Source organism: Schistocerca piceifrons, unplaced genomic scaffold (genome assembly GCF_021461385.2).
Source record: "Schistocerca piceifrons isolate TAMUIC-IGC-003096 unplaced genomic scaffold, iqSchPice1.1 HiC_scaffold_2281, whole genome shotgun sequence".
NCBI lineage: Eukaryota > Metazoa > Arthropoda > Insecta > Orthoptera > Acrididae > Schistocerca > Schistocerca piceifrons.
The window spans coordinates 790,801-862,889 of record NW_025728208.1 but is presented as its reverse complement, the minus strand read 5'-3'; the positions used below and the strand labels follow the sequence as shown (position 1 = coordinate 862,889).

Here is a 72,089-nt window from a genome sequence, read left to right as displayed (position 1 = left end):
AAATGGAAAAAAGAACACATTGACACCGGTGTGTCAGACCCATCATACTTGCTCCGGACACTGCGAGAGGGCTGTACAAACAATGATCACACACACGGCACAGCGGACTCACCAGGAACCGCGGTGTTGGCCGTCGAATGGCGCTAGCTGCGCAGCATTTGTGCACCGCCGCCGTCAGTGTCAGCCAGTTTGCCGTGGCATACGGAGCTCCATCGCAGTCTTTAATACTGGTAGCATGCCGCGACAGCGTGGACGTGAACCGTATATGCAGTTGACGGACTTTGAGCGAGGGCGTATAGTGGGCATGCGAGAGGCCGGGTGGACGTACCGCCGAATTGCTCAACACGTGGGGCGTGAGGTCTCCACAGTACATCGATGTTGTCGCCAGTGGTCGGCGGAAGGTGCACGTGCCCGTCGACCTGGGACCGGACCGCAGCGACGCACGGATGCACGCCAAGACCGTAGGATCCTACGCAGTGCCGTAGGGGACCGCACCACCACTTCCCAGGAAATTAGGGGACACTATTGCTCCTGGGGTATCGGCGAGGACCATTCGCAACCGTCTCCATGAAGCTGGGCTACGGTCCCGCACACCGTTAGGCCGTCTTCCGCTCACGCCCCAACATCGTGCAGCCCGCCTCCAGTGGTGTCGCGACAGGCGTGAATGGAGGGACGAATGGAGACGTGTCGTCTTCAGCGATGAGAGTCGCTTCTGCCTTGGTGCCAATGATGGTCGTAAGCGTGTTTGGCGCCGTGCAGGTGAGCGCCACAATCAGGACTGCATACGACCGAGGCACACAGGGCCAACACCCGGCATCATGGTGTGGGGAGCGATCTCCTACACTGGCCGTACACCACTGGTGATCGTCGAGAGGACACTGAATAGTGCACGGTACATCCAAACCGTCATCGAACCCATCGTTCTACCATTCCTAGACCGGCAAGGGAACTTGCTGTTCCAACAGGACAATGCACGTCCGCATGTATCCCGTGCCACCCAACGTGCTCTACAAGGTGTAAGTCAACTACCCTGGCCAGCAAGATCTCCGGATCTGTCCCCCATCGAGCATGTTTGGGACTGGATGAAGCGTCGTCCCACGCGGTCTGCACGTCCAGCACGAACGCTGGTCCAACTGAGGCGCCAGGTGGAAATGGCGTGGCAAGCCATTCCACAGGACTACATCCAGCATCTCTACGATCGTCTCCATGGAAGAATAGCAGCCTGCATTGCTGCGAAAGGTGGATATACACTGTACTAGTGCCGACATTGTGCATGCTCTGTTGCCTGTGTCTATGTGCCTGTGGTTCTGTCAGTGTGATCATGTGATGTATATGACCCCAGGAATGTGTCAATAAAGTTTCCCCTTCCTGGGACAATGAATTCACGGTGTTCTTATTTCAATTTCCAGGAGTGTATTTAAGTCGGCATTGTGCACTTTGTATTCTATTCCGTTACGATTTCTGTGTTTCATGGTCAATCTGAAAATCCAAGGGATACAGTAACCCTGCACTGGTGCATCGGAATCTGATACAGGTCTCCCATTAGCCGCTCAAACCACAAACTCTTGGGAGATTCACGCTTCTTCTACTTAAGTCGGCATTGTCCCTTTCGTATTCAATCCCAATGCTATTTCTGTGTTTCATGGTCAATGTGAAGGTCCAAGGGATACAGTAAACCTGCACTGGTGCATCGGAATCTGATACAGGTCTCCCATTAGCCGCTCAAACCACAAACTCTTGGGAGATTCACGCTTCTTCTACTTAAGTCGGCATTGTCCCTTTTGTATTCAATCCCAATGCAATTTCTGTGTTTCATGGTCAATGTGAAGGTCCAAGGGATACAGTAAACCTGCACTGGTGCATCGGAATCTAGTACTGGTCTCCCAGGAGCCGCTGAAAGCACAAATTCTTAGAAGATTCACTCGTCTTGTACTTAATTCAGCATTGTCCCTTTTGTATTCAATCCCAATGCAATTTCTGTGTATCATGGTCAATGTGAAGGTCCAAGGGATACAGTGATCCTGCACTGGTGCATCGGAATCTAGTACTGGTCTCGCAGGAGCCGCTCAAACCACAAACTCTTAGAGGATTCACTCTTCTTGTACTTAAGTCGGCATTGTCCTTTTTGTATTCAGTCCCGATGCAATTTCTGTGTCTCATGGTGAATGTGAAGGTCCAAGGGATACAGTAAACCTGCACTGGTGTATCCGAATCTAAAACTGGTCTCCCAGGAGTCGCTCAAAGCACAAATTCCTAGAAGATTCACTCTTCTTATATGTAAGTCGGGATTGTCCCTTTTGTATTCAATCCTGATGCAAATTCTGTGTTTCATGGTCAATGGTCATGGTCATGGTCCAAGGGATACAGTAAACCAGCACTGGTGCATCGGAATCTAATACTGGTCTCCCTGGAGACGCTCAAAGTACAATCTCTTAGAAGATTCACTCTTCTTGTACTTAAGTCGGCATTGTCATGTTGTATTCAATCCCAATGCAATTGCCTTTTTGACTTAACAAACAGTGTCAAATCATTGTCCCTCAAACAATCCTGCAGGGGTTTGACAACGTGAGACCATGGCTTTATGGAGCATCACCTAGAATTAGCTGCCGTCTTTTCTGACACGATTTTAAATCAATGCTATCATCACTGTTTCTTTTGCTTAGGGTTTTGAGTCTAGGAATGATGCAAACAATCAGCAGTTTATTTCTTTCTTACGTGATCTTTTTTCTCCTCCCTAGCCCCCTTTCTTCTTTCATTTGGTAGCCTCGAGCAAATTGAATATTCCTGCTTTTGTTTGTATTTATTAATCTGTTTGTGCCCCTAATTCTTAAAAGACTTCATTATGACACTAATACTCTGAAGCAGCAAATTTGGGGAAAAAGAGCTGCATTCTTTTATGCTGTTGTAAAATGGAGGAATTGATTGTAGTTGGAAAAAAAATCTGCCTTTTACAGCTGCTGATTTTTGTCATTTATTTTACGTAGCCCACCCATAATCTACAATCAGGTCTTCCTTTTTATGTTGTATTTTTTATAAGAATGTTGAAATATATATGATTGTTATGCATCTTTGCAGCAGCTAAACTTGAATATTGTACTTAAAAATGTTATTTGTTGTCGTTTTTAAATTAAATTGTTATGTTTAAGAAGTGAATTAAATAATTGTTACCTGTGACATAATTTTGTAGCAGCTAAAATTAAATGCTGGTCTTTAATACTTTAATTGTTATAGTTTGGGGTATGATTGTTGTAATTACAAAATGAATGTGTGCCTTGTGCACTATGTTGTTACAGTAATTTGGAGTTTATTTTGTACATCATCTGGTGTAAATTATAAGAATTTAAGCAAAAACTTCTGTCTCTCAACAGCTTTCTTAATAACACTATTCCAGTAACTGGATATGCATATTGAAATATCTGTGTTGTATATTAGATTCTATGACCTGTACCGAGGCAATATTTTGCGGTTGCAAATTTTCTTGACTATTATTAAGTGTGTGTGTTTGTGTGTGTTGCTTATGCCCTACATACGAGTCCTCCAAGCTACTGATGATCGGACCAATGTACAACATGCCAAAATGCTACGGCTGCATGGGGAGATACAATTAAATCCCATCCCCCCCCCCCCCCCCCCCCTCTCTCTCTCTCTCTCTCTCTCTCTCTCTCTCTCTCTCTCTCTCTCTCTCTCAAAGATTGGCAGGTTCAGGAATCTAACACAGAAAGAATTTAATCACAGTTTCTTTTTCATCTCTATCATACAATGTAGTCCAATTTTTTGCTAATACAGATATAACATTTTGTGATTTATGTTGTGTACTCTTCAAAAGATCTAATGATGTCCTCATTCCTTTCTTATAAACAAAACAAGAAAAAATGACAATAATTGTCATTAAAATAAAACACAGAACAGTGTCTCCATAGCATCAATGAGCACATCCTTTCAGCACCTTTGACCCAGGCAGTGAACACAGCAGCGGTCAGTCTATGACTTGCAGTAGGTGAATCCCAGTCAGCTGCATTGCTCATGCACCCCACATAAATAATAATAAACAAAATCTAACAATACACATAACCAAGGCTTGATTTGTGACAGTATACCGCTGATGACGAAAAAAATTGGACCCAAAGATTTTGAGATGTGGTACAATAGAACTTTTGCTCTAGTTGAAGCGGTAAGATGCAAATGTTGTATTCACACTTTTAAAAAGCTCAGAAAAGTGTTATAACTTTTTCAGAAGTCTAAATCAAACTATGGAAACTCTTAGTAGGAACTTAGAAATGTAGGAAATGATAGAGTGTTACTTACCATAAATACATGTTAAGAAGTCTATTTTTTTTTTCTTTTAACAAATCTAGCACTGCATATTACTGCCAAATTAGTCATTACCTATGATTGCCCCAGTGGCAGAAGTATGTACAATAATGTCAAAACGTTTGTGACACTACACACTAGGAGAAGCTCAAGTTTCAGATACACGTTGATTGCGTTCTTGATGATGCTATCTACATGTTCATCCACACTCTGCAAACCACTATGAAGAGTATGACAGAGGGTACATCTCACTGTACCAGATATTAAAGCTTGTTCATGTTTCAAGACCATTTAACTCTTGATCTGCACGCTGTAATTAATCTAATATTGTCCTCATGGTTCCTATGGGAGCAATAGTTACAAGGTTGTAGCATATTCCTAGAGTCGTCTTTTGGTAAGCATACTTTCTTAGGATAGTGTACATCTTATCTTGAAGCGTCTGCCAATTCAGTTATTTCAGCATCTCTGTGACACTCTCCCTTGGGTCAAACAAACCTGTGACCATTTGATCTGCCCTTCTCTGCATGCGTTCAAATCCCCCATTAATCCATTTTGATACAGGTCCCACACATTTGAGCAATATTCTAGGATGGATCATACAAACGATTTGTAGAATGACTGCATTTCTATGGTATTCTACCAAAAAAAAAATCTAACTCTTTCGCCTGCCTTACCCCTGAGTGGGCCCATATGACTGTTCCATTTCATATCCCTACAAAGTGCTTCACCCAGGTAATTGTATGAATAGACTTAATCCAAGCAAGACACCCTGATACTGTAGTCATACCACACTGCGTTTTCTTCATTTTGCAAAATGCACGATTTCACATGACTGAACATTTAAAAGAAAGTTTGAAATTATCAAGATCTGATGAATGTTTGTACAATTTCTTTCAGACTGTACTTTATTCTAGATAAATGCACTATCTGTGAAAAGAGTGCTTTACTATTAATATTGTCTGCAAAGTCATTAAATTACATGAACACGAACAGCAATGGTCACAACATACCTCTCTATGACACATCTGAGGTTACTTCTACATCAGATGATGACTCCCCAGCCAAGCTAATATGTAAGTCATTCCTACCAAAGTATCCTCAATTCCAGTGACAAATTTCACTTGATACCCCTCACGGTAGCAATTTTGATAATAAGCATCGATCTGGCACTAAGTCAAAAGCTGTTCAGAAATCGAGAAATACTGCCTGCACCTGTCGAGTCAGGAAGACGAAAGTTTTAAGGTCAGGTTGACAAAACAGATTTTTAATACTCTTGGAAACAACCCTAAAGTTTCTGACGTAGTTCAGGGGAATGACAAAGGGATCTTTGACAGGCTGGATTAAATCTAGGCGGCGTCTCAGACCGACCAGAGTTACAACTTTAAAGGCTTCTACGCTGAGCAAATACAACGGGTTGTTGGAGGAAGAATGCAAAGGCAGCTTCTAGTAATGTGCAATTGCTATTCTGCATGGTCTTTAATGGCCATTATCAAATTTTAAAAAATTAAGAATAACAATAACACAGTACACAACAGGAAGGGTACAGCAGACTTTCCCTGATAGTTCCTTACATTACCTTTCCTTGATTTTTTTTTTTTTAATGATAATGTTTCTAAGTCTTTCCTGGTTTCCATTGAAAGGTTTGGATTGTTTCAAAGATTAATTTACACATTTTTTAATATTTTAATGTATTCTAGGACAGGAACTCAAAGAGCACAAGTATAAAAAAACTGCATGTAGGACATTCATGTAAAGCTTCCCATTTTTAACTGCAAGGTAATGCCAGTCTATTTTGTTACAAGAAAATGAATCGGGACTTAGTTCTCCAGAGCTGATACTATTATAAGGAGTTGTGATGGAAGAACATGAGTTCCAAACAATGGATGCCTTGGATCTGTTTGCTGCTGCTTCTTTTTAATCTCTGCTGCTAATCCCATGAGTGAAAGATCTCTACCAATGAAAAAGTAGATTTGAATGACATCAAGTTTCTTCTCTTGTCGATAGTTGTTTCTACTGAAGAGAAATGAGTCTGGTCATCTTTGTCCATTTGCAGTAATTCAAAGGTGTCTTGGCACCTGACATGTATGCTTGAAAATAACAAACGATCAATATTTTAATTAACAAAAGTATTGACAGCAGTAAGCTGTATTTATCACATTCAAAAAGGTTGTAAAAGCTGTGGACTCTTGTTTTATCATGTCAATCCATTTGTGCCAATGGCTAACAGAGTACCATTCACAATCATGTCAAGTGGCAATAACAGTTTGCTTGCATCATAAATATTGAGTGTCAAAAGTTAATTCTAACAATATGAAATAGGACAGATTGCTACTCACCAGTTAGAGCAGGCAATGGGCAGCAGACAAGCATACTGAAAAAAAAAGAAACTGTCAGATACTCTATACTCAAAAAAACACTTAGGTACTGAAGGAATTATCCAAATACCAAATAGGGCTGAAATCAGTAAATGTGACATACATGTGAAGACAGAAAAATAATTACAGTTTCAGAAAAAACTGGACGATTTATTCAAGAGAAAGAGCATCACAAATTGGATGAGATGGTCCACCTCTGGCCCTTATACAAGCTTGGCTCTGGCTGATTGAGTTGTTGGATGTCCAACAGAGGGACATCATGCCAAATTCTATTCAAATGTCACGGTAGATAGTCAAAATCTCGAGGTGGTCTAACGGCCCTGCCCATAATGCTCCTTACATTCTCAATTGGGGAGAGATCCAGCAACTTTGCTGGCCAAGGTAGGGTTTGGCAAGCACAAGGACAAGCTGTGTGCGGACAGGCATTATCTTGCTGAAATGTAAGCAATGTATGGCTTGCCAAGAAGGGAAACAAAATAGGATGTACAGTATTGTCAACAGACGACTATGCTGTAGGGGTGACATCCATGTCACCCCTACAGCATAGTCGTCTGTTGACCAAAAGGGATCTGTTACGAAAAGAAATCGCACCCCAGATCATCAGTCCTGGTAGTTGGACCGTATGGGATGTGACATTCACGGTGGTATCCCACCGTCTGGGGCGTCTTCAGACACATCTGTGCTGATCATTGGGCCTCAGTTCATAGTGGGATTCATCACTGAAGCCAATTATATTCCAGTCAATGCAATTCCAGACCAGGGACGTGCCTGGGGACACACCAGATAGCAGTGCGATACCAACCCGGGTGCTGGCTGCCATACAGCCAAACGAGGACTGATGGTCTACTGTGCCATTTCTTTTCATAACAGGACCCCTTTGGTTGTCATCTGTGTCACCATTACAACACAGATATCTGTTGACGATATTATAAACCCCATTTTGTTTCTCTTCATGACAAGCCATCATTTGCTTACATTTCAGCAAGATAATGCCTGCCCACACACAATTAGTCTTCATACTTGCCACACGTTATCTTTGCCAGCAAGGTCACGGGATCTCTCCCCAACTGAGTATGTCTGGGGCATTATGGGCAGGGCCACCCAACCAGCTCATGATTTAGACAATACAATGCGCCACTTGGATAGAATTTGGCTTGATGTCCCTCAGTAGGACATCCAACAAATCTATCAATGCCAAGCTTGTTCAAGAGTCAGAGGTGGACCAACTTGCTCAATTTGTGAAGCTCTTTCTCTTGAATAAATGATTCAATTTTTCTGACATTGTAATTTTTTTTTTTTTTTTTTTTTTTTTTGTCTGTGCACGTACATCACATCTACATATTTCCATCCCACACAGATAATTCTTTCATGCTGCATAATGTTTATTTTCATCTTACGAGTGTAATCTAATGGACAGAGCCCACCTCAGCATAGGGAGTCTCTGCTGGTTGGGAGTGTGGAGGTGGACAGACAGAGAGAGGTGTACTAGGGGGACAGTAACAGTGTGTGAGGTTGGAATGGGAGCAGGGGAGGGCATTGAGGTGTGGGGCCACAGGAACGAAGCCTAGAAACTCTAGCTGCGACATATTCTTCACTCCTGTAAACCCCCATTACCTAAACCTTTGCTAGTCTCTCTGTCTCACATATCTAGGCCTTTACCTGCTCCCACCCCAGCCTCACACCACCACACCTGCTTGATGAGGACTGTCCCATACTTTCTAATATCTAAAAATCTTCCTTCAATGCGCCAGTCTGCCACTCAGTGTCTCCTCTAGGTGGGGAGCAGAAAGCTATCCTATTTCATATTATTGTTATTCCATCCCAGATTTCCCAATGCTTAAAAATTAATTTTAGGCTTGCCGTAAAGTATTACACAAACACTAAGTGGTTATTTTTTCTGATATTCAAATTATATTTTACTCTCATTTTTGTCCCTTTATCTAATCAACTTTGCAGTGTGACATTTCTGACGAAAGTACGAGTTATTCAGAAAGTAGGTAAAAAGTAGTGAATTCTTCCTTTGAATCACTCTCACTTTGTCTCAGGCGCGAGCAAATGTGTGTACCCGTATATGCGTTTAGCTGTATCAAATTATCTTCCCCAACACACAAAATGGGGGTCATTATTCAATTTATCTTGAAAGTATGTGTGAAACGTACTTTCCACAAAAATGCTCAGATGCATAACTCTCAAAATATGTGTTTGAACAATAGGTCTGGAATTTTTAAAGACGAGGTGAAGAAACCATTGGATTGTATAATTTTTTTATTAATCACAAAGAAACAACATGATTCAAAGACATCAACAACAGCATTGGAAGTTCAAGTGAATTGTCTGCCTCCAATACTGATCACAGAGAAACACTCCAATAGGAAAGAGCGCACAACATCCTGCTCCATTTTCAAAAGCTGCAATGTCAAATATTACAACCTGTAACAAAAAAAGGTCATGTGATAAATATTGTTTACATATCAATTACAGTAACAGAGGCATATATGGTCTAATAGGAAGGGGGAACAGAAGGGCAGGACATGGGGAACAATGAACAGATGAGATGTGAAACCACGGTAAGTTAATAGTGGCGATAATGCCAGTTAATGACATGTGTGGGAAAAGCAACCACTCTTGCAACTCAGAGCTACTCTTGTTTCTGCAACTGATCTTCCGTTCTTTCATTGTTCCTATATTTCTCATATTAATAATTCTAGTTATAGAAGGTTTTCTAACTAAAAGCTTATTAGCATTTTGTAATGAAACCGATAAACAATACAGTCTCATTCTCTAATGGAAGAACACAGTACATCGCGTTCGTAAATAACTTGATCCAACAAAACTTTTCATATGAGTATCTGGACATTCATTACATGACATTTAATTTTAAGTATCAATACAAACACTTACATAAAACATTATTTACACTCAAAACCCATTATTCAAAACTGATGTCCATATGTGTAACTGTTTACAGTAGCAATTATTAATATAGTTACTATTGCTAGCTTTAATATGGATTGTTAAAAAGTTTAGAATGTTAACTTAAAAATGAACTGTAAGCAAAATCTTTTCTGTTAAAAAGTTAATGTTGAAACCACTGGAGAAACATTATAATGTATTATTGTAGTCATCATGTACACTAAAAAAAAAAAAAAATTATATATATATATATATATATATATATATATTTATTTGCAACACCAAAAAGTAATTAACGTAGAGTAATGAAATTTCAGGAACATATATGTCTAAGTAACTTATTTAAGTGATTAACGTTGCAAGATCACAGGATAATATAAGTGCGAGATACACCATTGCAAATGTGATACACTAATACATTGAAATCCAGTGTAACTGCCCGAATGTAAGGATGCAAACGTACATGCATTGTGCTGGATATGAGTTTGTGGGATGAAGTTCCATGCCTGTTCCACATTGTCATCAAAACAGGGATGGTTAATGCTGTTTTTGGGAGACACTGGAGTTCTTCGATGATGTCCCGTGTGCACTGAATTGGAGCCAGACCTGGTGATCAAACAGGTCAAGGCAACATGTTGACATACTGTAGAGTATACACCCATGCCTCCATCTTTGCTACCCTCCCTGTTTACCTCTACCCTGTTGCTTCATAACCTGGGTTGTGAGTAACTGAATCCACTTTCTCTTCTTCCCCTTCTTTCCCCTCTCTCCTCCCTGATGAAGGAACAAAGTTCCAAAAGCTAGGATACGTAAATTTTCTGTTATGTTTCGTGTATCTATTGGATGTACTGGCCAGCCCCTCTATCTCTTTGTTAGTATTTGTTTCACGTCTTTATATGAGATTTTCCATCATCACAATAATGTTAGTTTATAATTTATGGACAGCCTAATCCATTATTTCCTGTCAAGGTTTGAAACTTTAGTAAATCATAATTTTTGTCTTGGTAAAATAAAGGTGATTAGATGTTTCCCTCATGCACATGTAAGAGACTGTCAGTTCACATCTACGTTTATAATCTGCAATCCACCAGGAGGTGCATGGTACAGGGTAAGTCCCATTGTACCAGTTATCAGGGTTTCTTGCTGTTTCATTCATGTATGGAGCGTGGAACAATGATTGTCTGAATTTGTCTGAATGCCTCTGTGTGAGCAGTAATCATTCTAATCTTATCTTCACGGCCTCTGTGAGAGCAATATGTGGGGGGTTGTAGTATATCCCTAGAGTAATCATTTAAAGACAGTTCTTGAAACTTTGCTAATACACTTTCTTGGGATAGTTTACAACTGTCTTCAACAGTCTGCCATTTCAGTTCCTTCAGTATCTCTGTGACACTCTCCCATGGATTAAGCAAACCTGTGACCATGCTGCCTTTCTTTGTATACATTCAATGTCTCCTGCTAGTCTTATCTGGTACAAGTCCCACACACTTTAGCAATAGTCTAGGGGGGGTCACACGAATGACTTGTAAGCATCTCTTTAGTAGACTGATTGCACTTCCCCATTATTATACCAATAAACCAAAGTCTACAACCTGCTTTACCCACAACTGAACCTATGTCATCATGCCATTTCATATTCCTACAAAGTGTTACACACAGGTATTTGTGCGAGTTGGCAGATTCCAACAGTGACTCACCAATATTATAGTCACAGGATACTAAGTTTATACATTTCTAAACATTCAGAGCAAGTTGCCAATCACTGCACCATGTTGAAATCTCATCAAGATCTGACTGAATATATATATGCAGCTTCTATGAAATAGCACTTCATTACAGATACTGCATCATCTGCAAAAATCCTGATTTACAGCAAGGTCATTAATGGACAAGAACTGCAAGGGCCCCAACACACTTCCCTGGGGCACACCTGAAGTTACTTCTACATCTGATGATGACTCTCCATCCAAGGTAACATGCTGTGTCCTTCCTATCAAAAAGTCCTCAATCCAGTCAAGAATTTCACTTGATACACCATATGATCATACTTTTCACAGACAGTGTAGGTGTGGAACAGAATCAAATACTGTTAGGAAATCAAGAAACACTATCTACCTGTTGCCTTGATCCAACGCTTTCAGCAAGTTATGTGAGAAAAGTGAGAGTTGGATTTCATATCATCTATGTTTTTGAAAACCATGCTGGTTGATATTGAGAAGGTAGTTCCGTTCAAGATACCTCATTATGTTTGAGCTCAAAATATTTTCTAAGAATCTACAACAAATCGATGTCAAGGCTACTGGATGGTAGTTTTGTCACTCCTACAACCCTTCTTGCAGACAGGTGTGATCTGTAACTTTTTCCAAAAACTGGGTATGGTTTTTTGGATAGATTACAGTGAGAAGAGAGGATAACTCAGCCACAAATTCAATATTGAATCTGACTGCGATTCCATCGGGGTCTGGAGCTTTGTTTAATGATTTCAACTGTTTCTCAACACAACTGACATTAATACCTATTTCGTTCATTTTTTCAGTGTACGAGGATTGAACTGGGGCAGTTCTGGGTTTTTATTTGCAAAGGAACATTTGAAAATCGAGTTCAGAATTTCAGCTTTTACTTTGCTACCCTCAATTTCAGTTCCTGTCTCACTTGCTAGGGACTGGACACTAACTTTTGTGCCACTAACAGCCCTTACATACGACCAGAATTTATTTGGATTTTGTGAAATGTCATTTGACAATATTCTGCTACAGTAGTCATTGAAGGCTTCATGCATTGCTCTCTTGACAGCCAAACATGTTTCATCCAGCGTCTCTCAATCTATAATCCTACACTTTGTTTTACACTTATTATGCAGTAATCTCTGTTCCTTTAGAAGTTTTCTTTACAGTGACTGTATACCACGGAGGTTCCATCCCATTATGAACTGTTCTACTAGGAACCTATCTACTCAGTGCATGGTCAACTGTTCTTTTCAAGTAGAGGAAGAGCACCTCTACATGCTCCTGACCTGTGCTGAAAGTTTCAAGTTCCTCACTGAGATAAGATATTACTGATTTCTACTTAGTTAACTGAACGCATAATAAGAGGGAAACATTCCACGCAGGAAAATATATCTAAAAACAAAAATTATGTGACTTACCATACGAAAGTGCTGGCAGGTCGATAGACACACAAACAAACACAAACATACACACAAAATTCTAGCTTTCGCAACCAACGGTTGCTTCATCAGGAAAGAGGGAAAGACGAAAGGATGTGGGTTTTAAGGGAGAGGGTAAGGAGTCATTCCAATCCCGGGAGCGGAAAGACTTACCTTACGGGGAAAAAAGAACAGGTATACACTTGCACACACACCCATATCCAACCACACATACACAGACACAAGCAGACATTTGTAAAAGCAAAGAGATTCGGCAGAGATGTCAGTCGAGGCAGAAGTACAGCGGCAAAGATGTTGTTGAATGACAGGTGAGCTATGAGCAGCGGCAACTTGAAATTAGCAGAGGTTGAGGCCTGGCGGATAACGAGAAGAGAGGATATACTGAAGGGCAAGTTCCCATCTCCGGAGTTCTGTCAGGTTCGTGTTAGTGGGAAGTATCCAGATAACCCGGAGGGTGTAACACTGTGCCAAGATGTGCTGGCCGTGCACCAACGCATGTTTAGCCACAGGGTGATCCTCATTACCAACAAACACTGTCTGCCTGTGTCCATTCATGCGAATGGACAGTTTGTTGCTGGTCATTCCCACATAGAAAGCTTCACAGTGTAGGCAGGTCAGTTGGTAAGTCACGTGGGTGCCTTCACACGTGGCTCTGCCTTTGATCATGTACACCTTCGGGTTACAGGACTGGAGTAGGTGGTGGTAGGAGGGTGCATGGGACAGGTTTTACACCGGGGGCTGTTACAAGGGTAGGAGCCAGAGGGTAGGGAAGGTGGTTTGGGGATTTCATAGGGAACTAAGAGGTTACGAAGGTTAGGTGGACAGCGGAAAGACACTCTTGGTGGAGTGGGGAGGATTTCATGAAGGATGGATCTCATTTCAGGGCAGGATTTGAGGAAGTCGTATCCCTGCTGGAGAGCCACATTCAGAGTCTGATCCAGTCCTGGAAAGTATCCTGTTACAAGTGGGGCACTTTTGTGGTTCTTCTGTGGGACGTTCTGGGTTTGAGGGGATGAGGAAGTGGCTCTGGTTATTTGCTTCTGTACCAGGTCGGGAGGGTATTGCGGGATGCGAAAGCTGTTTTCAGGTTGTTGGTGTAATGGTTCAGGGATTCCGGACTGGAGCAGATTCGTTTGCCACGAAGACCTAGGTTGTAGGGAAGGGACCGTTTGATGTGGAATGGGTGGCAGCTGTCATAGTGGAGGTACTGTTGCTTGTTGGTGGGTTTGATGTGGACGGACGTGTGAAGCTGGTAATTGGACAGATGGAGGTCAACATCAAGGAAAGTGGCATGGGATTTGGAGTAGGACCAGGTGAATCTGATGGAACCAAAGGAGTTGAGGTTGGAGAGGAAATTCTGTAGTTCTTCACTGAGAGTCCAGATCATGAAGATGTCATCAATAAATCTGTACCAAACTTTGGGTTGGCAGGCCTGGGTAACCAAGAAGGCTTCCTCTAAGCGACCCATGAACAGGTTAGCGTACAAGGGGGCCATCCTGGTACCCATGGCTGTTCCCTTTAATTGTTAGTATGTCTGGCCTTCAAAACTGAAGAAGTTGTGAGTCAGGATGAAGCTGGCTAAGGTAATGAGGAAAGAGGTTTTAGGTAGGGTGGCAGGTGATCGGCGTGAAATGAAGTGCTCCATCGCAGTGCGGCCCTGGACGTGCGGGATATTTGTGTATAAGGAAGTGGCATCAATGGTTACAAGGATGGTTTCCAGGGGTAACAGATTGGGTAAGGATTCCAGGCGTTCGAGAAAGTGGTTGGTGTCTTTGATGAAGGATGGGAGACTGCACGCAACGGGTTGAAGGTGTTGATCTACGTAGGCAGAGATACGTTCTGTGGGGGCTTGGTAACCAGCTACAATGGGGCGGCCGGGATGATTGGGTTTGTGAATTTTAGGAAGAAGGTAGAAGGTAGGGGTGCGGGGTGTCGGTGGGGTCAGGAGGTGGATGGAGTCAGGTGAAAGGTATTGTATGGGGCCTAAGGTTCTGAGGATTCCTTGAAGCTCCGCCTGGACTTCAGGAATGGGATTACCTTGGCGAACTTTGTATGTGGTGTTGTCTGAAAGCTGACGCAGTCCCTCAGCCACATACTCCCAACGATAAAGTACCACGGTCGTGGAACCCTTGTCCGCCGGAAGAATGACGATGGACCGGTCAGCCTTCAGATCACGGATAGCCTGGGCTTCAGCAGTGGTGATGTTGGGAGTAGGATTAAGGTTTTTTAATAAGGATTGAGAGGCAAGGCTGGAAGTCAGAAATTCCTGGAAGGTTTGGAGAGGGTGATTTTGAGGAAGAGGAGGTGGGTCCCGCTGTGACGGAGGACGGAACTGTTCCAGGCAGGGTTCAATTTGGATAGTGTCTTGGGGAGTTGGATCATTAGGGGTAGGATTAGCTGAGATGAAGTTAATGCTACAGTTGTACATCCAGAAGCCAAAAGAAGGAAAGTGTTGGGAGGTGGAGGGGAAAGTGGTATGTTATCTACAAAAAAATATATATGTAAGTGGTATAAATGTCAACAACGTACACAAACAATAGTGAACCAGGGAAGAGCAACAAACATTATGATGCGGAATGTCTAGCAAATAACACAGTGCCCCAGGTGTTTGAGGATTTTTTTTTTCTGAGAAACTAATGGATACTATTATTGAACAAAGCGAAATTTATGCTTGCCAACATAACAGAATAAATTTTCTGCTAACCAAAGAAGAACTAAAATTATTTATTGGCGTACTACTTCTGAGTGGTTATCATAAGCTTCCCCACAAGAATAAGTACTGGGAACAGGTTCCTGATGTCGGTGTTCCTTTAGTCTTCAACTCCGGGTCAAGAAATAGGTTTTGGGAAATAAAGAGATTCATTCATCTCAATGACAACTCCAAAATAGACAAACGACAAGATGTACAAACTGAGGTTATAATTTGAAATGCTGAAATAGGAATTTGGTAAATTTGGCGTATTTCATTCAGAACTCTCAACTGATGAAATAATGGTACATTATTATGGCAAACATTCAGCTAAAATGTTTCTGAGGGGAAAGCCTATCAAATTTGGATATAAAATTTGGTGTCTTACAAGTTCCAATGGCTTTCTTTATAATTTTTCACCATACCGTGGCAAGACTGACAACAAACAGGAGCCCTTAGGATTGACAGTCTGTCACGCTGACCACTCAGCTACCAGGGCGGACAGCAAATTGATGGGAGGACGGGTGAGCACAGATGTACGACTAGATCCAGGAAATCATTTCTTTGTGCCAAGTAAAACACAGAAGAGATGTGCTTACTGCAAGAAAAAAACAACAAAAATTTGTGATAGGTGCAATGTTGGTGTACATGACAAGTGTTTTGCTTCATTTCATACTGAATATACATTCCATAATATTAAAATATTCTTTATTTAATGTTTGTGTTGCTTCTTACAATATTATGCATGGAGAATAAAATTGTGAATTTGGATAGCGCATTTGGCCAATGTCCCAAAAATGGGACGTCTGTAGTTTTTGTTCTAATAAACTGAAACTTTTCAAAACAACTTTTTATTCAATTTATCACTCAATGTAACATATTTATGTATAAAAGTTTGCAAAAAAAAGATCCAATAGAGTTCTGGCCGGTAGAGCGTTAAGGGAAAACCAGATGTAACACAAAATGTCTGGCAGAAAATCTGCTACAGGAACTACATCACAAACCCCGACTGCTCACAGATTATGCAAAGGACAATGGTAACTTCCGAAAATTCTCAAAAATACACATTTATTTGCATTGACATACAATGAAATTCAGGGGTGATGTATACTTTGGCTGAGCTGTGAACCACAAAGCATTGATTTGCTACGTAAATTACGTATACAAAACACTGGTAGCACTAACTTACAAAGTATAGTTTTGCAGGCATCTCAAAATTCTGAAACTAAACTATTTCTCACATAATTGGACAACAAAATAAGAGACAGACTATTGTGAATGAGGATGATAGGCATACTGTTCTAAAAATTTTTGAAAGAGCACAATTTAGTTTAAGCCTACAATTGACGCTAATAGTACTAGTTTATCACGGGATTCCCAAATGTTTGAAATTTCACAACATATCAGAATTCAAACAAGTATCGATACAATCAATGAAAAATTACGCAGAAGTGACATGAACAGCAAAATATACTAATATAGAACTTCAAATAGACACATTATCTAGTACAAACAGTCCCCACATAAGGGAAAATTCCTAAGTCAGCTTTATTTAAATGGGTAAATAAAATAAATAACAAAACTGGAAATTGTCCCTCCTCTTGCAATGGATTGCTACTGGACAACTGCTTTTGTACATTAAATGGAGAGTACAGTACACATCTAATTAACACCAATGGATTTATTTTCACAGAATAACAATCTTTGGATACTGTACTGCATAGTGTGGGAACAAACATGTGATAGACCTTCTCAGAACACACCCATATGGCAAAAGTGAAAAAGAGGACACAAAAATTATTAATGTCATTTGGATGAAAATTATACTTTTCAACTTAAGATAATATAGTTACTAAAAATATTTTTAGTTAAGCAACTAGTTTCAACTCGAAAAGCCATTTTTCGGTTTACACACATAGCGAGGTCTCACAGAAATAAAAAGACAGCAAACTCACACTATGTGCTACTGTTCATCATGGCTTACAAATTACAGTAGAAATGCTACTGTTTGTTGTACTTTAAAAACATTTAAAATGGCTTTTTGGGCCAGAACTAACTGTACAGGGTGATTCAAAAAGAATACCACAACTTTAAAAATGTGTATTTAATGAAAGAAACATAATATAACCTTCTGTTATACATCATTACAAAGAGTATTTAAAAAGTTTTTTTTTCACTCAAAAACGAGTTCAGAGATGTTCAATATGGCCCCCTCCAGACACTCGAGCAATATCAACCCGATACTCCAACTCGTTCCACACTCTCTGTAGCATATCAGGCGTAACAGTTTGGATAGCTGCTGTTATTTCTCGTTTCAAATCATCAATGGTGGCTGGGAGAGGTGGCCGAAACACCATATCCTTAACATACCCCCATAAAAAAAACGCAAGGGGTAAGATCAGCGCTTCTTGGAGGCCAGTGATGAAGTGCTCTGTCACGGGCTGCCTGGCAGCCGATCCATCGCCTCGGGTAGTTGACGTTCAGGTAGTTACGGACAGATAAGTGCCAATGTGGTGGCGCTCCATCCTGCTGAAATACGAATTATTGTGCTTCTTGTTCGAGCTGAGGGAACAGCCAATTCTCTAACATCTCCAGATACTGTAGTCCAGTTACAGTAGCACCTTCGAAGAAAAAGGGACCAAAATCTTTATTGGCTGAGTTGTTTCCCGCGGATTCTCAGTGCCCCATATACAGACATTGTGACGGTTGACTTTCCCGTTAGTGTGGAAAGTTGCTTCATCACTAAACACAATCTTTGAAACGAAAGATTCATCTGTTTCCATTTGAGCAAGGATAAAATCACAGAAATCGATTCTTTTAATCTTATCAGCTGCAGACAGTGCTTGAACCAATTTCAGACGATAAGGTTTCATAACTAACCTTTTTCGTAGGACTCTCCATACAGTTGAATGTGGAATTTGCAGCTCTCTGCTAGCTCTGCAAGTCGATTTTCCTGGGCTGCGAACAAATGCTTGCTGGATGCGTGCTACATTTTCATCACTCATTTTCGGCCGTCCAGAACTTTTCCCTTTGTACAAACACCCATTCTCTGTAAACTGTTTATACCAACGTTTAATACACCACCTATCAGGAGGTTTAACACCATACTTCATTCAAAATGCACGCTGAACAACTGTCGTCGATTCACTTCTGCCGTACTCAATAACACAAAAAGCTTTCTGTTGAGCGGTCGCCATCTTAGCATCAACTGACGCTGACGCCTAGTCAACAGCGCCTCAAGTGAACAAATGTACAATTAAATGAAACTTTATAGCTCCCTTAATTCGCCGACAGATAGTGCTTAGCTCTGCCTTTTGTCGTTGCAGAGTTTTAAATTCCTAAAGTTGTGGTATTCTTTTTGAATCACCCTGTATAATTAAGGAGAGGTCTTATTAAAATACAACAGCTTAAATGGAAAAAATATCACCTTCATTCATTATGAAGGTTGTTGTAATGTCAGAGACATTTTAAATGTATCACACATATGTAAATTTAATTACCTGAGCAGATCAGTATCCTTCATCACTCCAAGTAATGTTGTAAACAGAATATGCAGTCTTCAGAATTTCTACAGTCTTGCTGTGGTCTGCCTTCCCAAACCCCTGAAATGAAGCAGTCCTTGGGTATTTTAAAACTAAAGTACAATTAAACAGTGTGCTACATATCACAATAATAATTAAACACTAAAACGAGAACTCTTAACTACAACTACATCATAAGTAAACAATGTGCTTGTACGTACACTAAAACTGCATCTAATACAGAGCACATGAAACCGTAAAGCAATCTGAAATTTTCTACACCACACATCACAACACAAAAGCAGCAGAAAAAGGGAGTGTGTAAAGACCTTCAGAACTGATGTGCAAGATGCAGCATCAGAATTAATTTTTCTATTGATGGGTCTGGCATTGTACACAACACTGAAACACAAGCAGCAGTAACCGTGCAAAAAAATTAAACACGTACCCACAATCTGCAACTGTATTAACTGTGTTAAATGAAACAGGTAGGTCACAAAATGTGTGAAACACAGTCTGAAAAGTATAAAATAGGTGCAAGGGGTACAGAGGAATCATTTGGTCTGCTCCAAGTGCAAGGAATTGTTGATTTGAGTAATTATGACAACTGTCCTGACAACTGGAAAAAGTCTTGTAAAAACACCAGGCTCACCACAATTCATGTGCTGCCGTAACTATACTCAATCAAAAGATACAGAAGCTGGTAATAATAATAATAATAATAATAATAATAATAATAATAATAATAATAATGTCATAAAATTATGGGACAGTAGATCCTCTCTCTCTCTCTCTCTCTCTCTCTCTCTCTCGCTACATATACAACTCTCTCTCGCTAAATATACAAGTGGAAGCAAGGATTGTGGCCTCAAAAGTAATCTGAAAGGTGTAAGAAAAAATCCTGAATCAGATTGAACAGCACAGTTGGTATCAGCATTGTCCACGAAGGCAAGGTTTCAGGATGTAGTCCTGGCCCGGCACATAGTTTTAATTTGTCAGGACGTTTCATAATCATGGCTGCTACCCAGAACAACAGTAGCCATTTCAACCATAACACTTGTCCACAACACCACACCCAAATTATTGTACACGGTTGTAAGAAGCATGATGATGATTTACAGGTATTAACATCTGGTGACATTTACTTCTGACCATCTAACAAGGTATTCTATAATTTGTGCCATGTAACCAAAGCAGAAACTGCTTTCCCATGGAGGAGCTTGGCGTATAACATTCTTAAAAGCTTTAAAAATACTTGAATTATAGGGCACACAACGTATGAACAGAAACTTCACTGTTCTTAAAATACCTTTTGTTAACTGTGGTCTGCAGCTTATACGAATTGTAGAAATGACATCATGTAACACTTCAAGCTGTTGATAATTTTTTTTTACGATGCAACCAGTTTTGGTCAAAGACCATTTTTGAGCACCTGTTGTTCCCACAGCATAGAAACAGGAAAAATTCAGGCAAAAAGGATATTTCAAAATTGTAGTAACAATACATACAATGCTTGTGGATATTTAATTTATATTTCTGACATTGTATTCTTTTGATATATATAGTTTTTGCTGGTAATCAAATTCTGTAAGTGTTGCTTGTATTGTTACTATAATTTTCAAACATTCTTTTCATCCCAAATTTTCCCGTATCCGCGATGTATATACAACAGGTGCCTGAAAATGGTCTTCAACTGAAACCATTATGGTCTTCAACTGAAACCAGTCACACAGTAAAAAATTAAGTTGAATAACAGCTCAAGATGACACATACTGTCATTTCTACAACTCACTGCTTTTGGTACTACCTGTGAGTAGCTGTACACTTTGATGACCTTGGCACTGGGGTCGTGCTGTATTCTGCCACCACCAGTGCACTCGGTATCAACGCCGAGGCCTTTCACCCTGTCCATCGTCTCATCGTAGACGTCCGAATGGAAACCAACTCACTTGTATCCTCGCACCTAGTAACAGGAACCATAGTCAAACTTTGAACAAAATGTATCAAGAGTACTAAGCAAGAAGAAAACACAAAAGTAGCAACGTGAGTGGAAATTGTGGCATCAAAAATAATCTGAAAACATAACTTAAAGGAGCTGTTGTTATATCCACTATCTATAGGAAACACACACAGGAGCTTCTGTTTTTTTTTTTCTTTTTTTTTTTCCCCATACCTACTGCAAATGCAAATGAAAGCTTTTGTATATTCGGACATGTGTTCTCTCGGAAAACACTGAACATAACGTAAATCATCTAGCTGACAAGGTAGTTGGCAACATCAGCACATGGCTTTTGGAGAACGGATTAATACTTCACTGCCAACAACTGAACTCTTGTAAAATAGAAATAGTATTGTCCTGAGCTGGTCGAACAGACATTTTAAATTCTTAAGACTGAAGATAGATGAAAAGCTCTCTCAGAAGTATCATGTTCAACACCTTAAGCAGAAAATGAACACTTCTGTCTTCACTATACACTATGTCTTGGACACAAACACAAAAGCTTGTTTACTTTTGCTCTGTTATCTCATATGGTGTTATAGTTTGGGGCAATTCTGTGCACTTGGCAAGAATATTCTCATCCCTGAAAAATGCAGTCAGCAAGCTCTGCAGTGTCAGCTTGTGAACATTCAGGGTTGCCGCAAGTTTCCCCAAGTGACGTTCCCCGATTTCCAGCAAGTTTTAGCATTTTTCCCTGACAAATTTCAAGGTCTCAAGGGCAAGTAAAGACAAGTTCAAAAAAAAAAAAAAAAAAAAAATTGTAAGGACTTCTGTATTTCTTCCCCTCATGAGCAAAAATCTTAGTACTAATTTCAGCATCTTTTGTAATGAACAGTTTTTAGATGGAGAAAGAAAGACAATGGTATATAATATTCCATTAAGACCACTGATGTTATTTTATTTCAATAAAACTAAACATATTTGGTGACACAAATACGCATTTCCTTGGAGTCACAAGACAGATTTAAAATACCTACACTGATTTCAGAAATAACCTCAGAAAAAGTAGGCCTATTGAAAGAAGTATATAAGGCAGGCCAAAATATACAGGTACATAGCATACAAACCGCCTGTGACTGCCACAAGTTGTTCTTCCTATCGCTCATACTTTCTAATATACAGGGTGTACATTACATCTGGGAACACTTTCAATTATTTATTGCACAAGAACCAAACATAGCACAGATATCACACACATGTCATTTTGAAGAGAAACCCTGAAAGTTCTTTTTCATGTATACCACCACAGCATACTTTGGTGATTTGCCGATAGCACCAGTCATAAATATGGCAAGTTCAGGTGCGGAGCGAACTTTCTGTGTGTTGGAGTTCGACAAAAAAAAGTGTGTGCTACAGCTGTTCAATGGATGTTTAGAACAAAGTACGGTAAGAAACCACCAACAAGGAAGGCACAACAAATTTATTATGACGGGTTGCTTGTGCCCAGCACAGAGAACCAGACATCCCAGTGTGAGTGAAGTGAATTTGGATTGCATACGAGAGACATTCATAAGGAGTCCAAAGAAATTGGTGCGTCGTGCATCCCATGAACTCGAAATGGCTCCACTGACTGTGGCAAGTCATGCGACAGAAGTTGTCTATGAAACCATTCAAATTGGAGCTAGGGTAGAAGGTCAATAACGACAACAAAGACAAGTGTTTTGAGTTTTGTTCACAGTTGCAACAATTGAATAAGGACGGGGATGGAATTTTGATCGCTTAAGTTTTAGCAATGAAGCCACTTTTGACACTAATGGGAAAGTGTACAGGCATAATTGTCGAATCTGGGGTACAAAGCATCCACACGAATGCATTGAATTTGGGTGTGATTCGCTAAATGTAAATGTTTTTTTGTGCTTTGTCGTGTCGAAAACTGTACGGGCCATTCTTCTTCGCCAAGAGCATTGTCACTGGATATTCCTACTCGGATATGTTGCAGTAATCGCTGATGCCTCAGATGCAATTGGGCTCTCCGTTCATCTTTTAGCAGGATGGGGCTCCACCCCATTTTCATCGTGAAGTTTGTGGGTACCTGAATACGGAGCTGCCGCATCGATGAACTGGCCGTGCTACAGAAGGGAACAGCTGTTTCATGAAATGGCCTCCCTGATCACCAGATCTCACTCCGTGTGACTTTTTTTCTGTGGGGACACATTAAAGATCCGGTGTATGTATGGTCTCTACCACGTGATGTAGCGGAGCTCCGGGAGAGAATACGAGAAACAAATATCACAATTGACAATGCCATGCTGGGACAGGTATGACACGAATTCGATTACTGTATTGATGTCTGCCGGGTCACTCATGTTTCGCGTACTGAATGTCCGTAAAAAAAAAAAAAGATATGTACTTCCCGTATAAATTATTTTCTAAGCCCCAAAATGTACTAGAATAAATAAAATGTTTATAAAACAATGTACCGCACAATGTACTTGCAGTGAGAAAGTCACAATTCCTGAACTCCATCGCCCGTGGCCTCTGGCCTGCCGAGGAGCACCACAGTCCTGAGTCCTCGGATAAATCACGAAAACCCACTGCATTATACCACACACAAACAGAGCCGGCCTGGGAGCAGATCGGCGAGATTAGATCCGATGGGCAGGGCTTGCACATTATTGGGAAACGATGGGCTTCAAATCGGCAGCCCCAATCCGTTAGAGAGACCCACAGAAATGGCCTGTGGTTTTGGCCCATCATGGAAGTCCATTCATGTGGCCAGCTTTACACAAGTCACTGACATTATGTTGACGAAATGAGATGGTGGTGATAAATCCATCAATTTGTGCAAATACTCTGAGAATTAATGCTAATGAAGATAGGTAGCAACTCACCGTAAAGATGATCGCTGAACCATGGACAGACACGTAGAAAAGACAATCACACTCTCACAACTAAATTTTCGGCCATAGCCTTTCTTAGAAAATAAAACACACACACACACACACACACACACACACACACACACACACACACACACATTCACACAATCACTCAGACACAACTCGTGCACATATGACCGTTGTCTCCAGCCACTGGGTCAACAATCTCCAAGAATCATATCAAAACAAACCACCCCTCACGCCTCCCATCGGCAGCTACTAGGCTAGTGGCAAGAAGTGGTGGCAGCACTGACTGCAAGCTGAGGGGAGTGGTAGGAAGTGGAGAAGCAGTAAGAATGAGGGAGTAGGGAAGCGGTGCATGTATTAAGCTGCATCCAGCCAGCGACGATGCAGGAAATCCCAGTAAACAAACTGTTTCATCTACTGAGACAAAAAACAAGATTTCTCCAGGTTTTTTTTCCAAATTTCCCAGCAGGGCAGAAAAAAAGAGTGATACACGTAAGTATTCAAATCCACACACAAAGGTTACGTTGTGGTATGCTACAATTCTGCACAAGAGACCCTCACAATACATGAGAACTTCTCTATGCAACATGTAATTTATCCTAATTTCTCTTAATTTCATATTTTATTAATTCTGTAATTTTTTGTTTATAAATTTTATATTCAGCTTTCTGTAAACTAGGTACCACCTCATCCCACGAGCTTTGGCTCAAAGTCTCAAGATACGCAATAAAAAAAAATAGATGTCAATCCCAAAACCTCACACGCCAATATAATGATCTGCATGCAATCATTCTGTTGATAATGGCACATTAAATTTGGAAAAAAAAACTGATGCCCTTGATAATTCAAAGCTGTCATTTAAAGTCACAATTGTATGTATTATAGAACACTGTACAGGAAAAATGGAGTTGTAAATGTAGCTGTGTTTTAGTGAAAACGACGTTTTTTCAAATGATGGAGAACCAATGGAATACTTGTTGGCAACATCTGCTCTATACCATAAACCAGCACAGTACGGCACTTTATGAAGTTTAGTCAAAGGCCTGTTTTGTGAGATAATTTCTTTCTGGAAGTTAAATGCATTGCTTCCGTCACCAAAGCAGGCGTAAAAAAAAAAAAAAAAATTTGCATTCAGCCCCCTCACATCATTACATCATCAGTGCAAACCAGACGATATTTCTCGTGTAAATCTACACGGCTATCTGGCAGTTCACACTTAAGGATACAGGGCATTTTTCCAGCTCAATATTATATTTCTTTCAGGCACTGTTTATAATGTATATGTTTTAAGATTTTTGTTGATATCAGGTAATAGAGCACACTTTCTAAACAAATTAGAAGTATTTTGAATATTTTTGAACCTGCTTAGAGTTATTTAAAAAAAGTAACAAGGAAATTCTTCCTCAAACTGAGGTACCATTTAATCCAATGTTATACATTTGAAGGAGACCAAATTTTTACCAGACATGCATGACATGGCTGAGATACTAGACCTATTTAATTCCACCTATTATGTATATTACAAGGATAAAAAAGTATCATATCTTACATTTTAATATTTATAATTTTTTCCAAATAAAAATGTTATTTTTTCTATGATTTAGCTGATTCTGCAATAAAGCTTAGGTCTACTACATAAGTATGGACTACCAAAAGTTACAGAAAAAATTAGAGCAATGCTTTATAAACTTTAGGAAATATTTGTACCTGAATTCTGAAGAAAACAACTAGCGGGAAATTGCGAATGAACATATGAGTCCAATTAAACTGTGCCTCAGAACATTCCTGAAGCATAGTCTACATCCTGCAGCCTTTCTTCATCTTCAAGCTTCCTCTTGGCATTCCTTTTAGCACTTCTTGCTTCTTTGGTAACTTGAAGAGCGAATCTTTCAGCTTCATGCACCCGTTGTCTGTCACACAGAAGAAATTGATCTTTCATATTAGAGCCACATTTTATGCCTAAATTTCTCAGGACTTCCTACCTTCCTATCACTCCGTCATTGAAACATAGCACACCATCTAGTACACCAACTTTTAATGTATTTAGTCCTACAAAAACATTCTTGAGTAATCTTTCCCGTATGGAATGGTTGAAACTTTCATTTGTATTCTGAGTGCCCCCATGAAGACATTTACCGTATTTACTCGAATCTGAGCCGCACTTATTTTCCAGTTTTTGTAATCCAAAAACCAGCCTGCGGCTTAGAATCGAGTGCAAAGTAAGCGGAAGTTCTGGAAAATGTTGGTAGGTGCCGCCACAACTAACTTCTGCTGTCGAATATATGTAGCACTACACAGGCATGCTTTGCAGGCACAAAGATAAATACTGGCGCCAAACCCTCTGCATGAGTGCATTTAAAAAAAAAAAAAGGGGGGGGGGGGGGGGGTGGCAGACAAGTTTTTCCTCCGTCTCGAGTTTCGACCACTGCATTTTCATACATTATCCAACGAAGTAAATACAAATTCCGTATTGTGCACCTTTGAATGTAGCAGCATTCCAATGCACTACGAAAATCCGACTGGCAAGACTGTTTGGGATGTTTGTCAATATGGCCAACTCTACGTTCTGAATTTTTTCCTAACTGTGAGAAGAGATGGTTCCTTATAGGAACTTTTATGAATTGTGAATAGCATGCAGTATTCTCTTCACATAAGAATAATTAGAATATAAACATTTTGCCATGTATTCTTTCATGTTTGCTGCTAACTCATTTAAATCCTGTCTGCCTAATAAACTACGAAACTAGAGTGAGACAACAGCAAACGCGGAAAAATATAGATATCATCCCATGTTTATATTTGTATTATTCTTATGCCTAATAGTGATACAGTCAGAAATGAAGCACGGCAATTGACTAGATTTTTAAATCTAAGATGACTAATTTCAGTGCAGAATGTAATGTACTAAAGAGGTGCCTGCAAAGATTTTCAAACGGAGAAAAATTTTCGTTAAACTCCCGTTCAGAATATCTTCTATCATACGCTGTCTATTATTTGGTTCTTGTTGATCATTCTCAAAGAAAGCAGGAGTGTAGGTAACAGCAAATAGCAGTCTCTTGCCATTGTTTCGCTAACGAAGTACGCGAAAGAGGAAGGGTACCCGTATAATACGGACGGAGCGCCTGACGCATAGCAATGGCTACCTGGTAAAGCTTAACTACTGAGCTTACGACTCGAACCAAACTACTGTAGCTGTATCGTCATTCATTTGACCTAAATTGTGTCTCATATTACAAGGGACCAAGTTTGTTTCGATTTGGAGGTGCGGCCTAAAACTTTTCTCTCCCCTTGAATTTCAAGTCTCAAATTTCAGGTGCGGCTTAGATTCGGGAAAATTTTTTTTCCTGGATTTCGAGTCTCATTTTTCAGGTGCGTCTTAGATTCGAGTAAATGTGGTACTAAGCAAAACGGGGTCCACTCAGATCTCTAAAAATTGGTTTTATTTCATTCATAACAGGCTCAAGAAGATAATGCTTATGATATTTTGATAGTATATTTGACCACTTTCCTTTGCTTTTTGGTAACCACACCTAAGAATCTGCTCCTTTAGGGCAAAGTCCATGAACAGTGTGGTCATCTGTGGACAACTTATGAAAGTAGGTGGCCCATACAGCTTTCCTCATTGCTGTATCATCATTCAGAGGTGCATTTTGTCTAACGGCCAGTCCTTAATACCTCTGAAGGAGGTCTATTTCAGTTTCTGTCAATCTGTCTCAGCCAGACAGAGATTTTCAATCAGATAGCAATTTTCCTTTCATTTCTCTTCTTAGCTTCCTCAATCTAGCACCCATCCTCTTTTGCACATGTCCACAACACTCCAGTTTTGTTACGAAGCTATCACCATAAACATTGAACTCATTAATTTTATTGAAAGCTTTAGAGTACCCATCACCTAGGTACTTTGTATATCTAACGTTATAAACGGGCACTGACCTCTGAAATAATTTTAGAGCTCCATCACACTCCATACCTCTACTGTAACCATCATAATTATTATAACACTGATGTTCAATATGTCCTTCAGTGTTACTATGTCAGATGTGGCAATAATTAGATATGCACTCAACATCAACAACTTTTCCATTCTCCACAGAAGTAGCACTTAAAACACCATTCAAGGAACGATGTCCTCGATGTTGCCATGTCCCATCAAGTGCAACAGCAATGTCCCTTGTTTCACTAATATTAACAGTTTTTTCTGCTGCACATTTCATAGATGCTTTAGACACAACCGTCAAGGCACCTAAAAGTATTCTTATGTACTTGCTGAACCTACTGGGAGGAGGAAGGTCAATCAAATGACAAAACGTTTGTGCAGCCTTTTTTTCCTTTTCCTATTGCACGCATTGCGTACACTAACCTCAAATTCACATCATATGAATTATGCACAATGTTCAAAGTCATTTTCGAGGTAGATTTATTGCAGGATCTACACAGACCAACTAATTTTGACGCTAAACCCTTCCTGCTACTTTGTTGTTCAGTTATTTCCAGACAGCCTACACCATCACATTGTTTACATTTTTCCACTTCCTTTATCAAAGAAGATAAGATACCCACACCAACAACAACAAATCCACTACAAACAGCGTCATTTTTAACACAAAAATTTGAATCACCAGGAGGCGTGCCATGTGCGACTTTCTTCACTGAAGAACTGACACATAGGTTACTTTCAACAGTGTGGCTTGTTTTGTTTGTGAACTGGTTACCACAGAATTTCCTTTCATTGAATTTCTTGATGTGTGGCACACTAAAAAATATGTATTTTCACAAATATATGTAGCGCTTGGGAAACAAACGTTTATTAACATGTGAACAAACTGCTTCAGAACACAAAAGTAAATACTTGCAAAGATAATCATTTACAGATGCTAGAAACCTGCACTGTTACCAACATATGCAATGTATCATACACATAATCGCTGGAAACAGAAAGAAAGTGCACAGTTCTTTTCAAAATAATACTGGTTTCTGTAACAGAAATAAAGGGGGCATGGCAGTATACAAGGTGTGAATGTAAAGTAATGACACTGATGTGAAAAAAAATGTTGCTTACAGTTTTAGTCAATTTTCGTGTTGTCTCCTTCAAAGTTCCCTTCTGATTGCACACACTTTTTTTAGCACTTCTGCCATTGATGGTAACATTTCTGGAACTCATCTTCTGTAATATCCTCCAAGACCTTCGTCACAGCTTTTGGGACATCTTGTGTTGTTTGAAAATGGTGTCCTTGACCGCCATTTTGATTCTTGGACAGAGAAAAAAGTTGCACGGAGCAATATTTGGTGAATAAGGTGGCTCTGGCAGTACCGAAATTTGTTTTGAGGTAAAAAATTACTGTACTGACAGAGCAGTACGGGATGGTGCATTATCGTGATGCAGAATCCAATTATCAGCAATGTTATTATTAGCCAAACCGTTCCTTGATTGATGTGCAGTTCTCCTGCAATCATTTTCATGGATAACCTTCTATCAGATTTTATGAGTTCATGCACCCTGGCCAAGTTGACATCCGTCCGTGAGGTTGACAGTCGTCCACTGCAGTCTTCATCTTCAACATTTGTTCTGCCTTCACTAAACATTTTATGCCAATCAAAAACTTGAGCTTTTGACATAACCTCCTCTCCAAAAGCCTTCTTAAGCTTACCGTAAGTTGTCATCGCGTTTTCACTCAATTTGACGCAAAAAGAAATGGCATACTGTTGCGCAATATTATGCAGTTCCATTTCCGTGATGAGAGACACTAACACGTGTTAACTTATTACAGCACAACTAATGACTGAGCAGTTGCTTCAACATGCCGCTTGAACTAGAAGCGGCTTATAGACCAAGGTCACAGATATTGTGCCTACGCAAGCCTGCAGGGGTGCCACATCTTGCAAAGAAAATCAGTCTCATTACTTTATTGTCGCACCTCGTACATGACCGTAACTTTAAAATTTGGTATGTATCGGTCATTTTTCATTTCAAACCCTACAGTGTATATATCAATGTAATCAGGAAAGACTATAGAATTTAATAAAGTCATTTAAAAAATTTTGATTTTTCCACCATTTATAAGTATCCTGTATCCTAAGTGTTCGGCAGAGGATTCATCGAAAAGCCTTCAGACTATTTCTGTAACATTCCACTCTCCAACAGCTTCTGTGGGAGCTCTGATTTCTCTTACTTTATCACGATAATAATTTCTCCTTATGTAGGTGGCTGCCCACAAAATATTTTGCCATTCAGAGGAAATTTCCTGAAAACATCTCATCATAACAAAAAACACCTTTGTTTTAATGACTGTCACCCCAACTTGTATATCATGTCAGGGTATATGCGGACAAGGAAAAAAAATTCCCAGATTTCTCAGTCAAAAATACACTTTCCCCCAAGTGAAAACATACTTTTTCCCTGTTAACTGACGGTATATTTTCTCTTGGAACTGTATAACTTATAAGTCCTTTGATTATGGTTTTATACATGGGCGTAGAATTTCCTGGCGCTTTAAGAAAAAAAAACACGCATTTTGGAAAGATCTTTGATGTGCAGCAACATGTATGCTGCATATTTTTGTATTAGGAAAGTATAATCTCGAATTCCACCAAACACCGCATGTTACTTTCCAAAGCATTGAAATTGAGATTGGGATGCGCTTTTGTAAGTTAGTCATAGCTCATTTCATGCGATTTCGCCAGCCGATCACAGCAGGTATTCAGAGCTTAGGACACGTGATGTAGTCAACCAACAGCAACATCACTGTTAAGTAGCGCGAACACACAAACAGAAAAAGTTAATGGCTCAAATTAATGTAAATAGTGTTGCTAAACGAAACGCAAAGCCTTCACATATAATATTGGTCTATCAGATTAATACGCTGCAAGAGAAGCTAAGCTTTCTCATAAAATGTTGGTCTTTTATGCGCGTATAACAATTTAAGATGTATCACACAAAGGTGCCAGTAAAATTTTTAATAACGACATAAATGTCTGATCTTCCAGGCTCAAAATTCATCTAAATGGCTCATCATCAAAGAGTTGATTTTTAAATGAGAGTCAAACACTTTGTGATTTAAGAAATTCATCGTACATTATCTCACATAGTTCTGGTGTAACTGCTAGAATGGTACTTTGATGGTAACGATTTTCAACACACCATTCGAAATATTTTCCCACAACCTGTTAGAAATAGGTTCGTTTCTGCAGTTGCCACAGAGCGCCAGATGACAGGCGTCACCGCGCAAGCGCAGCTACGATGTCGTAGGGAGCCCGCATGTTTGTACGTGTGAAACATTAAAAGATCTTACATTATGTAAGAAACAAGACATCAGAGGATACTCCAAGAGAATCGGAATTTCGTGACCCATACTAAAATGTTCACATTTAATGTGCAAATTTGTATGTCCAGAATCCCACGACCTGTTATTAAGCTTTTCTATGTGGTTTTTGGGATGTAAATTTTCTTGGAGTACCAGTACTGTCCTGTCTCATGTTTGGTTCTTTATTATGGCGTAATGCCAAATGTGCTAGAAGTTGAAAATGTGCACTTGAAATGCAGCAAACACAGTGTGTGGAATTAAACACTTTGTCTCAAATATATTGTCTGCCTTAGTGGAAAAGATTAATGAAAGAAAATTTCTTTGGCAAACCAACAAAAATAACTTCATTGTTCTAAAAGGCAATTAACGCTTGACTGTCAGAAAGATGGAAATAAAATAAAATCTGCAACTAATAACACAGTTTAGCCTTCCATTATTATGTGAATGTATTTTAATTCACTTGATAGCTCCCGGCCACAGAAATCTGTTTTGTCTTCATTTGATGTGGGAGCAGTAAATGAAGAGGAAACAGCAAAAACACTAAATGTAAAAATGGGTCACGTGTAGACTACCCACTTCCCAACTGTAATTCAGACTGTTCTGCGCATCAGTCCCGGATCTAGGGGGAAAAAGGGACAGGTATACACTCGCACACACACACACACACACACACACACATATCCATCCACACATATACAGACACAAGCAGACATATTTAAAGACCTATTTTGTGGGGGTGTTGTGAGGGTGACATGGTATTAGAAGGTGGAAAGTGTAACATGAGGTTGAAATGAAAATGAAAGATAAAAATACACTCCTGGAAATTGAAAAAAGAACACATTGACACCGGTGTGTCAGACCCACCATACTTGCTCCGGACACTGCGAGAGGGCTGTACAAGCAATGATCACACGCACGGCACAGCGGACACACCAGGAACTGCGGTGTTGGCCGTCGAATGGCGCTAGCTGCGCAGCATTTGTGCACCGCCGCCATCAGTGTCAGCCAGTTTGCCGTGGCATACGGAGCTCCATCGCAGTCTTTAACACTGGTAGCATGCCGCGACAGCGTGGACCTGAACCGTATGTGCAGTTGACGGACTTTGAGCGAGGGCGTATAGTGGGCATGCGGGAGGCCGGGTGGACGTACCGCCGAATTGCTCAACACGTGGGGCGTGAGGTCTCCACAGTACATCGATGTTGTCGCCAGTGGTCGGCGGAAGGTGCACGTGCCCGTCGACCTGGGACCGGACCGCAGCGACGCACGGATGCACGCCAAGACCGTAGGATCCCACGCAGTGCCGTAGGGGACCGCACCGCCACTTCCCAGCAAATTAGGGACACTGTTGCTCCTGGGGTATCGGCGATGACCATTCGCAACCGTCTCCATGAAGCTGGGCTACGGTCCCGCACACCGTTAGGCCGTCTTCCGCTCACGCCCCAACATCGTGCAGCCCGCCTCCAGTGGTGTCGCGACAGGCGTGAATGGAGGGACGAATGGAGACGTGTCGTCTTCAGTGATGAGAGTCGCTTCTGCCTTGGTGCCAATGATGGTCGTATGCATGTTTGGCGCTGTGCAGGTGAGTGCCACAATCAGGACTGCATACGACCGAGGCACACAGGGCCAACACCTGGCATCATGGTGTGGGGAGCGATCTCCTACACTGGCCGTACACCACTGGTGATCATCGAGGGGACACTGAATAGTGCACGGTACATCCAAACCGTCATCGAACCCATCGTTCTACCATTCCTAGACCGGCAAGGGAACTTGCTGTTCCAACAGGACAATGCACGTCCGCATGTGTCCCGTGCCACCCAACGTGCTCTAGAAGGTGTAAGTCAACTACCCTGGCCAGCAAGATCTCCGGATCTGTCCCCCATTGAGCATGTTTGGGACTGGATGAAGCGTCGTCTCACGCGGTCTGCACGTCCAGCACGAACGCTGGTCCAACTGAGGCGCCAGGTGGAAATGACATGGCAAGCCGTTCCACAGGACTACATCCAGCATCTCTATGATCGTCTCCATGGGAGAATAGCAGCCTGCATTGCTGCGAAAGGTGGATATACACTGTACTAGTGCCGACATTGTGCATGCTCTGTTTCCTGTGTCTATGTGCCTGTGGTTCTGTCAGTGTGATCATGTGATGTATCTGACCCCAGGAATGTGTCAATAAAGTTTCCCCTTCCTGGGACAATGAATTCACGGTGTTCTTATTTCAATTTCCAGGAGTGTATATGGGGAGAGATAAAGGTGAACTAGAAAGCAACTGGAGATCTGGTATGAAAAAAGGCGAAAAAGTGTTGGTTAAGTTGATCCTGTGGTGAACTTGGGTTGGTAGACAGCGATGTGCATCAAGGTTAGGTGGTTGTGTTGCCGCTAAAACACGTTAAAGGATGGAGAAATTCGGGAAAATTTCGAAAAAACGTGTAATATGTCTGCTTGTGTCTGTATATGTGTGGATGGATATGTGTGTGTGTGCGCGTGAGTGTATACCCGTCCTTTTTTCCCCCTAGGGTAAGTCTTGCCGCTCCCGGGATTGGAATGACTCCTTACCCTCTCCCTTAAAACCCACATCCTTTCGTCTTTCCCTGTTTCCTGATGAAGCAACAGTTTGTTGCGAAAGCTTGAATTTTGTGTGTATGTTTGTGTGTCTGTCGACCTGCCAGCACTTTCATTTGGTAAGTCACATCATCTTTGTTTTTTATATATGTATATATATATAATTTCCTAAAATATGTTCATTTTGTAGTGCACGTCTTTCTGAAGGGTCTGATGCATGCAACATGTGTGTTTGAGGAAATGTAAGACATGTCATAAGTGTGCCAAAGTGCAGTGTCTCGTCTCCTCACACAGCATTCTCCTATCGCACGTCACTGTACTTCGCTCTGTGGAATTGAAATGTGTATATTTTGTAATGGATGCCATCAAACCACATTCAGGACAGTGGAAATTAAAATGTCCTGTGGTGCCTCTCCTGTTTACAGTTGGCCGGTTTGACATTCTGTCCCTCTTTTTTTTAAAAAAAGAACTCTTCAGAAAATGTGCACTCTTTGTTCCCTATCAGCTAACAACTTGCTGCTTTGTGTGACATAAAATTAAATATAGGATATATAAACCCAGTAAAGACATGAGACAAGCAGGACAATACATGTTTCTTCAATCCTTAGCTCCTAGAATTTTTTACCCTCTAATCTTGGTACAGCTTTACATGGAGTGCTTTCCTTCTGTGAAAGAATCTATTACCTCATCAAAGTTCGTCAAACATTTTGCTACACGAAAAGTCGAAATGTCGTTGTCTAATACTGAAAAAGCTGTTAATACAAATAGGACCCAAGACTGGTGTTGTTTCCCGATCTGATTACACCTATTTTGTCACTGTCTGCTAGATAAAACAAAATAGGCCTTTCTAATACTACAACAATTGTAATACACACAAAATAAATGAGACTGTTTTGGCACAAACGGTCTGTTTTGTAAGGACAGAAAATAATTCACAAAGTACCAATATCAAATGCCTATTAGGCCAACTAGAAGCAAAAAGCTTTACGTTAGGAAATAGTTTCACACTTCATTCATACACTCCAGTTCCTCAAGCACGAGATCGAAAAGTAGTAGTATGAAATTTTTATACGAACTTGGAATCGTCATATTGTTCCATAATTTGTGTGATGCCCCCATTTCTTCTCCTTCATCATTCTAACAAACAGTCTTGTTATCGCTAATTCTGTAACTATTCCTGCCAATGCCAAAGCTTATTTGCAGGTTAACTTCATTAACTCTACCAGAATCACCGGTTTAGCTATCCCGTGATTATTCTCCGGTTAGGCGTTGTTACATGGTCGTACAACACATTTTCCGTGCTTCTTCCAGAACAGAACTTAAAGTAGCTGCTAGCTGGGGACTGTACAACTCTTAACTAGTATAGCGATCTGCCCAAAAATTTTTTGTCAAAATTTCATTTTCTTGTATACACCGCGAAGGTAATACGTAATCATTCTTACGTGTTATTCGTTTATTTCCACTCCTGTAGTCTGAATCTATGGATTCCGCTAGTAATTACAACAACGCTCATCATTCGCAAACACAATCAACCACACAATCAGACAGCGGTTGGTATTCATCCGTTCAGCCTTACTTCGCTCAGCTCTGTCAGATTCCACTGACAGAGGAAACATGTACACTACGCACGCATTCACAAATCAACTTACGATTCATTCAAAATCAACTTAGAATGTGTTAAAAATGTTCAAAAACCGACAGGGATGAGTTTCAAAGTAATATGAATAATCGATAAACTAACGAACTAACGTGCGCTGGATGCGAGTCGCTTTGTGAAACAAGGTTCCCTCCCCCCCCCCCCCTCAAGAATATGAATTTGCCCCCCCCCCTAGATTTGGACCTCCTGCGCATGTATAAATCTGGCAGCTTGGGCGCTCCAGTAAAATTTTTCCCGGTAGCATCTAGCTGCTTGCTGCGACTGCTTACACAGCCAACAATTTCTGTAGCCAGAAGCGGGAGAAGGTACTACTCAAGTGTGCATGCGCATGATCGAGCTCGTAACTGCTAAAATGAATTTAATGTAAACAGTTGTGACGTCACGCTCAGCGGAGGCAATTTGCTGTTACGAAGCATTGCACAGTCTTCCTAAAGCCTTTGACACATTTTACTGTTGGCAGACACTTGTATGAGCACTGTTTTGTTGCTGTATATGGTGCATTTCCCTTGAAATTTAAGTTTTATTTTCGTTTTTTTTCTTGTTCATGTTTTATTGCTGCAGTTTTTTTTTTTTTTTTTTTTTTTTTTTAGAGAAACAATTATGACAAGCTTATACTTAGAAACACTTTAAAAACAAATCTTTTGAATTTTTTCATTCTTTGGTCTGCAAATCTTTGTTAATGGACCAGATATAAATCTGAAAATTACACATTTAATAGACCTTTATGATATCAAACTTCTGTATAAATTTCAACCTTGAGATTCCATGGACAAAAAAAATTTCAAATATGAGTCACAAATATGTTTCTTACTGTTTGCAATATCTGGGCTGATGGAAACAGTGTATAAATTACATAATTTAAAAATATCTAGGATAACTCTTTAAAAAATGAGACAATTCATTACATTATCCCGTTCTCAACTTGTTTGTTTTTGCTACATTGTTTATTGAACAACAGAGATATTTCTTCACTCATGTTGGGCACAGAGTTAAATGTTCGCCTAGTCACAGTCATAAATTCCAGGGGAGAAGACAACTCCTTTAATGCATTTTTAACGGGCCTCTCGTGTTGATCCTTTTCAAATTTTTTAAATGGGGTTCTTGGTGCTGGTAAAATGTAACATCCACATCTTGGTTTTGACGAGCAATGTTACCAACTTTGGCAATCCACCACTGTTCGTCATAGACACAAGCCACTATGTCCTTACTTTGAAGTGTCAGTGGTACAAGTTTTCCATAGTGATGACATTCACTATCAGAGGATGTTGATGTGAACTTACAGTTGAGCAAGTTGTATGACTGAGGTATAAAACAATGAAAAGATCGGGTGCCTTTAATCTTCTGACAAGTTTTGAATCTTTCCTCCAAGACATTGGCATAGAGTTCTCATATTTCCTCACATTTAATGAAACATACGTAATCCCTTTTTACCTATTCTTTACAGAATTTGAACATTTCTTGACGTGTCCAGATTTGGTTCTCATAGGTCCGTTGCAGACTAGCTTTTGTGACAGCTCGCTTTGTTGTACCCTTTATGCCATCACACTCATTCTTCCCAGGACATGATGCAAAAAAGTGCTATTCTGCACCGAGCCAACAGTCTTTTTTTCTTTGAGAAAGGAGATATTAATATTTGTTTGCTTTTATATTGGCCTGCAGCACCATCAGAGAAGTTCATCAGTTTGTTTATGGAACTGTCGTGCTATTTTACGTAGTTTGTTAACTGCAGGTGAAAAGCATGCACTGCTGTAGCTTTGTGCTCAAAGTAATCATTTGCAACACAAAAACTATAACTCTAGTCTATCTGGATCTTTATAACAGAACACAAATGGACAAACTGTGGCCTGTTTGTTTACCCAGTGGCGCCCTTGTATTTCACTTGAACAACAAAGGAATAGTTTTCAGAAAAGTCAGCAAGAACTATACATTCATCAACTGCCAAGGTTTGCTTTTGCCCTTCAGAAATTTATCCTGACTTTGGCAATTAAATGACACACTATTGAGTTTTCAAGGTTAGTAACCAACACTTAGAAAAACTATTCTCGTTATTTTGAGACTCCATTGTTCAACTGCACACTTCAAGGGCTCATTATTAACTAAGTGTGAGTGAACAGATGTTGGTGGAAGGGGGATGACAATACACAGATTTGTACAGGCTTGTCTACATCTACATGGATACTCTGCAAATCACATTTAAGTGCCTAGCAGAGGGTTCAACGAACCACCTTCGCAGTTCTCTATTATTCCAATCTCGTATAGAGCGCAGAAAGAAGGAACACCTATATCTTTCCATTCGAGCTCTGATTTCCCTTATTCTATTGTGGTGATCGTTTCTCCCTATGTAGGTCAGTGTCAACAAAATATTTTCACATTCAGAGGAGAAAGTTGGTGATTGGAATTTTATGAGAAGATTCTGTTGCAACAAAAAATGCCTTCCTTTTAATGATGTCCAGCCCAAATCCATTATCATTTCTGTGACACTCTCTCTCATATTTCGCAATAATACAAAATGTGCTGCCCTTCTTTGAACTTTTTCAATGTACTTCTGTCAGTCCTATGTGGCAAGGATCCCACACCGCGCAACAGAATTCTAAAAGAGGACGGACAAGCATAGTGTAGGCAATCTCCTTAGTACTGCCAATAAATTGCAGTCTTTGGTTAGCCTTCCCCACAATATTTTCTGTTTGTTACTTCCAATTTAAGTTTGATATCATGAAGATCCATTAAGTGTGTAATTTTCAGACTTTTATCTGCTCTCCTTACAAAGATATTGTAGGTCAAAGAATGAAAAAATTCAAAAAATCAATTTTTTAAAATAGTGTACATTTTGTGTAAGCTTCTCACTATAAGAAGTAGTTATACTGTATAGTGTAATAGCACAATAAATATTAAGGCTGAGAAATTACTCTTACTTTGGAAAAATACAATTAGGATTGATAAAAAATCTACTCACCAAGTGGCAGCAGAACTCGCACATAAAAGACGGAAGAGGGGTGAAGGAAGAGAACTGGAGAGGTCTAGGAAAATTGGTAGATATCGGGAAAGTCACCCAGAACAGCGGGTCAGAGGAGACTTACCGTAAGTAATGTCTTTCCTTCTCATCCCGTACGGTAAGTCTCCTCTGACCCGCGGTTCTGGGTGACTTAACCAATATCTACCCCTTTTCCTAGACCTCTCCAGTCTTTCTCCTTCACTCGATTACTTCCCCTTCCACCCTTCTGCCTGAAGAAGGAGCCACTGGCTCCAAAAGCTTGCCAATTACAGCTGTCTTTTATGTATGTGTTCTGCCGCTGCTTGATGAGTAGAATTTTTATCTATCCAATTAAATAGTTTAAAGAATACGCTTTTTTAGCTTGCAATCAACAAGTTTGAGCCATTAAAAGTAGGGCCTATATTAAGGAATACATTCAGCATGGTTATCATGGTTTTTAATTTATAGTCCAGTTAATGATTCTTCAACTCAGTACTGAATAATTTGCCTGTAAAAGCAAAAAATAGCCACTGTTTCTAAATGTTGAGAATAAAATTTTTTAAAAAATGTCTTTAAACCCATTAAACATTCGGGAATTCATCCAGCAAATATCAATTTTTTTCTGAAATGACCGAGCGACTAGTTAGTTTTTTCCCTGGCCCACTAGTCCTAGCTTACATAACAGAAATTTTGATTTTTATCAATACCAACCGTCTGCTTTCACCTATCACATAATCAAAATGCTGGACATAAATCACTCATCGAAATCAGCCACACACTGCAACGACAATTTTATCTATTCTCATAACGAAACAATCATAGGCTCCTCAACTTGCTTTTTAAAAATAATGCAGAAGCAATATAAATATGGAAAAAAATGACATACTGTTTTAGAGATAAGGGATCTAAAATTCTTTTATATATTTTTTGACATAATCTCACAAGCATTTCACAACGCTGTATCTAATTTTGACAAGCCAGCTAGCGCCTTTAGGGTAAAGGCACATACTGGTTTCCATTCTGCTCTCAACAACATTGAACACAACAGAAACTAATCTCTGTCTACCATCAGCTTCAGCATATGCCTTTCGTCTGAAGACTACCACTGACTGGTTGAAACTAATTACGGCATTGTGAAACGACCCATGTGTTTGTGTGGAAGTTTTGTGCATGGATATCACACACACCACATCATCAGTAGCATGCTACCAGTCAAAGGCAGTGTCAGTAGATCCAATCAAACCTTCGGAACTCGGCATTAGGGAAGCATCCGATTTAATCCATCTGCTTTGACCCATGACGTCATCCATATGACAGAAACGCCTACGTCCAGAGTATACAAAATGTCGTCAATATTGTCACTATGTACACATGCCAACAAACCTGCAGGAAAATAGAAACAGTGAAAGTAATCTTACTTCAATGATAAAATGAAACTACAGAACAACCGCGGGAAATAAGGGGTCTAGGGCAAGGACAACCTAATTTTAACAATACAAAACATCACATCACATCACCCCTAAAAAAAGTCTCAACCTACGACATAATGCTACAGCCACAAAGCCAGCAGGAATCATACAGTTCACTCGACCTATATAGCTCAAACCAAGCCCACAATACCAAAAAACCAACATCTGCAATAACGAAAATGGCACTTACGCAGTTTAGGGGGTACATGCGCTGATCATGAGAAAAATACCTATTTTTGAAGCAAACATATTTCTGAAGATATAAGCATATATATGCGCGGAATACCAAAAAAGTACTTATTTTCATATGGAGGTGGGGGAAAAAAAGATTAATTAACTGTCTGCTTTCACCAGCTTATTCATGTTGCTATGCCAATATGCTGCAGACACTTTAATATATTTCTTCACAGAGTTCTTTAGCCATAGGTAATGCTTACAGTTTCATACATCCTAACCATGATAGCTATTGTTGGCTTTGCATATTGTTGCATATGGTATATGTCCCTGTTGCTCACAGTTATGCATCTTGATCAGTGCGCCCAACAACCTATATTTTTCTGTTGAGGCTGTCCGTTTTGAAGTATCGTATATTACTGCGTGTGCCAAAATGGCGAGAAATTTTACAGATTTGAGCGACTTTGTAATGGAAGATTTATACCATGTTATGGAGAACACCCGAAGCTCAATACAATGGGCTAGGCAACAAGATCTTATGAAGAACGATATGGTGTGTGAAAATGGGTATTGTGTTGGATACAACGAGATGAAGCTGGAGAAAACTACAGGGAAAGATGGCGAAATTTGGAGCTGCTCCATTGGCAGGGACTGTAGAAAGAAATGTTCAATCAGGAAAATGTCATTTTTTGCTGGCAGTCATTTAGACATTTCTAAAATTTTGCAACTGTCTTACATGTGGGTTTTCGAACTCAATAGGCAAAAGTTTTTAATGAGGGAGCTCAAAATTGGCAGTGAGCACACTGTGGTCGATTGGTGCCAATTTTGTAGAGATATCTGCCATGAATATTTCTTAATTGAGCCAATAGTTTTGGGCGGCCCTGGCCATACTGTTGAAACAGACGAGAGCTGCTTCGTCAGCACCATCGAAGTCATAGGTGCGAGAGCAATGGGTCTTTGGTGGTTATGACGTTGAGACAAAGCAAAGCTTTATGGTTGCTGTGCCACAACGTGATGCTACCCATTTGCTGCCAATTTTGCAACAGTATGTTTTGCTACTGGAACCACAGCAGTTTCTGATTTGTGGCAACTTACAACACCATAGGTAACTTGGGCTACAATAATCTGGCTTTATTTTCTCGATCCCTTTACAAACGCAACCACAAATCACATGAAGTCAGTCTGGCAAAAAGCTAAAGAAAAAAATCCTATAAGGCCTTTCAGAACTCACCGTGCTATGCTGAATAACTACCTGGCGGAATTTCTCTGGCGTCAATGTTTTGGGAAAATCCATTCCACAATTTAGTTATTAATTCCACCTTTCTTGAAGAGAGAGAGAGAGGAAAAAAAAAAACTAAATTCCGTGCATACATATGCAATATGTCATTTTTGATACAAAAAAAAATTTTGAGACAGTTAACTGATTTTTTTTTTTTTTTTGCATCCAAATGAAAAATAAGTACTTTTTTGGTGAAGAGCGCGTCAGATATGACTGTAACACTCAAGTTTTGAAATAAAAAAATTTTTGGTATTCAGCGCATATATATGCTTATATCTTCAAAAATACGTGTTTCCTTCAAAAATAGGTACTTTTCTCGTGATCAGCGCATGTACTCCCTAGACTGCATAAGTGCCACGAAAAGCAGAATCAGATGTTTCCCTCGACCTATACAGCTGAAAGGAAGCCCAGATAGCAAGGAACCAATACAGCTGAAAGGAAGCCCAGATACCAAGGAACCAATAGCTACAACCCGAAGAGTGGAATCAGACATTTCCCTTGACCTATGTAGCTCAAATGCAGCTCTCAATACCTACCAGCAATAATAATAATAATAATAATAATAACGAAAACAATGTAAACTTCACACACCAACATAACTCAAAAAACAGCACAAAAAACAAAACCTTCAACAACTCGAAAACGCAAAAACTTGTATATACACCAGATCAATTAAAACCAACCAAAGTACGATAAATGTAAAACAGACAGAACATCAGAATTACTACAGATTAAAACAAAAATAAAAGTTTATTACCAACAAAAACATGCAACAAAATCACCTAGGTTGACCGCCGCTACCAGTACGCGCACACACACACACACACACACACACACACACACACGCACACACAAAACTAATCAAACCTAACAAAATGCCACACACATAAATAACCATCACTGAAAAATGAAGATTTCCAAATCCACATTGCAGCACTGGCTACCCAGACTCAAATAAACCCATGTTACCTTAGTGATAATGAACCCAATATCACATGTTAAACTCAACAAACACAAACCAATTCAAAAACACACACACAACACCATTATCTCATGGGTCAAAGGAGACAGGTGGAATAGAACACTTCCAATGGCCCCTTAACTTAGTTCCTACCTCACGCAGACAGACAGGATGTGAGGACAAGAATGAATAGTTCTGAAAAATAAGGTTAGTGTTTCACTTTTAAAAGTGTTAATCAGCAGTAGGGCCTCCTGGGATCTTGCTTCCTTGACTATCAGTAGTGACCAGCCATACTGTTTCTTTATAAAACAATTCCTTAATAACTTCATTGTTTAATATTTGGATTCTTGCACTGATGTCACCTCACGTGTAAGATTGTTCCCCCTATTGTTATCTAGACAACAAACTTCAACTCTAAGACATGATATCATGGTACATAAAAAGATTTTTACATGTTAGTCTGAGAACGTGGACAGTGACTAAGAAGGCATATCCTAAAATTGCACTTACTTTAAGTTTTCAAAATGTCACAACCCCTTTCTTCTGTCATTTATCACTCTTTAACCTCTGGCAACAATCTGTTAATATAAAAACTGCACTGTTTTTAGAGTTCATGTTAAACCACAGACCTCTCTATAACTGACTGGTTGGAGAAAGGCAAGACAAAGAACTGGTTATGAACTGTTGTGTCCAAATCAATCTTTGAAATGCCAACAACAGGATTAGTTAAAAATGTGATACCAAGCTTATGAACGACAACACCCTTAACGTGGTGGAGATATAAGACACAGAACTGATCAACTGCTCACATAACTAATAACACGAAAACATTAGCGAAATAAAATGCTAGAGACTAACAGGATCTCTGTGAGAAAAGGTAGTTTTGGGCCCATGATGTTCTTTCTATTAGTCCTTCAAATATATTAAAAACTTGAAAATACCAGACCACAATTCGAAAATGGAGCCTCACATAGGTACTTAAATGTATCTATGGAATGACCTACCTTAAATGTATCTGTGGAATGACCTACCAACCCAACCTATCCTAGATATATGTTTACATTAGTCTACAGATCAGCCTGTCAATGTAAATGAACACATATATACATCTTGTATGCCACAAGCATTCCCCCAGTCGAACACCATCTCCAGTAGGCCTAGACTCAAAGTACACCTAGCAAACAATACAGTCTAAGCTACCAGCCACAAAAAATAAACTTCATATTATGATCAAAACACACACTCAAAATATTTCACTGAAACAAACAAAATATCATAGATGCCATATGACATCACAGTTCATATAGGCTACCTATGGCTCATGTTGTTCACTGGACCCCAAACACGTTTATTTTTTCACACACAAGCATTTATTGCTTAGTCCAGTTTCTTGAATAAGTATCATGAGGCTATCATGGTTAAGTTTGTCAAATTAACTCCCAAAAACATCTTTTTGATAGCAATATTCTTGAATACTGGTTGTTTCTCAGATTCCACACCCCCTTCAGAATACCAGCTTGGTGCTTTCTGGGGTTTAGATATTAGCTACACAGTCATAGTTACGCTACCAAGACCTTACCAATGATTTACGCTACAATTAAAACAAAACTTATTCACAATTCCAATTACAATAGCTACACATTTCATGTACCGGTATTCGTAAATACAGATCTTTACATACTTGGTTTAGGTGAAATAATGCCAATGCGTCACAATTATTTCGATGTGAGCAATGAAACTTCACGTAAAACATGACTGCGATACAATGCGTAATAAAATAAATATACCGAGGTCTAGAAATAAGCATGATTACACATAAAAGGGATGATTAATACAGTTCAATATTAAAAAATCTGTATTCAACAAAACCGTAGTCCTACAGAACTGGAGGGGTGCGACGGTAATGGTTTTATTTTATCAGTGAAATTACATACCAGTACTGGATGTTACTAATGCTCCAAAACATCAGACAGTATATATAATAATGGTATGAGACAACGAAGGGGGATTATTTTAGGACGTATTTTCATCAATTTTGAGATGTTATGACTCGTAATAGCCCTGGAGACGTCTTTTACAACAATCGAATAATTTGTAGCAGTACACCGATAAAAATAACTGCTTGCAACTAGCAAGTAATCGCGCAACGCGCAACCAAACTTCGAACACACAAATAACTTCTTAACCCGATACGATTACATGACAATGGACACCGTACGCATACTCAAAATAACAAACCTGGATAAACACAGCACTGCATTTCGTACGCCTCCAAACAAACTGCTTTTCAGAGATTGTATTTTAATAAATGAAAACATACCGGAGCAGTGGATTTTAATAATACCGACAACCAAAGACAACAAAGCAACAGAACTACGCACTAGAACGAGCCAGTTTATTTGATTAATTTAAAATGTGAAGGAAAAAGCAGAGTTGTTATTTGCTGACATGAATCCATGGCTTTTTAGATTAAAGTACTGACTTCGAAAGTGGGGGCATTTGATGACAGAATTAAAAATCATTATTGACAAAGCCAATCCAATCCAATAGAGGCCGTAGATCTTACACTAATAACTAAACAAGAAATTTCCAGAAACTTACCTCCGCTTATAAAAATGTCCACAGTGTGCGTTAGAAAAATGTGTAGAAGAATGAAACTCAAGGAGAAAATACGAATTCCGTTGGAAGTAAAGGATACTCATTATAAATGTCACTATCTTTATAGTAAATTTTGCATATGATTTTTACGGCTTAATGCTTTGGTTGCTATTATTGGCTCATTGTAACACGAGAGTTTCTTATTTAAATTTGAACAAAACCATTAAACAGAGGCACATTTTCGAAGTGTTGTTTGACTGTTTTAGTCACTCAGTATAAAACACCTTCCTATACTCTTTACTAGTTTCAAAAAATGGTTCAAAAGGCTCTGAGCACTATGGGACTTAACTTCTGAGGTCATCAGTCCCCTAGAACTACTTAAACCTAACTAACCTAAGGACATCACACACACCCGTGCTCGAGGCAGGATTCGAACTTGCGATCGTAGCGGTGGTCTGATCACTGAAAATATTACTGCAACTTTTCTGAAGTGTATAATCCTCGACTCATTTGCCAGATTTATGCATTCTGTAATCTCACTAAATAACTCAAGGAAAATAACAGAGACAGTTCTATCCTTCTCCAATCCGTGCATGTATCATGTCTTCAGTGAATTCGGCACCGACAGGACATTACGAATTTTACTTTTTTAAATGTCCAACCACACATGCATATTTCCTTGTCCAGCAGTTCATTCGGTTGGGCAGTCTCCAGTATACGCTTCCTTCTGTGTTTTGTTTGTACAGCACCAATCATTCACATAGATTTTAACTTATTTTTTTGCCAGTGCACTGTTAGTATCTGCGAAAACAAAAACTGCTGCACAAGCTCTGCAAACAACAAATGTGATCTTACAAAACATCAAACAATGGTTCTTCGACAATAAAATGAAAACGAATGAAGAAATAACACAACAAAATCTTACATGTAGCCTTACAAATGTTGCATACCCCGATAATATGGAGGCTATCAAACTGCTGGGATTCCTGGTTGACAGCAAATTAATAATGAATGAACAAACAGTGTATGTGTGCTCCCAGCTCTCCGACGTACTGTCTGCAGAAAGTAAGTTGACACTCGGCGCCGTGGCTTATGGGAATGACTGTAATTGGGAGATGCCTCCACTGTCACTCGCTTCAGCCACCGCGCCGAGTGTCAACTTAGTTTGTGTGTACAGTAATATACCTTCTGAGGAGAACAGGTGTATTAGCTGACCCATACCTTATAACAGTGCATTATGCAATATTTAATAGCCACATCAATCATGGCCTACTGTTATGGAGATATTCTGAAGGCTGCAAGAATGTGGCAGTGCTACATAAAAAAAGTAGTCAGAATCTTTGCATCAAGCTAAAGACTGCAGCACTGCAAGCCTATGTTCACCCAATTAGGAATAATGAAATCTACATCCATTACGTGTTTTTATACCACATCAGAGTAAAAGAAAACCAAGGTGTTATCTGCATGAGGCAGGACATGCATAATCATGAAAGGAACATTGATACAATGGTTGCTTTAAAAATATTCAACTCATTGCCCCAGAAGTGCAGTTCCTGTCACCAGGACCATTCAAAAGGACAACTGCACAAGATATGAAAGAGTAATCTTCTCTCTCACACACACACACACACACACACACACACACACACACACACACCGAAGCGCCAAGGAAACTGGCATAGGCATGTGATTTCAAATACAGAGATATATAAACAGACAGAATATGGCAATGCCTATGTAAGACAAGAAGTGTCTGGAGCAGTTATCAGATCGGTACCTACTGCTACAATGGCAGCTTATCAAGATTTAAGTGAGTTTGAACATGGTGTTATAGTCAGTGTAAGAGAGATGGAATACAGCAGATCTGAGGTAGCGATGAAGTAGTGATTTCCCCATATGACCATTTCTCGAGCATATGGTGAATATAAGAAATCCAGTAAAACATCAAATTTACGACATCGCTGTAGCTGGAAAAAATCTTACAAGAATGGGAGAAACGACGACTGAAGAGAAGCATTCAGTATGACAGAAGTGTAACCCTTCCGCAAATTGCTGCAGATTTCAATGCTGGGCCATCAGTGTGCAAACCATTCAATGAAACAGCATCAATATGGGCTTTCGCAGTCGAAGGCCCACTTGTGTATCATTGACAACTGCACAACACAAAGATTTACACCTCGCCAGGGCCCGTCAACAATGACTGATACCATGTTGCCTCTTTTCAAATTGTATCGAACGGATGGACATGTATGAGTATGGAGACAACCTCATGAATTCATGGACCCTGTATGTCAGCAGGCGACTGTTCGACCTGGTGGAGGCTCTGTAATGGTGTGGGACGTGTGTAGTTGGAATTAAATGGGACCCCTTATATTTCTAGATACGATTCTGACAGGTGACATATATGTAAACATCATGTCTACCTGCCTCCATTCATGTCCATTGTGCATTCCGACGGACTTGGAAAAATCCAGCAGGTCAATCCGACACCCCACACGTCCAGCACTTCCGCTGGCCTCCAAACTCTCCAGACATGAACATGTTTGGGCGTACCTGGGATGCCTTGCAACAAGCTGTTCACAACAGATTTGACCCCCTTCTACTCTAGCAGACTTATGGGCAGCACTGCAGGATTCATGGTGTCATTACTTCCATGACTACTTTAGACATTAGTTGAGTCCATGCCATGTCATGCTGCAAAACTTCTGCATACTCGCGGGGGCCCTACCCGATATTAGGCAGGTGTACCAGTTTCTTTGGCTCTTCAGTGTGTTATCATATATATTTCCTTATATATATGAAAAATGATAAATAACTCTTGCATATTTAATCTTCACACAGTCCGTCCAATCATGACTGGTAAACGACGCAGATCCAGAAATTAAAAACATCAAGTTACTGGTATTTCTATAGATACGTTTACTTTGCACACCTTATGTTATGGAAGTAAGAGCTCTGGAAACCAAAGGGCTGTTAGTTCTGTTTTGCATATATATCTACTTGATTAGTTCTCATTAGTTGGAAATAATATATTGTGGAAATATGAAACCTACCACCCCAAGAAACGACAGTGAGAAGATGGATGTCATGTAAAAATAAGCAAACACTACAGAAAGTGCTAGATTCCCAATTTCTGGAATAGACAGGAAGATTTATGGGTCTCTACGTCAGCCGAACATAACGAATAGAATAGTTTGGTAAATTCCATAAATGGAGATAAGTCTGCCACAGCAGCCTGTATTCGAGATGACTGTAACTGCAAAATCATCTGAAAGGAAAAAAGATCAAGGTCAATTACAAATACACACTTTCTATCTAATCAAGTGCTTCAGATGAAGGATGTTTCATTTATTTATTTATTATACACCTTTAAAAATGCAACCAACATAATCTTTTGTGTACACAGACATAGCAATACAATTACATAAATAACAAGCACAGACTAAAAAATATTTTACGTAATTACTATTCGACATTAAATTGTCCATCATACTGCGCATGATGTATTCTGTAGAATCACATACATAAGTTTAATGTAATGAAACTATATTACCGTCTGAGATAATTTTTAAAGCCTATTTCGAACTCTTCTATTGTATAAAATGCTTTATCTCTCAAATCCACATCTGTGCGACGTCTTTAAACATATTGGTGACACATTGTGTACCTGTAGTGACAACATATTAAACTGTTTTACCCTCATGTATTTGTAACTGTCTAGAGTTTCCTTAAGTCTAGCGACTGTGATGTCTGTCTTCTGTTTTAGGTGTGTATTATATTGACGGACCACGTGGCTACACCACCGCGGGGTCGAGGCACCTTGCCACAGTTCCTGCAGCTCCCCCCCCCCCCCCCCATCAGAGGTTCGGATCCTCCCTCGGGCATGGATGGGTGTGTTATCCTTAGCGTGAGATAGTTTTAGATTAAGTAGTGTGTAAACCAATGACCTCATGACCTCAGCAGTTTGTCCCAATAGGAACGTACCACAAATTTCCAAAATAACATCAATGGGTAGAGTGTTTTAGTTTGTAATAATGCTAGTTTTCTTTTGTATGTATTAGACAACTTAATATGAAGAGGAATGTAGCTGTTGGTATTTTTTTTTTTTAAATAGGGTTTCCAAGACTCATTATTTATAGCCCCACAGATGCATCTGAACTCCTTATTTTTGCCAAATGTGAACTTTTTTTGCTCCAGGGAAATTCCTCAATAACACAATGGCATGTCAATTGTGCTTGGAAAAAGGTATAGTATGCATTTAGCAATAGCTTATCATTAACACATGACCTTAGTTTACCTAACAAATATGTAACACATGCTAAGTTAGTAGAGATATATTTGGTATAATTCTTCCATGTTAATTTCGTGTGAAGACAGAAGTCAAGAAGTTTAGCTGAAGCAGTTATTGCCATCCTCTTTAATTGATAAGGTAAAGAGAATATTTACAGTTTGTCAGTATTAATACAAAATTCAGTGAGATGGAACCACTTACTGGCTGCACTGAAATGATCCCTACTTTACTGCTTTAATGCTCCTCAATTTTTACCAGCTGGAACAACAGTGGTACCATCATAACATAAATTTTCACATACTAATCACTGGTTATGACATAACGTATCGTTAGTCACTAAAATTAGGAAGTATTATGTTATGTGGCTGGCATTTGGCTGAAATCAGAAATTAGTGGCTAGTGTTTGGTTGAAATCAGAAATCGGTCATGTGACATTCCTCACTCACTAATTTTGAGACACAGTATTGTATCCATCATATTTCGTTGTTTCCATGTTATAACTTGGATTTTTTGACAGTATGCAATTTGAAGGCAACGTCAAATAGAAGATTTATCACAAACACATCACTCTATATACGATTTGTTATAATTAAATATCTCTTAGACACATCAGTCCTTAAGAGATTTCAAGATGAAATGCATTCACTGTGGTTAGAGACGTATTGTTACAGAACTGAAAGAAGTAGGATAATATCCTAGAACACACTAATACCTTTTCTCTCCAGCTTTGCTTTTGTAACACATTCTGGGTCTTCTTATTTATGTAATAGAAGCATGTCCCACAATATTCGATGTTATTTACATGAAATGAGTTTCTTCTCTTTCATGGCTTCAAGCTTAAAAAATGAACGATGAAACTGCTGCTAGTGAAACAAGCAGTAAAGACATTTACATCATATGAAATTTATATTTTTTCTTATCACAAATACTTGACCTTTTTTTAATATGTCATGACTCCTGAGGGTGTGGTTAGGTGGGAACCTACAAGTAAAGCTTAAGTTACTGCGAGTGAAACGAGCAGCAATCATATGTATAGTCTTGCTTGATACCAATACTTTGTGGTTTCTTTGAAATAAGCCACGATTTTTGAGAGTGTGGTTATACACAAACCAAAGAGCACAGCTTAAATTGGTGCAAATGAAATGAGCAGCAACCATATTTATAGTTTTGCTTGTCATAAATGCTGCTTGGGATTGGCCGAGCGGTCTAAGGCGCTGCAGTCATGGACTATGCGGCTGATCCCGGCGGAGGTTCGAGTCCTCCCTCGGGCATGGGTGTGTGTGTTTGTCCTTAGGATAATTTAAGTTAAGTAGTGTGTAAGCTTAGGGACTGATGACGTTAGCAGTTAAGTCCCATAAGATTTCACACATATTTGAACGTTTTGTCATAAATATTTAGTCATGATCGAATCTTTAGCAGCGCTTTCATAAATGTGGTAGTCAAGACAAAGAGCACATTACACTGTGGGAGAAAGACATCATGTCACAGTCTGATCTCATGCAAATGCCAGTCACACACTGTGGTACTTCCTGATTTCAGTCACTCATAGCATAAGAAACAGTCCCTAATACAACATAAAAATGCTATCAAGTTATTGTGACTTTTCATATAAATCTTTTCATTTATATCTACTTTATCAGCTTTCACTTTGTAATTTAAGTTTTCTTATTTAGAAACTATCATCAGAATTACTAACACTTAGTGGAAATCAGAACCACCCACAGTAACATTATGTGTGTGGAGGATGGCTTCTATGGACTAATCCCACTAACTCTGATACGAAAGTGTGTTTCACTTTGCTTTTTGGTACTTTTGTTAAATATAGTTTTTAAGCATATGAGATAGATTGATCAAACTGTGAGGTCAAAATGCCGTGATGGAAGTGATCTGATTAATCTAAAAGAAGATGTTTTAGTCATTATTAATTAACTAAAACAGAAATAAGGATGTAGCAGCAAATTTCGAGATAACTCAACCTTACAAAATCCAACGCCTAATACGTAATGTGCTAATCAGATACAGTCTTTTAATATACCAATTAAATTATGTACAATTTTGATTTTGTAGTAATTATTGTTTTCGTAACTTTTAGCCCTTCTGTCCCCACACCAAACCAGTTTAGTCAATATATTACAAACACGATTTGCCTCCAAACAACAGAGACAGAGTGTAAGGATACCTGAACATCATTTTGGTTGTCTTTGAAATTGTTTAAACGATTATTTGATTGAAAAGTCATTGTGTAATTATAACCTGACGCCATAAGAACGACATTACACATCACCATTGTAAAATTAGCTGTTATAGGCAGTTATCTACTAACCAACTAATAAGGGACACATTTGTTTGGTTTGACAGCTTCAGATGACAGTGTGTATTTTCTTTTCTGAGCTATGATATGGTGCAAACATTGATGGCAGCCATATTTAAATGCAGCAAACGTGGATGTTTGTCTGTAAAGTCTGATCATGTGAATGGATTTATTAGATTATTTTCACACAATCCAGTGTTTCGGGCTGACCTGCATAATTAAAGTAAAATGAAACTTCTTCTTTGGTTTGTTGGATAATGTGCAACCCACAGTCAGCATTCTAAGCTCCCAAAAAACTCAAGTTAACCAGTAGAACTGACTTAACAGCCTAGAACTGGAGAAACAAGATGATACTCTAACCCCAGGTTGTCACAATATTGTGCAACATGCCTACTGCACTTCAGGGTTCGTAACTCTATAGCTACATGTAGGCAATGGTTTTGCCACAGTGGTAACACCGATCCCCATTGGATGACCCAAGTTAAGCGCTGTAGAGCTTGGCTAGCACTCGGATGTGTCACTGTCCCTGTCTGCCAAGTGCTGTTTGCAAGTGGGGTGCATCGAGCAGGTAGTTTGGAGAATTTAAAAAGGGAAACGAATAGCTTGAAGATTGATATATTTGAAATTAGTGAAGTGCAGTGGCAGAAAGAACAGGACTTCTGGTCAGGTCTGTACGGGGTTATAAATACGAAATCAATTGGGGATAATGCTGGGATATGTCTAATGATGAAGAAGAAAATAAGGGTGTAGGTTAAGTTTCTATGAACAGCATAGTGAACACAGTATCGTAGTCAAGAAAAAAATGAAGCCAACATCCACTACAAAATTACATGTTTATATCCCAACTAGCTTTGCACATGACGTACAGATTGAAAGAATTTATGATGAGATAAAATAAATTATTCTGATAGTTGAGGGAGAGTAAAATTTAACTTTGATGAGGATTGGAATTAGGTAGCAGGAAAACGAAAAGAAGGGAAAAGAGTAGCAGGACAAGGACTGGGGGAAAGAATGAAAAATTCTGGTAGATTCTGCATGGATCATAATTTAATCATCACTAATAGATGGTTTAAAAATCATGAAATAAGGCTGTACACATGGCAAAGACTTGCAGACACAAGAAAGATTTCAAATACATTACCTGATGGTAGGACAGAGATCTCGAAACCAGATATTAAACTCAAAAAATTTCCAGGTGCAGGTATGGATTCTGCAAATATTTTTATTGGTTATGAATTGCACATTAAAACAGAGGAAACTGCAGAAAGGTAAGAAATTAACGTGATGGGACACAGATAAGTCGAAATAAGCAGAGGTTGATGAGAATTTCAAGGAAGAAGTAGGCAACTATCGACTGAAAGAAGCTTAAGAAACCCAACAGAAGGCAAATGGGTAACACTGAGAAATAAAAGAAAAGGACCAGTAGAAATAGCTGGATAATGCACGAGATATTGAAATGATTGACGAAGAAGAAAATATAAAAATACGGCAACTGCAGCCGTGAAAAGGAAATACAGATGTCCAAAAAGAGAGATTGACAGCAAGTGCAAAATGGCTAAGCAGGACCTGCTATATGAGAAATGCAAGGATTAAGAAGCATGTATAACTAGGCAAAGATAAATTCCGCCCACAGAAAATTAAAGAGTCCTTTGGAGAAAGGGAAGCTGCTGTATAAATGTCAAGAACTTCAATGGCAAGCCAGTACTAATCAAAGAAGGCAAAGTTGAGAGGTGGAAGATATACACAGAAGAGCAATGCAGTGTAAATTATGTTGAAGGTAATGTTATGGAAAGGGAAAAGAAATTAGATGAAGATGAGCTGAAAATATAACACTGGAAGAAGAATTTTGGCAGAACACTGAGGACTTAAGTGGAAACAAGGGCCTTGTAGTGGACAATATTCAGTGTGGATTATTAGACGCTGTAGAGAGCCAACCATGACAAACTATTTTACCTGATGTGCAAGATGTAAGAGACAGGCGAAATACCTTGAGAATTCAAGAAGAATGTATTAATTCCAGTTTCAAAAGAGGCCGCTGCAGATAAGTCCGAATATTACCGAACCATCAATTATTTAGTCATGGTTGCAAAATACAGACACTAATATTCACAGAAGAATGGAAAAAACCATTAAAGCTGATATTGGGGAATATGTGTTTGGGTTCTGGAGTATGAAGGTACACACAAAGCAATACTGAGACTACGAATTATCTTAGAAGAGAGTTTAAATGAAGATAAACCTACATTTACAATTTTGTAGACCCACAGAAAGCTTTCAACAATGTTGATTGGAATACAGTCTTTTAAATTCTAAAGGTAGCTGGGATAAAATACAGAGAGCAGAAGGTTATGTACTTCTAGCGAACACACCGTATTGCAGTTATGAAATCGAAGAGCATGAAACATAACTTTAAACGTAATTTTAAATCTTTGTTAAATTTTTTCTCCCTTACATGGTTAGTGTCGAATATTTAACACCTTACCTCATTCGCATATTAATCAGACGTTTGAAGGTGTTTCATACATATGAGTTTGAATCTTTAAAGAATCAGGTGATGGGTTTACTGATGAGGCACGTAAAAGTTTTAGTTGATTTTTGCTGTTTTGACAGCAAAGTAACTGAGGATGGTGGAAGCAGAGAGGATATAAAATGCAGACTGGTTGTAGTTAGAAACACATTTCTCAAGAAGCAGAATTTGTTAACATCTAATACAAATTTCAGTGTCAGGAAGTGTTCTCTGAAGCTATTTGTGTGGAGTGTAGCCTTCTACAGAAATGAAATGTGCATTACAAGCAGTTCAAATAAGAAGAGAATAGAAGTTTTCCAAATGTGGTACTACAGAATAATGCTGAAAATTAGATAGGTAGATCGAGTGTCTAATGAGGTGGTACTGAATCTAATTGGGGAGAAAAGAAATTTATAGAAGAATTTGACTAGAAGAAGGGACCATTTGGTACTACATGTCCTAAGGCATGAAGGTAGCGGTAGTTTGATAGTAGAGGGAAGTGTGCTGAGTAAAAATTGTAGAGGGAGGCCAAGCGATGAATACAGTTAAGCAGTTTCAATTAGAGGTTGCTGTATTTAGCCAACATGAGGAGGCTTGCACAGGATACAGTAAGGTGGAGAGCTGCAAAAACCAGTCTTTGATTCAAGACCACATCAACAACTACATCACGTTTTATTGGTAGCATTATTATTATTATATTTTCCTTATTACTATGCTTGAGACGCTGGAAACAAAGGGAATGGATACCGCTACTAGCTTCACAGTTGTGTTAGGCTTTAACCATAAAGATTGCACTGTCTGAGAGGCTAATTTTGCATTTTTGAATTGATGTGTTAATCCGAGAATGTTATTAAAATTGTATTTAGAGAAATACAATATCACTCTTTCCAACGATCTGTGTGCTGAGATGACGTGGATGCGACCACACCCTGCTCTGTACTGCTATGAGAGTATCACGCCACTTCAAGGCAGCCAATCCCGTGTCAGCACGTCACCACGTGACCGACGGAATGACGGCAGCTTACGGGAGTTTGTTCTTCCTGTTTCTTTTGCGCAGTACTCTTGCCATACGACTGGGCAAGCTGACGCATTGGTTAGCTCACTGTACTCGCATTTGGGAGGACGACGGTTTAAACCCGCGTTCGGCCTTCCTGATTGAAGTTTCTGTGATCTCCCTAAATCGTTTCAGGCAAATGCCGGGGTGACAGCTTTGAAAGGGCACGGCCGACTACCTCCCCCGTCCTTCCCTAATCCGATGCGACCACCGATGATCTCGCTATTTGGTCCCCTCACCCCAAATCAACTCAAACCCTCTTACCAAATGAGGCAACATAAAAGAAATCTATTGCTTCTATTAGTGAAAACACGATTTCTCGAAAGTTTTTAAAAAAATGTTAATCATGACAAATAACAACCATCCTGTGGTTTTCCACACTCATGCAGCATATTTGTTTGCAGAACCATTATAGCCGTAGTTACGGCATGAGTGAATAAACACCAAGTATGAAGAAAAAATTACGACTAATCGTGGTAATTTAGAAATCTGATAATTTCCGGTATGAAAAACTGTCATCATACCCACTCCTGTGTGTGAGTTTCGTCTGAGGCGAAACGACGGGAAACTCAAAGCGGTCACAAGTCAGTGTAGTGCTATTTAGGTTTAACAATAAGTTGTAAAACGAAGGGCAGCAGCGATCGAGTATTCGCTGCTGCATGGTGGTCTTACGTAGCAGCGGCGTGCGAGACGAAAGTGGAGGAGGCTGGCAAAGAAGGCGTGGCCAATATCTTATTCACAATCTCTCGACGTCAGCTATTATCGACTGATCGAGAAAAAGAAGTAGTCCATCTTTAGGCAAAGCCTTTACAAACTATTTCATTATGCCTAATTTTATATGTAGAGGTGGCAGGAGGACGTTATTTGGATCTACAAGGTTTTGTGTAGAATGTTCTTCTCACCAGGGTTTAAAGACTTCCTCACAGACGAGTTCTTTCTGTACCAGTGTTCATCCCTAGCCCTACTGTCCCATTCACACAAGAAACATGGAAATTTGGTAAAGCCACCTTGCTGACCAAGGAGCATGCATGTTACTTTTAGATCGCCACATATCATCCAACCATGAGCAGAATAGCCTATTTTATTTAACATTATTTCTAGATTTTCATAGCTTTTTTTCATGGTACAGAATGTCCAACAGGTATAGATGCATACATGTTACAATTGTCTAATAAAACAGCCTTAAAACTAGTTTTGGATGAATCAATAAACATCCTGCAGTCTTCCTTGTTGTATTCAATACCAAACTCATTCATCAGACCTGGAATGTCTGAGCAGTGCACTAAATCACTTTCTTGTTGAAAAAAGTTGGAAAATTGCTGTTCACTCTTTCTATGCATGTATATGCTGGTTTCAACTGTCAATAAGTTCTTTTCTTTTAATCTAAAGCCAAGCAATTCAACTTTTTCTTTCATTAAGCCCAGATCCCTAACCAAATCGTTAAGCTCGGTCTCAGTAAACAATTTGGGCTCTAGACTTTCTGTATTACATTGGAATTCATCATCATCTGGTTCATCTAAATCACATTGTGCATCAGAAAATACTTCTGTTAGAACAGAATTTAAATCATCTGGTGGGTCAGGAAACAGCAAATCTACACCATACCTTACTGGTCGGATGGCAGATGAAAGGTTAGAGTAGCTTATTACCTTTTTTGTTTTCCGCATAATGACCAGTAATATCAACACTGCAAAAGTAGCAATCATCGGAATGATTTCTTATTTTCCTCCATATCATGGGAACAGCAAATCTAAAGGCTTTTCTCTCCTTTTTGAACCATTTTCTCAGGTCTCCAACACACACACAATATGCCTTGTGTGGCGCCTAAAATTTATCTTGATCACCAAGTTTAGATCGAAAGTATGATAGATAAACGTTTTTCAAAAAGTCAACAATGTTTCTTTGGTGTTTTTAATCACAAATTCAACACAAATATAACAAAAACTGTCAGCAGAGTTTTTACAACCACGATTAAACACTGTATTGAGCACATGTGCAGGAAAGTGAAGTCAGATTGAGAGTATACAAACCACCATCTGTTAACACAAAAATAGAATTGACCTTCTGTGCCAGCAAATGTTTCTCATCTACATTTATTACACCTCATTTTAAATTATTTTAACTATACAAAAGCTGTTAAATTCTTTAAAAAATCGTTTAATTTAATGAATTTAACTGTAAAGTGTGAAGAAATGGTGGGTGATACAGTTTTTGAAGTGTCATATTTAGATTTCCCATCCTAACAATAAAAAGAATAAGGTATTTTCACCAAAAAGTTTTCCATTGTTGGTCTGTGTAATTATTTGTTAATATGGATTTCTCTTCACTGTAACTTTTCTGGTGCTATAAGCTGTATATTTTTCTCAAATTAGTAACTTTCTGCTAATTAGGAGATAGCATTTCTTTGGAAGTACAATTGTACTGACCATTCATATATGATGCAAAAACACTTGATAAAGGTTTGTTTTCAAATATGAGCTGTAACGTTACATGCATTCTGCTTAACCTTCATGAAAGTTATCTTAATCCATTTTGACATATAAAAAATGTTTGTTTTGTTTTTTTCTCTGCATGCAATAATTCATATTGTCACAGAGTATGCAGTTTCATGGCAAGTCACATCTCCGATGGAATAAACAGCCGAACCAGCAAGTACCACAAAAGTAAAGTAAAGCAGCTGCCGTCATTCCACCTTGCAGACATGTGGCGCCCATCCTTACCCATGTACATGCACAGACAGTCATAAACTTCCAAACAACATGCTATTCTAGAACAACAAACTTATAAAAAACCGGTATGCTCACTATGATACTCATCATTTGTCGGCCTGGTAGACATTGTGCAACACATTACCTTACCCAAGTGGTATGTTATACTGTATGTCACCTTTTTGTGTATGTAAATGATGTCATCACAACCACAGGAAATAGAGAAATAAATAATACTGCTAGTTCAGATTGTACATTTGTCTTCAGAAACGAAAATTGTTAAAACTTTGTAAAATAAAAACCCTTTACTTATGGTATTTGAACTAAGTAATATTTCATATAATTCCATTTTAAAACATCTTTACTCATGATATAGCCCTAACCTTACTTAATGATTACTTGTGGATTACTTACAAAGACTCAGTAAAAATTTATCATTTCAATGTATCTGATCTCAAATACTATGCTTGAGGTCGGATAAACACTGGTGCAAAGTAACCATTCTTCAATAGGAATTTGAATTCTTGAAGTAAGTTATAGTCTTAAAATGTTATGACCATATATTATTTTTTCATTGTCTCTATTTATGTATGTGGACCAGCCACAATGGTGGCTGATAAACCAGCTGTACCTCTGTTTTAATTATCAATGGTCTATTCAGACACAGTGAGTATTCATAGCCTAGTCATGCTGACTGGACATGGAGTAATTATTAATTCCTATTATGAATTGATCATAGTTGTATCTTCATCTGGATTACCAACTAAACTTGTGAGGAAACATAGGCTTAGGAGCCTCATTTCTTATTTCCTCTACACTTCCTTCAAGTAGGATAAGGTAAGCAGGCAGTTAACCTACTTATTCTAAGTTAAGCTAACATTCCCTAAAAATGTGTATAAACTAAATCATGTGATTTAACCATCCAAAATAAGTAAAAATTCCCCTCGTAAAAAGCTCCTAGCAAACAAAGGTACTGCTAACCATAAGAAAAGTACGAAACATTCTAAGGAATAGTTGTGAAACACGCAAACATCCCAAGTCGTTGGATGTATCCATTCAGTTCTGACAGCAAATTATAGTTTTCCATAGACACTTCGAGCTTTTCGGAGTTTATATATTAATCTGTCAATTCCAAACAATCAAATGTAATAAATGTTGAGAACAACTAGTGTAGTAAACTCGTTAACTTCCTAATTTCTGTGTTAAGAGCAGCACACAAAGTTAAGACAATTCTGTCCTAGTTATCCATTTCTGAAATGAGTATAAGAATTAGACCACAAAACTCAGGTTCGTTCCTATATTTTGCAACTTTGGAGTAATCCTCAAAGCTAATAGTCTCCTACTTCTGCAGAAACCCATAAATACTCCTCCTCCTACAGAAAAATCCTTCATAAAGACCATTCAAATTTTATAGCTATATTGGCCCTATATATATGCCTCCACTTTTCCTCCATTTAAACTTAAGTAATACTTCCTTTATCCCACCTGCACTATTCATAATATAATTCATGTATATATGCGTATCATAGCCTGTTCATTATTACATCACTCCCATTAAACCACTATTTTCTCGTCTTCCCTCTTATAACTTTAGTTACCTTAATTCTATTGTATTTTGAACCCATACCTTATTACTGAGCTTCCTCTTAAATATACTACTGTCTCTTAAATATACGACTGTCTCTTAAATATACTACTCTTTGTTCAACTCAGCATGAGCAAGAAACATTATTTTGAGTAAAGTCATCTAGACCGATATTAAGATTTTCTTCATTTATTACACCACTTCAGCTCCTGCCACTATCAGAGATCGAAAAGCTTAGAACTTACAGAACAAGGTTGTCCTTGACAAAATATATGTTGTTCCTTTTACAGAGTAGCCTTTTTGGACTTAGAATGTAATCTGGATATTCTTGCCATTTATTACCATCTCTCTATGTGGTGATGGCTATGCATGTAAGAGAGAATCTATTCAGTTCTGATGTCTCTTCTGATCTCTTGTTCTTTTTAAATGTGAGCTGTGGTAAATTATGGTGACTTCTGTGAGTAATGAGTAATTCCTTAATAGTAAATGCTATCTTCTCATGCATACTTATCTAGATATTACTCACAAAATATTTATTCTCATCTATTATGTAGTGAAGTTCATAGTCAGTGTGAAATAGTGACTTGTCTTGCTTCCAAATTGTTCGGTAATTGAGTAATTCAACTCATGCTTGCCAATATTTCAGGTAATGAAAGCTGTTTTTCTTTGAGCTCCCTCTCCTGGATTCGATTCTCCTTGGTACAGCTCACAACCCAAGTTGAATTATTATACATCAATGGCTAATTTGAACACCTGATTCACTTTAAGATGATGCTTTTGCTGTAGCTTGGTTAATATTGCTAAAGTCTTCTTTTGTACTTTCATCACAGTTCCAGATAGTTTTCTATTTCAATAAGTTCGATAAATGAGCATCTTTCACAGCCTAGCCTCTTACAAAGCTCCTATAGAATCCAGCCAAATCTAAAAGTGATCATAGATGCTTAATATTTCTAGTCTCTGGACAGTCTTTTATAACTTGCATTCTTTCTGGACATGGTTGTATTCCCATTATTCCCACACTGTGTCCCAAAAAGTCAACTCTTGTCACCAAAAGTATGTTTTAGAAACTTTTATTAGTAACCCTTTTTCTTCCAGTCACCTCAAAATACATATCAATAATTGTCAACAGTCTTCCCAAGTCTTGTAGACTATTAATAAATCATTGACATACATTATTAATTCTTGCACTAATTCCCTCCCTAATAAATATTGAGCAGGAATGAAAACTGACACAGGAATGTCCAATTCGGTAATGGAGTAATTCAATCATGCTTGCCAAGACTTCAACTAATGAAAGCTATTGTTCTGTGATCACCCTCTCCTGGATTCCATTCTCCTTGGTGCAGCTCACAACCCAAGGCGAATTGTAATACTTCCATGGCATTTACTTTAAACTGTAAAGATTTTCTTTCAAATAAGAAGGCTGTGTATGGCCTTGAGTGTTCATGTAATGCTACCTGCCAGTATCCTTCCATGAAATCTATGGAAATATGAAATTCTGCTTCATCAAAGTTAGATAACATCTCTTCTGTACTCAGGGTTCTAACCCTTTCTGTCTCTTTGTGTTTATGGAGTGATCATGAATCTAAAACTAAATGAACACCTACCACAAGTCTCTTAAGTACCCACAACAGACCCTAAAAATACATTCAGTTATGTTGCTGTCTATCTCATTTCGTATTTCATCTCTCACTGCAATTCGAAGGTTTATTGGTAGTGGATATGACTTGCAAAAGGAAAAAAACTGTGTCATCTTTTACTTTAAAGTTACAGAAGTATTCCTTCATTAGTCCCAAGTTATCTGTGACCACATCTTTATGTTTTAACAGAATACCTTCTAATTAAAATTTCTGTTCTTCTGGCAGTACAGGTGATTCTCTTGCTATCGATTAAATGCCAACTCCTCTTGATTTAATACCTCCCTTCTTTTTCTTGTTTATTTTCATCTGTTGCAATAATATCAGTAAACACAACTAAATGAATATGCTCCTCTGATGATGGGCCTTGCTTAGATTTCAATGGATTACTTTGGAAAGCTATGCTAGCTACCTTTTTACCTATTTTCCACACAAATATTTTGTGGTTGAAATCCAATCGATAATAATTATCAAGTAACCAATCTTATCCTAACAGGATATGTATGGCACCAGCAACAATGTTTGATGGAAGTTCCACTTTTTAATCGTAACTGGTAGTCATGTTTCTTTTTTAATTTGCTTCCCTTTATTACAGGTGGTTCCAGTAACACACACTCCCATTACTGGTACTAGGAGGCAACAATATTTCTTCCTCATTAGCGCTAGCCATGGTGTAAGATTAATGATATTTTATGCACAGAATATAGGTGAACATCAACTTTCTTTCCAAAAATGTCACTCACTACTATTGGTTTACAATGTTCTTCCTTAGCTGTTACTTTTCCTTCTTTAAACAACTATTCAAAAATAGGTCTCAGCCATGTGAGGATTACTGTCTTCTCTGAATGAGGGCCTACTATTCTATTATTAGTTTGGCATGGATCTTAGTGTCAAATCTTTTTCCCGAACTTTAGGGTGAATTTTACAGCAATTCATCCACAAAGCTTTAATGTAGCAAAAATTATGTTTATATCTTTTTTAGTAATAGGTCAAATTTCGGACAACTTTTTCCATAATGAATCATATTTCGACCAAATTTTTTTCCAGAAATCCAAATGTTTGTCGTATTTTTAAGTACACAAGAATATAAACACGAAAATTTTGCTCACATGACAATGTTTGAGGTAATGTTGTCACAATTAAACACAATTACTACAAAGATTTATTTATCGGGTTTATAGTAGACAAGCAGTGTAACACATTATGTAGTCCATTCACTGATGTAAAGATTGTTGCACAGAGTCTACAAAACATTCTCGAAGCCAACAAGGGTGGCTTCTGGCGTAATAAACGTAGCACAAGTAGTCGCCCCATTCAGTTTGAATACAAACTTAGTCCTATTCGACGAAACCAGGGGAGAAATTCTTCAGCAATGACGGGGAAATATTATTTTATAAACTATATGAAGTTAAGGTTAATGGGGGAAATGGCTTTATCGTGTAAAAACACTGCAACACCTCCAAACACAGTAGCTGCACGAAGATAAGTGCTGAAAAGGACAGCAGACGAACGTTGTTATTTGAGTAGACATGTCCATCTTCAGAGGTGCAAGAACTTGTTTAAGATGGTGGTGTCTTGCAATGTCCTATTGGAGAAGCTGAAGAATCCCCGCTTCAGACAGTTCTTGAAGTACAAAATAAATCCAGTTCCAGATGAAGCTACGCTGAGAAACGACTATTTATCTGTGTGCTACGAGGAAGTGCTCGACAAAATACGAACTAAAGTTGTTGACCAAGAGATTAGGGCGTCTATCGGAAATCACCAATTTGGATAGGGGTTAAATTGTAAATACTTTTGTTGGTGTTCTTAAAGTTGACGGACCTGGAGAAATGTTTCTCCTAAGGGTGTGAAGCTCTCAGCAGAATAAACAGCTCGACAACCGCCTTTGCGTTTGACAACTCAATGAAGCTACTGTCGCTAGTTGGTGTGAATAGAGACCAATAAATGGTGCTTCATACATGGCTGTAGCATCCTACAGACTTCAGAGTCTCTATCCCAGTGTGGCACACATCACTTGCCTTGCACACGCATTGTACAGAGCTGCAGAAGAGGTGAAATTAAATTGCACTGATGTGAGCCAACCGATCTCCTCTAGCAAGAAAATCTATGTGAAAGCTCCACTAAGAGTACAAAAATTATAGAACAGGAGCTTCCCTCCATTTCCCCCTCAGCTTGTACTTACACAATGAGGTTCTTGGGTTAATGTTGTTGAGTATTACTGTACCTATTACACCAAAACAAGACGATCTTTTCTGAGCCTGATAGTGATTAATAAAGTGCTATCACAACTGCGAAAGAGTTCTTTACAGATACGTTGTCTCTAAACTTGACATACATCAACGCGCTGTGTCGTCCGAACAAGACACAGGTGCAAAGATGCGAGCTGGTGCCAGTGCCATAGAGACTCTCCACTTGCGCGAGTTCCACCCGCGCCACTGTCGGCGCTGAGCATGGAGGTAAGAATAGAGGGAGACGCCGTGACGTCACAGCTGTGAAGCTATGTGAAGACGAGGGTAGCCATCTCAATCCGACCGAAACATTGCTGCTGTAAGCTTGTGTGCATAGGCTTGTCGCTCACTTTTGGAAGGATTTTGCGCTATTATGGTGACTTGTGTGGTGTTCGGATGTACGAATCTTTCTGATTGTGATGCGAAATCGAAGGGAATAACATTTCATGTGTAAGTTGTCTCGTTAAGTGTGATTTTACAACTTCATTGTGAATGGACGTGTGCTACATCGGTACTTGTACTATAGCGTGTTTTTCTCCTGTAGATTTCCTAAAAATGAAAGTCGGAAAGCTCTGTGGGAGAATGCCGTGAGGAGGAAGAATTGGTGTGCGTCTAAATGGAGCACTATATGTTCTCAGCATTTCCGAGAAGAGGACATAGACCGAACTTCCGTTTCAACAGTAAGGCTCCGAGAAAATGCTGTACCATCAGTTTTCCCTACACACCCAAAACATTTGCAAAAGGTATGTTAATTCAAAGAATTAAATTCTTAGTTTTCAAGTTCACGTTTCAGTATAATACGTACGTATCGTCGATAATCGAAGTGTTGAGTAACTCACTTTGTCTTCATCATGTACCAAATTAAAAGCTAACACTACATTAACTGGCCTAAACAGGACACTGTGTAGATTTGCCATTCTATGTACCACATTTCAGTAAATATTGGTGGTAATGAAGAGTGTTTCCCAGTAGTGTAACGTAACTGAAATGTCCCAGTACGTATTACAAACAAGATGTATTTATGGGGCTTTGGAGGGAGGGTATAGCTAACTTAGTTTTCAGTTTCTATTATTTAGTTTGTGATACACGTATATTACTGAATTAACAACATTGTATCGTTTACATTGAAGGCTAGCTGTTCGTAATATTACATTAAAAACTATTTTTAATCAGAAGACATGCAGAATTTCGCCTTTACGAGATTTTATTTTAAACAAAAACTTTGAAACAACCAATCTGATGACGTTACACGTGTATATGGTGCAATTAGCCACTGTAATACACGCAGCGCTATAGCACACTGACAATGTATTGGTCAGAGTGTCATGGCAGCTAGCCACGCCCCCATGGCTTCAAAACGTAGTACGGCTGGGATACGTAGCGCCATCTCCCCTTATTCTTACCTCCATGGCGCTGAGGGTAAAGATATCGACCTCGCCTCAGCCAATTGCTGACCGATTACAGTCCGCCAATGACCAGACGACAACGGAAAGAAGCCTGCTCGGACGATAGAAGAGCAGTTCTCGCCCACTTGTTTATAGATCATCGTCCAGGGCTGACTCGGACAGGGAACGTCATTTAGTGAACTCTTAAAAGTGAACAGACAGTTCTTGTAAAAATTTCATTTGCTATGTACTGTGAAGTTTACCTTCAATCATTTGCACTTAGCCATTGAGGGCCTCTTTTGTCTTATATTATATGCAGTATTGCAGACTTAATCATTCAACAAGTCACAAAGACAAGTAAACCTTTTTAACTAATTTGTGTGATTTTGTTGCTAATTTGTTGGAGTGTTGTTGAACCTTCATTCACCTATCCTGTCACCTGACCCTGGGGCACAGTTGTGTAATAGTGGCAGGGACAAATTGTCTTAGCGGTGTACTGCACCAGAAGCCATTCCACAAACTCTCAAACTCAGCCTGCCGTAACATGGTGGCAACTCGGCCTCCACAGCAGTATCGACGAGCCCTTTACAAAACTGGTGACGTGAGTTTACAAAACAACGCCAACTTTCCAGTGGTATCAAAAGGCATCACATGACTGTAAGCTGATGGTACTCAGCTGTGTGATGCCCTGTCTATTGTGCAACATAAGCAAAGTGAGTTGCATTGAGCTCGTGTTCATCTGATCAGTAAAGTGAACAACAAACTGCAAGGTGTTCTCCAGTCAATCAGCATATTAGTACTTACATTACTGTTCACGCAACAAGTTGACACTCGGCATGGTGGCTGATGGGAGCGACAGCTGCTGGAGATACCTTCACATCAGCCACCTTCACATCAGCCACCACACTAAGTGTCAACCTAGTTTCTGATGATGTTGTTTACATTACTAGAATGAATTGTCTATGCCTCGTTACTTCCTTGATTATTTCTCCTATTATTATTCCACATCCTTACTTCACAATAATTCGTATTACTTTTTCGTTAAAATGTGTGTGGATACCTTTCTCTTCATTATTGTCTGGTTGGCAGTTGTCACCTTGTGCGTAGTCTCCTCATTCTTTGTTCAGTATATCAATACCTTTGATTAATGTCAATAAACAGATTGCCGTCATCTGCTAAAATATTATATATCTTTCTTGACATAGTAAGGTATCCTCTGCACTAACACTTTGATTACAGGCTGTCCTTTATAGGATTGTCCACGTATTTTGAGCTTTTTAGCTACCACTCAATATACAGGGTGTCCCAAAATAATGTATACGCTCTTTGAAACAGAGAATATCTTTAATTAAAGGAGACAGAAATACAATTTTTATGGGTAATAATTAAGAAGGCGGAGAAAAACATAACAATGATTTCTTCTGTTTCAGGATTGTCAGCGAACATGGCGTTATCGTTTGAACAAAGGAAATGGACGCTAAAGTGTTACTGGAAAACAGAGAATGTGAGTGTCGTATGCTGACATGTTGTTGTTGTTGTTGTTGTGGTCTTCAGTCCTGAGACTGGTTTGATGCAGCTCTTCATGCTACTTTATCCTGTGCAAGCTTCTTCATCTCCCAGTACCTACTGAAACCTACATCCTTCTGAATCTGCTTAACGTATTCATCTCTTGGTCTCCCTCTACGATTTTTACCCTCCACGCTGCTCTCCAATGCTAAATTTGTGATCCCTCGATGCCTCAAAACATGTCCTACCAACCGATCCCTTCTTCTAGTCAAGTTGTGCCACAAACTTCTCTTCTCCCCAATCCTATTCAATACTTCCTCATTAGTTACGTAATCTACCCACCCTATCTTCAGCATTCTTCTGTAGCACCATATTTCGAAAGCTTCTATTCTCTTCTTGTCCAAACTAGTTATCGTCCATGTTTCACTTCCATACATGGCTGCACTCCATACAAATACTTTCAGAAACGACTTCCTGACACTTAAATCTATACTCGACGTTAACAAATTTCTCTTCTTCAGAAACGATTTCCTTGCCATTGCCAGTCTCGTTTTATATCCTCTCTACTTCGACCATCATCAGTTATTTTACTCCCCAAATAGCAAAACTCCTTTACTACTTTAAGTGTCTTATTTCCTAATCTAATTCCCTCAGCATCAACCGATTTAATTTGACTACGTTCCATTATCCTCGTTTTGCTTTTCTTGATGTTCATCTTATATCCTCCTTTCAAGACACTGTCCATTCCGTTCAACTGCTCTTCCAAGTCCTTTGCTGTCTCTGACAGAATTACAATGTCATCAGCGAACCTCAAAGTTTTTACTTCTTCTCCATGAATTTTAATACCTTCCCCGAATTTTTCTTTTGTTTCCTTTACTGCATGCTCAATATACAGATTGAATAACATTGGGGAGAGGCTACAACCCTGTCTCACTCCTTTCCCAACCACTGCTTCCCTTTCATGCCCCTCGACTCTTATAACTGCCATCTGGTTTCTGTACAAATTGTAAATAGCCCTTCGCTCCCTGTATTTTACCCCTGCCACCTTTAGAATTTGAAAGAGAGTATTCCAGTTAACATTGTCAAAAGCCTTCTCTAAGTCTACAAATGCTAGAAACGTAGGTTTGCCTTTTCTTAAACTTTCTTCTAAGATAAGTCGTAAGGTTAGTATTGCCTCCCGTGTTCCAACATTTCTACGGAATACAAACTGATCTTCCCCGAGGTCCCCTTCTACCAGTTTTTCCATTCGTCTGTAAAGAATTCGCGTTAGTATTTTGCTGCTGTGACTTATTAAACTGCTAGTTCGGTAACTTTCACATCTGTCAACACCTGCTTTCTTTGGGATTGGAATTATTATATTCTTCTTGAAGTCTGTGGGTATTTCGCCTGTCTCATACATCTTGCTCACCAGATGGTAGAGTTTTGTCAGGACTGGCTCTCCCAAGGTTGTCAGTAGTTCTAATGGAATGTTGTCTACTCCGGGGGCCTTGTTTCGACTCAGGTCTTTCACTGCTCTGTCAAACTCTTCACGCAGTATCATATCTCCCATTTCATCTTCAACTACATCCTCTTCCATTTCCATACTATTGTCCTCAAGTACATCGCCTTTGTATAAACCCTCTATATGCTCCTTCCACCTTTCTGCCTTCCCTTCTTTGCTTAGAACTGGGTTGCCATCTGAGCTCTTGATATTCATACAAGTGGATCTCTTCTCTCCAAAGGTCTCTTGAATTTTCCTGTAGGCAGTATCTATCTTACCCCTAGTGAGACAAGCCTCTACATCCTTACATTTGTCCTCTAGCCACCCCTGCTTAGCCATTTTGCACTTCCTGTCGATCTCATTTTTGAGACGTTTGTATTCCTTTTTGCCTGCTTCATTTACTGCATTTTTATATTTTCTCCTTTCATCAATTAAATTCAATATTTCTTCTGTTACCCAAGGATTTCTATTAGCCCTCGTCTTTTTACCTACTTGATCGTCTTCTGCCTTCACTACTTCATCCCTCAGAGCTACCCATTCTTCTTCTACTGTATTTCTTTCCCCCATTCCTGTCAATTGTTCCCTTATGCTCTGAAACTCTCTACAACCTCTGGTTCTTTCAGTTTATCCAGGTCCCATCTCCTTAAATTCCCACCTTTTTGCAGTTTCTTCAGTTTCAATCTGCAGTTTATAACCAATAGATTGTGGTCAGAATGCACATCTGCCCCTGGAAATGTCTTACAATTTAAAACCTGGTTCCTAAATCTCTGTCCCACCATTATATAATCTATCTGATACCTTTTAGTGTCTCCGGGATTCTTCCAGGTATACAACCTTCTTTTATAATTCTTCAACCAAGTGTTAGCTATGATTAAGTCATGCTCTGTGCAAAATTCTACAAGGCGGCTTCCTCTTTCGTTTCTTCCCCCCAATCCATATTCACCTACTATGTTTCCTTCTCTCCCTTTTCCTACTGACGAATTCCAGTCACCCATGACTATTAAATTTTCGTCTCCCTTCACTACCTGAATAATTTCTTTTATCTCGTCATACATTTCATCTATTTCTTCATCATCTGCAGAGCTAGTTGGCATATAAACTTATACTACTGTAGTAGGCATGGGCTTTGTGTCTATCTTGGCGACAATAATGCGTTCACTATGCTGTTTGTAGTAGCTAACCCGCACTCCTATTTTTTTTATTCATTATTAAACCTACTCCTGCATTACCCCTATTTGATTTTGTATTTATAACCCTGTAATCACCTGACCAAAAGTCTCGTTCCTCCTGCCACCGAACTTCACTAATTCCCACTATATCTAACTTTAACCTATCCATTTCCATTTTTAAATTTTCTAACCTACCTGCCTGATTAAGGGATCTGACATTCCACGCTCCAATCCATAGAACGCCTGTTATCTTTCTCCTGATAACGACGTCCTCTTGGGTAGTCCCCGCCCAGAGATCCGAATGGAGGACTATTTTACCTCCGGAATATTTTACCCAAGAGGACGCCATCATCATTTAATCATACAGTAAAGCTGCATGTCCTCGGTAAAAATTGGAGACATTGGAGAGCTGAATTTGGAATACCACCACCAACAAGAGTAACAATTCTAATAATCAGAGATAAGTTTGAAATCGAAGAAACAGTGCACAATGAGAAGAAGAGACATAGCAGACGAAAGAGAAGTTCAACAGACAACGAGGGTTTTGATGCAGTAATCCAGGCATACACACGATCCCCGAAGAAATATGTGAGGCAATGCTCTCATGGGGCTGGGATCTGCAGAAGCAGTGTTCATACAATCTTGCCGTCTCAGAACTTTAAGCCTTACATTCCAAGACTTCTCCATGCTCTTAACGAGGATGATCCTGATAGGCGAAGCGAATTTTGTGAGTGGCACATTAACAGATGTGAAGAAAAGCAATGTTTTCAAGATCGAATTATTTGGTCAGATGAAGCGACGTTTGAACTTGATGGAGCAATTAACAACCATAATTGCGTGTACTGGGCCAGGGAGAATCCATACGTAACTGAGCAAAGGCATATTAATCTACTAGGAGTAACAGTCTGTTGTGGTCTGACTTCTAGAGGGTTAATCAGGCCGTACTTCTTCAACAACACTGTCTCGGGTGACTCGTACTTGGAAATGTTGTAAATGATAACTCCTGGTCTTAGCGTTGTGTCTGGAAATGAAGATTATTACTTTCAACAGGATGGGACGCCACCTCACTTTCACCTGGATGTGAAGGCATTTCTCAATCATACATTCCGTACCAGGTGGATAGGACGAAGATGGAGTGTGGAGTATCCTGCTCAATCTCCAGATTTAACTCCTCTAGACTTCTTTCTTTGGGGTACTCTCAAGAATACAGTTTACACTGTGAGACCACACACACTGGATGACCTTAGAGAGCAAATTAAACAAGTCTGTGCTGCTATTCCGTTGGAAGCAATAACATTGGCATGTCGCTCAGTTGTAAGTCTTTGTCGACAGTGTATTGCGATGGACAGACACCACTTTGAACATTTACCATCTTAAGTCGGGCCATGAGGCACCTAGTACCACTAAAATTGTATTTCTAACCCCTTTCATTAAAGAGATGTTCAGTTTCAAAGAATGTATACATTATTTTGGGACATTCTGTATTTCTTATAACTACCAGGATGCCAACTATTACTATAATATTTTGGGCCAAATAACTCTAGCATTAACTTTTCCTGTGTGCTGGGCAACCAGTACTTCTTAAACATTTCCTGAAAATCATTCCAAGAAGGGAATTCTTCGAATGACCGGTTCCTCATTTAGCACCATCCTCTTCCAAATAACTCAGGGAAAAACAGTTTTTTGGATTCATCACAACACTTAAGCAGGGACTTATAAAATATCTTTAAAAACATGTAGAATGTACATCTGCCTCTGGGTTTAACTTGATACCTCCAGTTTCAATATTTGCATAAGTAGTATCCAATTTATTATTAAAGTCAGATTTTAATTCTGCAAAAACCTTGAATAGCTCTTCCATCTCATATTGGCATATGGTAAAACCATAACGAGTTTGCACCTAATATTCTACTGCTGCTAACTTGAGGCTAAACAAGTGCTGTATCGTTATAAGAGGCACAGGGGAAAGCTAGTGTGCAGGGGTTTACTCCAGTTCACTACTGCCAATGTCACATCATCATAACATCTGTGCTTAACATACAAAGGATTACACCATAATATAATTGTGACATTAAATCTAAAATAAATGCTCCAAACTTCATCAGTGTAGGCTTAAGTATGTTATTTTTAACATTTTAAGGTCTCAGAATGATCAAATGAATATGAAGGGCTTATTTCAATAGTTGTAAAAGTCCATTTTTGTTCATTCTGAGATATAGAGTCCTAAAATTAAATGAGCGCTGAAAAATCTGCAGTTGAGATACCAGAAATATTCAATTATACTATTGAAATAAGCCCTTCATATGTCAGGCAAAATATACGACCTTAAGAAAAAATAGTGGCACTAAATAATAGAACTAGAGAGCTAAAAACTGGTCATAATATACAAATGCACATCATGTACATCACAATCAAAAGTTATTTGGGTTTTTATGAAAAATTAAAGGTTCTAAATACTAGACTTAGAAACATCCTCAGTAAGATGTAAACATTTTCTATATGTAGCACCAATAAGTTACCTCTATTGGTTTTCAAATTATTTACTAAAAACCAAATTTGAAATGAAGTCCTTACTCATAATTGATTATCATTTGTATTTGTAATAGAAAGTTGTACTTATAGTACGCAATTGCAATAATGCGGTAATACAGCTATAGCAAGTTTCGAGAGAGTTCATAAATAACTGTGAGAACAAGGAATCTTAAAAAGGCAGTTCAGAGGTCATGTTCTACTGTCGATTCCGCTTTAAAAAATTGTAGCCAGCTAAAACATTTTAATAACTAAACCAAACTTAATTCTATTTATATACAAATTGAGAAGATTACAAATTGTTAAACAATTATTATTAATTAATACGTGTCCGAGAAATTGGCCTTTTAGATTCTGACCCTGTCCCTAGGACGACTGATAGCAGATGTTCCCTTTGGTGGTCCACTGTGGCCATATATAAAAATGGCCAGAGAGGCAGTTAGGAGAGACACTTTGAACCTGGATATCAATATGTTCATGTCAGTCAAATGCCTGCTTGCCTGGTGTCTTGGACAATGTCAGAGCTTGGCAGAGTTGAATGCGATTTTCCATAAAAGCTGGAAGTGAACCTGTGAAGATATTCCACTATCCTGGTTCCCTTAAATTTCACAGAAGTAACTGTGTGTCGCCCACAATGCTGACAAAACCACGTGGCAAGTGAGGAAATTATTTTTCCGCTATATTGGCAATGAAGTAACTTTTGGTGATTAGAAATCAGGATGATATACCATTTTACTTGGAAGTTCCCACAGTGGTCATCTCTGCACTGTTAATAGTGCTGTTTCTGAAACGATTATTATTATTATTATTATTATTATTATTATTATTATTATCAGGGATATTATTATATTTTGTACATGTGAACTTTTACAGAATATAGCAATCAGTTAAAACTCAAAAGTTTTACT

General features: G+C 39.1%; 1 long non-coding RNA gene across 8 annotated transcripts; it reads right to left on the bottom strand.

Moving 5' to 3' along the window:
* Positions 1-18,995: 18,995 nt before the first annotated feature.
* LOC124742266 lies at positions 18,996-45,225 on the bottom strand. 8 transcript variants are annotated; one of them, XR_007010241.1, is made up of 4 exons: positions 44,796-45,179; positions 39,555-39,694; positions 20,783-20,938; positions 18,996-19,056 (listed from the first exon to the last, which is right to left on the bottom strand). It is a non-coding gene; the product is annotated as an uncharacterized LOC124742266 (long non-coding RNA). The 8 variants fall into 8 exon arrangements; XR_007010240.1 differs by lacking the exon at positions 44,796-45,179 and adding an exon at positions 44,515-44,606; XR_007010238.1 differs by lacking the exon at positions 44,796-45,179 and adding an exon at positions 44,129-44,402.
* Between the last annotated feature and the right edge of the window lie 26,864 nt (positions 45,226-72,089).